Consider the following 72,089-nt stretch of genomic DNA (forward strand, 5'->3'; position numbering starts at 1 on the left):
TGCGCCTGTAGCAGTTCCGGATGCTATCCGCGAAGTCCTTGTTCCCGAAGCACCACCTGCACTACAGGATGAAATAGAGACTCACTTGAGCCAAACCATTGACCCATTCATGAACAGTGACGTCTTTGGCATTGACATTTATATTCAGTGCCTAAGATTAGCCCAGAACTATTTGGCAGAGCACTTGTAAAACATTTTTTATTTTAATCATATTTTTGGGGGGGTCAAAGATTTACCTTTCAGTTTGATCAAAAATGTGACTTTGAAATGAATGCAAATTCTTCTACCTACATATTTCTCTACTAAATATTATTTTAATGTATGTTATGTTGTGTTGCGAAGCGTAAGAATGCACTGAGGAATAACCAGAATTTTAGAAGTCTGTCAACACTGACAACTCTTCAGTATTTTGCCATTAATTTTATTAAGGGCATTGTGCTGAAACAAGGTAGATATTCTACTAGAATAAGGTGAGTAATATAGCCCTTTTCATACAATGAGACGCAATGTTTGGTTGAATGACCATCTGCCACAATTGTTTTTTTTTTTTTTTTTTTACATTTAGGAAGCAATAACTAGAATGTTAATTTTACATTTATAACACTTATCTTGAAAATACTTGCTTTTTTAAGTCGCTGTGATTCTACCAGAAATATGAGTCTAGTTGGTCAAGGGGCAATTATTTGCCTTTATAAGGCATTTATAACCCTATTTAGGCCTTAAATTCTTTATTTTGTCAAATTCCTAAATGTAATCAATAATTTAGAAAAGTACAGCTGCTTGTCAAATAAAATACAATTTGTATAGTTTTTATTTGTATAATTATTGTATTCTTGGCACATTCTTTGAATATGTATATTTATGAATTTGATTCCTGTTTTATGAAGTGGTGTTTTTACAGTTGTTACTTTTTTTTAATGTGGACGATTTAAAAGACAGACGGGTTTAAAGATAAAACTCCTAGCTTGAAAGGATGATAGAGGATAAGATAAATACTTTGTGACTAGCCTACTCCCTCTAGTTTACAGTAGTCTATTATTAGCCACAGAAATTTACACTAACATTGTAAAGTTACTATTTCAAAGTAATTATTTTTAAGTTATTTTTAATGTTAAATCGTGCCTATTTTCTAACCATGAATAACTTATTTTTACGGACTTGCACAGCTATATTTATTCTTAAATTATTTAGGTGGTAATCAATATGCAGTGAAAATAGCACTGCATGAAAAGTGGGATTTTCGACCCCGTAAACGCCTGTATACTCCTGGAAATCTCCCTAATTTTCGGCAGTTTTCGACAATTTAGAGGCAGCGAACGTCGCGTTTGTCTGTGCCACAAATTGTCGTAAACGAACCATGACGTAGGTGGAGAGCCCCCCGCTGAGAGACCGCGCGGAGGTGCGACGCCTCTAATTTGCATATGAATAGCAGCGAAACCAGAGAGTCAACGGCCAGACTTGAATTTACTCACTCACTATTGGCTGAAGCCACTACATTTAAAAAAGAAAAATCCCTCGTGATTGGTTGGCAGATCACTGCAAACCAATCATTATTGGTCCCCCTGGCTCATTATAAATGTAAACCCCAATAATAATAATAAATATATAATTTACGTTGTAATAATTTGTTTCATATTAATGTTATTGTGCTATGAAGTATTCATACCATCAAGGAATATATGGGAAAATTATACGGACCGTGCCGTTTATTCAAACAAGGGGCTTCATTTATAAGCATACAGCTGTTCATTCAAGAGAAAGGGCTTCATTTATAAAACACAGCGGTTTACTTAAAGAAAGAGCTTTATTGTTAAACACACAACTATGTACAGTGCAGCAGTAATGTCTCGTAATGTAATGTAGAGTTCGGCGTGCTCCAGGCTGCGAGAGGGCGGTGGCCGCACAATCCATCCAGACACCCCGTAAACAATGCCGTCTTCCTCGTCAAACATGAGTTCAATGGTCGCGGACTTCCAAATGTCCACCTCATCCAGCACACTCTTGCTTCCAGCAACTGTAATACAATCCATAAAGACAATAAGCAACCTGAAAAATACTCACATTGACAAAAAACGGATCTAATATAATAAATCTTACCCTTTTTCTTCTTGATCGACTCCGAGCTAAGCTTCGCAGTTTCCGCCTGCTATGTAACGTTAAGTTCAGGTTGTTTGTATCTGAAGCTCCGGCGTGTCGATTCATAATACGTCTTACAGGCAGCTGGAAAACAATTACATGAGACTTGTATTAATAAAAACAGTCACGTTAAAATTAAACAAGGAATGAGAAACACATTAGAAGTTACTTACACACAATTTCGTCATGATCAGCGGTTAAATCTGGACTCGCGGAAATCGCTCCAAGCAGATAAGAGCTCACGGCTTCGTTATGAGGCGAGGATAGTCTGTGTAAACAAAATGTGCAGTTTTAAGCTCGGATCTATTAACGCATCCATTTCCTTATACAGCTGAATAAAAGCATATTCTTTAAATCGTAACGTTACATTACCCATGCTGTGGTTCATAGCGCCTGCAGTTTGCCTCAGAGTTATGAAGACGAAGACAGCCTCCTGAAAATGAGTCCAAAAAGTTCGTCGCGTCCACGCAGAGATTGAGTTGAAGACGGTGTCCTGTCATTGTTGATCACGAAAAAGGAAAGCAGCAAAAAACATAAAAAAAAGTTTAAAGCTCGTCTTCTACGCGTCATGGCCATGACCTCGACCTCGCACCTCATTGGACTAGGGCTCTTATAAGGAACGCGCCCGGGGCCAAATCTCTTTCTACGAAACGCGTGACTTATCATCGTTTCAACCTTCAACACGCCCTGTTTTCCGCTTCAACGCAGCAATTTTTTACGTGTGTCTTCTGTATGTGTAGACACGAACATTCTGGTCGTGTAACAGGCATACACGCACAGTCGACGCACAGTTTTAACATGTTAAGAAGACACATTTGAACGTGTTTCTTAACGCGCACATTCTGTACATGTCGAAGTGTAATATTTTTTTTTTTAAAGCAGACTTACCTTTAGATGTAGCCTAGGCTACATACATATTAATATAAGATATTAATTAATTGCTTAACTGACTACTGTGCTAGAGTAAAGTAGCCTAATGTTACAATGTATATTAAGTAAATGCTTAATATTATACAATTATTATAATTTATCTATATGGGTTATTGTTTGTTTTTTAAAGTTAGGCTATATATAATTTCTAAAAGTATAGGCTAATTTACACAGCACATATTTATAACTGAAAACACACACAACTTTATTCACTTTCACATAATAATGTTTTTGTAATTTGGTGTTTAGTTTGTTGTATAGTTTGTTTATACTGTTCTGTCTCTGTTTTGTTTCCAGGAACATCTGATGAGTGCTATAATAAAATGACTTCATTATATTTAAAATATGTTTTGATATTCATTTTATTTATATTATTAATATTTTATTTACCCATAAACGTGTCTTTAGGAAGCCATAAGTTATAGAGACAAGAATAACTTTTGCCATTTAAATGCCACATTCATTTACTGAATTCAGTAAATGTGAATTCACATTCACATCCCATACAGCCAATGATCATGTGTGAAAACACATACATAAATTGATCACTTAGAAATCAAAACTAAGGTTTGAGAAAGAAAGAATATGCATACAACAAAATATATTGTTTCATTGCAGCTTCAGTAACAAGTTCAAAACAAATTCTGCTGTAAACCGGCTCTAACAAGCCAATATAGTGTCAATATTCAGCTCAAGTGACTTCAGTGCTGATTCAGTTCAGTTGATTTCAGTTCAACTGTAAATTCCCCAGTTGTGCATTGTGTGTAGTTAGATATATGCAAAAACAACATTTTTGGAAATAGTTAAAATAGTTTTGCACAAAGTGTTGCTTTTGCAAGAGATGTCTGATGTTTTGTGTGTAGAGTTACAAGAAATGGAGCCATATTTTCAGAAATTGTGTGTAAGCAATTAGATAACACTGTAAATGAATCCAGTTTATTTTAGTTCAGGACTCATAGTCCAGGTGTTAGTAAACTGTGCTTAATCTTTGTTCCAGGCAACAATTTTTTAACTCACGATTAACTAGATTAAGGCCTACTCTTGGCATAATTTAAACCCTGTCCAGGAAACCACCTCTTGAAAATCTGCATTGATAATTCATAAAATGTGGTGTGAGCTCAATTTAAATGACAATTACAGAAAAACACAATCTGACTTAACTATAAACAAACAAACTTGTACTTTTCACATTTATGATTAATAGCCATTTAAAAAATCATTCACAGTGCAGGGTGGACAAATTAATGTTGGTATGTAAACTGTATGCTTTACTTGATTTATTTGTGTGCTTTGGTTCATTGTCTTGTTGCATCACATAACCTCTCTAAAGGTTGAAGACATGAACTGCTGTCCTGTATTTTTTTATTTTTTTTACATAACATTGGTTATTGCTAATGACATACAGAGACATACGGACAAGTTGAATCTACTTAAAAAATTGGAGCAAACTGGTTGCCCTAAAAATTTAGTAATGTGAACTAAAACGAGTACATTTAACTTAAATTTAAGTTAACATTTTAACTTAAACTTTAAACTTGTTTTAGTCAAAAAAATTCAGAACCTAGATAAAACTCCCCCTGCTGCTACTCTGATTTGCATTTGTGTAGCTCACAGCATGTTCATTTACATGATAAAGCCTCCCCTAGAATTAAGGGGAGGGGGGGTCATGGGGGGACAACTGCCAAGCAAGGCCCACGTCAATTTCCGACAATTTACGGCAGTTTTCGGTGTTGCCTGCAAATTGCCGTGCACAGTCGTAAACCTGAAGTTTCACGGCAATCTACAGTGTCACATACTGACGAAAATCCCACTTTTCATGCAGTGTAGGCTACTATCTGATCTGAGTTTTAGCCCCGGAATATTCCTTTATGCTAATCTCTATAAAACCCGCCAATTGTCATCGCTTCCTGTTCCCGCGCGGTTTCAAATCTGGCAGGCAGACCTCAAGAAGCCCAAGAATGTCTGAAGATTCAAGGTATTTTACTTTTAATTCATTAGCTATAGTAATACTAGGCTGTTGTTGCTGCTAGTGACAGATAGACAATTAAATTAAACTGTTAATTTCTTGTTAGGAAATACTTGTCAATCACTGTAAAAAATAAAATAAAAAATACGTTTTTCAATTCCAATTCCGAAAAAGAAATTCCAACTTATACTTCATAAGGATCATTTTGTTAATGATCATTTTGTTAATGATAAAAATCTTATTTTTGGTTTAAACGATTTTTATTAAAAAAAAAATAGACATAGCATAACGTTTATTGACAGCTGGAACATAACGTTATTCATAGTATTTTTCAATAGGACAAAGAATTACTGATATGGAATATTTATAGCATGTTATCAAATATAAAAATAATTAACCACACACAATGTAGTGTCAATACTGTGCTTGCGATATTTAACAATACTTCGCCATACATTGACATGCAACGTTGCAACTTGCAGCAGCACTAGATGTGTCCTTTTCTGCTTATAACGTTAGTTTTTTTATCGACCGGTGAATTTGCGCGAATGACATTGAAAGCATGAATGTTAAACCACGAACCAAAAAATCCCCCGCATTTTCCTTTAATTACATTTTCAAAAGTGGAATTTAAGAGGGTCGATCTGCTCCGTGTACGTTAGGTTCATTCGTTTTTCGATATTTCTGAAATAATCAGTTAATATTCCATGGTTGTCGAATACATGTCTATAGAGAAAAATCCCTTAATAGTCGGTCCGTGAAAGCCTTAACGTTAGTCATTTTTGTTTGATGTATCCATTTTCTATTCGTGAACATAATATAAAATCAAGCCGAATTGTCGTTTTTAATTTTAAGGGGGGGGGGGGGGGGGTTAACTTACACTTAACACAAATGGCTGTGCTGTACATTTGATTTTTTGATTTTTTATTCTATACCTTTTTACGTGTGTGTGTGTCCATTTCAGCAGTAACACACGATTGCAACAAGCAGTTAGGTTCCAAGAAATGGCCAATAATTTGCTGATAAACCCTGCCTCTACATCTTCGTCTCAAGTCCCATCTACTTCAAGCCCAGCAACAACCAGATGTTTAATATCATCCCCGTCTCCCATGTCCTGCTCTTCAAGTTCAAACCTTTGCACACCCTCACTCTTCAGCCCATCTTCTGTGCATGCAGCATCAGCTCTCCAGTCAGCATCTCTGTTACAAACTGGCACACCTGTTAATTTGCACACTGGGCCAGCCCTTAGCAGACTCTTTCAACCTTATGTAAATATAAGGTCCTCAAGAGCTCGTCACCGGTTAGGCCCTACTGCATGGGAGCATGAATTTTATTGCATGGCAAGTCCATCATGCAATACTGTACCCACACCAGAGGAAAACAGTATTTTAAAATTAAGTGGGCTTGGGGAAAAAAAAGTGAGATTTGAGGATATGAACGGATCCTTTGCAGATTTTATCAAAACAATTGGAGAGGTGTTCCCTGCAATAAAGACAGCAGGTCCATTTAAAATAATGCGTACAGCCAGGGGTCGTCAATTGGTTGACATTGCAATGCCACCAGAGGGTTACAGTATCCCATATCTAAGAATGGAAAGTGTCCTAAACAAAGCGATTGCCTATATTGTACCTATTCAAAACAGTCAAAAAACAATCTACGTCCAGCTTTTAAAGTTCGTGTGGCTTTGTTGCTTGACCACAGTATGGCGACATTTATTAGCAATTTTGGTAACTTAACAACATTTGATATTCACAAAATATTTTTAGTTTTATCTGTGAGATGCTTTATTAACATGCATTATACTTTTTCAGCCACAGAAATGAAAAGATTAGACATTCCTTTTGACATGCCTGAGACAGACCTAAAAAGTCTGGTCTGGAAGACTTTTCCTGACTTGAATCATAGATACTTTGACATCTGTAGAGTTGACCGATTCAGACGCGTGTTGGCTCTCACTTCAAATACTTTATGCCCAGTTTCAATTCGTAAAAAGCTGGGCCGGTCAGCTCTTTACATACGGCCAAAGGTAATTCGCTGTTGTCAAGCATGCTTTTTATCCTACATCTGTGATTTTACATGCAGCATACAAGTCGAAGTACAGTTACCCTTACAACAACTATATAGATGTAAAATATTTGTTCATTAAAAGTCGAACACTTAATTTCAAAACTTCAGTTAACTTTTCAGTTAAGAACCTAAAGTACACCTTGCAATGATAATAGTGAATATTGTAATAAATGTAATAAAATACACCAATAATGTATCTACACATTCACCAATAAGAAATTGTGTGCCATAATGGTTACCACAGGCTCTTTTTGTAAAAAAAAATGTTGTCTTTGTTAAAGGGGGGGTGAAATGCTGTTTCATGCATACTGATCTTTTTGCACTGTTAAAGACTTGGATTCCCATGCTAAACATGGACACAGTTTCAAAAGCTAAGGTGGACGTTTGATGGGAGTATTTCTTTGCAAAAATTAGTACTTCCTGTTAGTCATAAGTTTCGGAAAGTTTTTTTCGATCATGGGTCCGCTTGACGTCAACAGGGCGGAATTTCCTTGTATGGGCCGTACGGACAATTCTACCGGGAGAGAGAGAGAGAGAGAGAGAGAGAGAGAGAGAGAGAGAGAGAGAGAGAGAGAGAGAGAGAGAGAGAGAGAGAGAGAGAGAGAGAGAGAGAGAGAGAGAGAGAGAGAGAGAGAGAGAGAGAGAGAGAGAGAGAGAGAGAGAGAGAGAGAGAGAGAGAGAGCGCGAAAGCAATAGGCTACGCCCATCAATGCGCTGGCTCGTAGCCAAATAACCCCGCGTTAAGGCAAAAGTGGATGGAATTTGCTTTTCCGGATTTTCAAATCGCCTAATACTGAAGGATGGAGCGGTCCAAACGATAAAGGTCCCAACGTTGGAACCGCAGGCACTGAGTAAGACTGCTTCAAATGTCTGTTTTTGCCTATGCCCATCAAGTAGCCCAAACATGACCACGTATTGATCAATGGAGCATGGGATGTATAGTGTGTACATTTGTTTAGCTGGCCACTATATGTGTATGTTTGTGTATTGTAAAAGCACTCCAAACAACAATACACAAAGAATGGGGAAATATGTTGAACTAAATAAGCGCGCTTCTTCATTCAAATGCGCTACTATTCCATGTCTTTCTATGTAAACACTAGCCTGACGAGCAAAACCAGTCCGCTTACTACAAATCATGTCTACACAAACCACGCGTAAACACACACACACACACACACACACACACACACGATATAATTAAAGTATAAATGTGTAACTAACACAAGCCGCTAAGCATATTATATAGTTAGTGTAACTTATACCACATAGAGATGTCCTGCTCTAGTCGTTTTTGCTGCTGCTCCTGTTCAACTTCAGCCTCTGGGTCTGATTCCGGATCATAGATGTATGGCTGTATCTGATTAAAAGCCATTTTTTATGTTGAATAAAGTTTTTTCCCGCTTTTAGGGATGACGCAGCTTTCAGACGCACTCAACACAGTAACAGCGGCGCGCGCTCGACATTCTTTAGCTCCGCCCACACGATACGCCCCCAGCCGCACGGCTTTTTTCGGAAAGACTCGGAACAGCGCATCTTCCTTTTATAATTATAATAAAAATAAAGACTTTTCGGAGATATGCAGGATGCAATGCTACTCTATAGGTACTCAAGATTGACATGAGACTGACTGAAACTGAGTGTTTCCCCACCCCTTTAATTAGGAGCCCCTGGAATTGTCTGAAGACAGCTTCTCTTCAAATACATCAGTAAGCTATTTTTGTGACTTAAAGGGTTAGTTCACCCAAAAATGAAAATTCTGTCATTAATTACTCACCCTCATGTCGTTCGAGACCCGTAAGACCTCCGTTCATATTCGGAACACAAATGAAGATATTTTAGTTGAAAGCTGATGCTGAGCAAGGCTTCAGATAGGCCTCCATTGGCATTCAGTACACTTATACTCCCAAGACCGATAAAAGGCACTTAAAATGTCATTACAAAGTCCATCTCACCACAGTGGCTCTACAATAATCTTACGATGCGACGACAATAGTTTTTGTGCGCAAAAAAAATCAAAATAACACCTTTATCCAGCTTGTTATTGCCTTCCGTGTGTGCCTCCACGACGCATGCGCGAGAATATGACGTAGCGCCGGGGTTTGGGAATCCATGAAATGCACACTCTAACCTCATTTTGAGAACTACGCCGAGACCTAAAGCACGATCAATGTAGAATCCAACAGCTGAGATACGCGCGTCTTCCTCTGATTGTAAACAAATCACTTCTGGGTCATCTGTCCGAACGCCGGATCTGCGTCATATTCTCGCGCATGCAGCGTCTGAACGACGGCGACAAACGCAACCGAACGCAACACTTCCTCTTCTCCACGAGGGAGCAACAAGACCACGCCCCCTTTTTTGTGTATTCTTGTGGGCGGAGGTTAGACAACAAACTGTTCTACTGACGTAATTAAAGCAGGAAATACCAGGATGTAGTCCAAACCGACCGTTCGCTGTAGGCTTTGAAAGGGAACTTCTGTTAAATAAAATATCTCGCTTGGCATTGAACTTTGAGCTTTATAATTTTACAGGTATTATTTATGCTCTAACAGCAACATTACACACTAACTAAAGTTTGAAAAATGGGATCACGAAGAACAGGACCTTTAAGAGATGTGCAAACTTTTACCACAACACTGTATTTCTTAAATAGTGCAAACAATGGTTGTTCGATTATTGCCCAGTGGTGTGGTTGAGTGCAGTAGAGTAGATATGTTTATCACTGTTAGCAGTGGTTTATGAAACTTCAGAGGGTTTTCAGTAAAATGACTCCAGTATTGTGTGTTTAGAGACACTGTGTGTGTGTGTGTGTGTGTGTGTGTGTGTGTGTGTGTGTGTGTGTGTGTGTGTGTGTGTGTGTGTGTGTGTGTGTGTGTGTGTGTGTGTGTGTGTGTGTGTGTGGACTGGTAATCCTTACGTTATGGGGACAAAATGTCCTCACAAAGATAGCAATATCCGAAATCCTCATCCTTGTGGGGACATTTTTAGGTCCCCATGAGGAAAACATCTTATAAATCAGACTAACTGATGTTTTTTGAAAATGTAAAATTGCAGAATGTCTCCTGTGAGGGTTAGGTTTATGGGCAGGGGCAGTGTAGGGGGATATAATATACGGTATGTACGGTATAAAAACCATTACGCCTATGGAAAGTCCTCATAAAACATGAAAACCAAACATGTGTGTGTGTGTGTGTGTGTGTGTGTGTGTGTGTGTGTGTGTGTGTGTGTGTGTGTGTGTGTGTGTGTGTGTGTGTGTGTGTGTGTGTGTGTGTGTGTGTGTGTGTGTGTGTGTGTGTGTGTGTGTGTGTGTGTGTGTGTGTGTGTGTGTGTGTGTGGGAAGCTTTTACATTTGCGTCTGACAAATCCAGGGGGAAATGCTCCCAGAGCTTAAGAGGTTAAATCACAAGCATGATGATAATAATCTTTCAAATTAAATATATATTTAAATCTAATTAAACTATGATTACTACATTAATGTGGATGTAAACCCTGTGTTTGAGGTTGTGTGTTACTGTGTGCGCTGTAGCTCGAGCAGAAACTATAACTTCTGTTTTGACTCATTATTATGAAAAAAAAAAAGATACATTTAAAGGTGCAGTGTCTAGTATTTATGAGGATCTATTGACAGAAATGCAATATAATATCCATAACTGTGTTTTCAGTGGAGTATAAAGACAATGTTCACATAATGAACCGTACATTAGAAGGAGCGTTTCTATCTACACACACCGCGGGTCTCTTACAGTGAAGACGCCATTTTGTGCCGCCATGTTTCTACAGTGGCCCTAAACCAGGAGTGTCCAAACCTTTATAAAAGGGGGCCAGATTCAATGTTGTGGCTCCTTTTCTATTATATATATTATTATTCCTGTCAATCGATTAAAAAATGAACTAATTAATTGCACATGTTTTCTGAACATTTAAATATTCTTTTATATTGCAAAGACTTTACATTGAATCTCCAAATTAATGTATAAACAACATAAAGAAAGTATATTTGTAGTATTTATGGCATCTTTTTATGACTTCTGCTGATGTCTCTGTCGCTGTTTTTGTCTCTCAAATTAAACTGTTAATTATAGACATTCAACATTACAGTATAATAGAGATATCAATTTGAAATATTTATTAGACTTAAATTAAAAGTTGTTATTTTTAAGTAAACTTAAAAGAATCTTCACAAAAACCCATTATAATAAATGTCATATTTACCCGTGGCCTTGGAAATATACAGAAATGTATTAAAGTTATTAAAACACTAAATTATAAATGAAATATCAGGGGTCGACATTAACACTTGTCCGCTTGTCCGGGGCAAGTGGATTTTTTGAAGGGGCAAGTGAAAGAGAATTTTACTTGCCCGACAGGACAAGTAGCCTAATAAAACGTCATTAACAAAAATAACTAGGGAATCACCAAAATGCAAGAATGATTCTGCATTCGTTAGTGTAAGTGGCGATCGATAGTGGATAATAATATATAATGTATAATGAACTGTCAGTTGAGCTGTTGACGCTCGCGCAGCCTCTCGAGGAGAAATCACAACAAATGTGCGCCGCTCACTAGGGATGGGCGATATCTTATCGTTTGCGATATACCGGTAAAAATTCTCCCCACGATAAGAATTTGTCTTCCCGCGAAAATAACGATAAAGCCTAGTTGATGGCGCGACCCATCCGCACAGTGCCGCCGCTGGCCGTCTTGATGCCCTAAGCGTTATTACTTTATGATGGCCGCGGTGGCTGCGTTCGTCACTCTGTATAGCTGAACGGGGGTTGGAGAGAGATTTTCTTGTGGTGCCCCCGCAGCACTCGGTGCCCTAAGCGCCGCGCAATGGGAGCGGCGGCACTGAATCCGCATCTCACGTGCAGAGCGAAAACAACTATGGCGGAAGCTGCGGAAGAGTTCCTAGCTAAATGAGGGGCTACCTGAGGGCAATCTGAACCATACAGATGTATTTTCACACGCTGAGCACTTGGACTGAGTGCTTAAGATATTCGCTCTGTCTCAATCGATCGGTAAAGCACATTATTTCAGTTCAACTCAATGAATGCGCAGTGTATTTGATGCACCGTTAACACTAGTGTGAGGCGCGCGAGAGCGCGCAGTGTTTCACACACACTCAAAGAGAGAGCGAGAGAGTCTTATACCACACAGAATTGACGTGCTACATGTAAACAATATCCTTTGTTGTATTTTCCTGTAAAATAATGGCATTTATTTGGAGTTATTTAGCCTTTCATGAACAGGAAGAAACGAATGCACAAACGGGAATCTCATTGGCTGGTGGGCACCTATTACTGTGTTTTGATTTCAGCAAATCAGTTTGAATGAGCGCTGACAATGTGATTAATATTCATGAACCCAGAAGCTCATTATTCCTTAGTCCAGTTTATTTTTATTAGTAGAAGAATTTGTGATATTATTAACTCAAATTACTGAAGTTCTATCATTAAATCATTATTTTCAACTTTTTTGTAATCTGAAGACATTTTTGGGATAATTACTTTAGCTGTTTCTGCTATTTTTACCACTGTTTGCTCCATGAGTGTATGAATAAATACAGAATCGGTTTACATGTAAAACTTGTCATTGATTTGAATTATTATTGTTTGTATTGTGTGATGTTTTTCAGCACAGTTGCACAATTTAAACATTACCTGCACTTTTACAGAAGACAATTATATCTGCAACTTTTCCATTTCTGAAAAGGCTGGTGTGGAATTTTACGTAAAAAAAAAAAAAAAAATGATATATATATATATATATATATATATATATATATATATATATATATATATATATATATATATATATATATATATATATATGTAATATATTATGTATTATAGGAACCTATTTGATGACAGGTACGTTTTACTAGATCATTGTTTGTTTTTCTGAGTCTCAAGAATGCATGCAGCTCTCACTTGTATCCAAAAACATGGGGAATTATACTACATTTACCGTCATTGATATCGTTATCGCAATAAATACTATAAAATATCGGGATACATTATTTAGTCCATATCGCCCATCCCTACCGCTCACACAAAGAAACTCAGTTAACACACTGCAGTAAAAATGTAGAAATGTGGAGTTTATTTATATTTATAACATATGATACAGTTAAACATCACACGAGCAAGAGTGTTGTTTTCCTGAATAACATCACGACTGAAAATGATACGGATTTCATACGCCAGTTCCAGAAACAATTAATGAACATCAAGTCACTTACATTTTAGACGCAATATTGAGTGTTTTTGTTTGATTTCAGCAGTGAAAATAGTTCCAAACAAAGATCACAGCAGAACCATAACGCCTCTCACTGCATCGGTGTGTTAGTGAATGATTCAGTGTTTGAATGAATCGGTTGAATCAAAGATTCAATGACCTTTTCATAAACGACGCCTCATTCTTGAATGAATCAGCCATTTCACTGAATCGACTCAATGACTCGCTCATTCAGACGGTCACCTGCCGCCACCTACTGGTGATTTAGTTTAATCTTTCCAACATTTCTTATTTGTATATTCAAAAATATTTAAAAAAAAGTCTCATAACATTATTTAATGCAGTTGTAATTTTTCAGTGTAAATTATTTAATTTGATTGGTAACAGCCATAATATAATTACATTTATAGATCAAATTTAAGAATATAAAATGAAAGCTGAAGCATAGCCTATATTTAATGAGATTAGGGGGAAAATGCCCTTTATAAAAAGTAAAAATATCACAAATATGCAGATTTAAATATGTCAAAGCTGATTGAACACTGGTGAGAATATTGCTTCAGAATAAACACACAAAAAAAGTGAATGACAGATTTACTTGTCCGAAGGACAAACACGTGAACAAGCTTAATGTCGAGCCTTTAAATATAGATTAATCCTTAAATTGAGAAAAATATTGATTTCCTCTTTGTTTTGTTCTTAAATGTGACACAACAAATACAGTTTTGAGGCGACTTTAATCGCCTTTTCGGTAATTCATGACTGAATTGACAACATAACTACGACATTGCACTCGGGTTTCTTTTGTGCTTTAATATGAAATGATATATAGACTCCAGCGCGCGCCGACTGAACCAGAGACCGTAACAAAATATGGTCCCTTCACTGCCTTCCACTGAAGAAAAGTGAAGCCGCCAACGTCTGAATATGGAGCTGACATCTTGTGCAGATTTGGGACCGGAGTCTGTGCAGTCGAGAGCAGGAAGTAGAGCCGCGATATCAAAAGCCCGCCCACACTCTCACACAGGGCCGGCCCAAGCCCTTATGGGGCCCTAAGCATAATTTTATTTGGGGGCCCCTCGGTGTCACCAATACGACTGACTAATGTCAATTCTTGATAATTCGCACACCCAGTATAAATGTTAATATTTAGCTGTATTGCTTACATCATGTCTGCCTGGCATGTTTTATCCCTTATACGTTTTTTTTTATTGTAACAGTATCAAACCCACAAGAGTGATCAGGTGTTAATATTCAAAGTCTCAGTACTACAGTTCACACTGGGATATGTACTTTTTTTAATAGTAGTCTCTTATGCTGAATATGCTCACTTTTCCCCAGGCTTCTTTGATGAGTAGAAGGTTCAAAAGAACAGCATTTCTCTGAAATAGAAAGCTTTCAAAAAATCCTAAAAACATTGTTTTCAACACTGATAATCATAAATGTGTCTTGAGCATCAAATCCTCATATTAGAATGATTAGTCAAGGGTCATGTGACACTGAAGACTGGAGTAATTATGATAAATTCAGCTTTGATCACAGGAATAAATTACACTTCATATATTCACATAGAAAACAGCTGTTTTACATTATACAATTATTTCACAATATTACAGTTTTTACTGTATTTTTAGTCAAATAAATGTAGCCTTGCTGAGCAGAAGAGACTTCTTTTAAAAACAAGAAATGTTGATTTCTCTCAAACATTAAACAGAGCTTTTATTTTGGTGGAAATAAAATTTGATTTTTTGCATTCCATTCGAATGTGTATGGAAGAGTGAAAAGAAATAACCTTTTTATTTTCTAAATAAAAACTTCCAAAATATAGGCTACACAACTTATAATTCCAAGGGGATGATATAGCAGTTTGCAGAAAAAACATTTACTGAGAAACTGGAAGCTATGCTAGTGTAGCAACTCCGTCCAAAACATGCAGCACGTCAGACAAGATATTCACACTAAACCATATAAAAATTCTCAAATCCCTCCATTCATAAAAAGGTTACCGGGCAACTGACAAGTACATTTTATCGCGCATATTTTCTCGTACTTGGACTTTGAACCCTGGCTAACAAGAATAGAGTCCGGCTGATGGCGCCGTGAGCTCATGCAGCGCTGTCAGAATCAATCCGTGCATATATTAGAAAACTTAACATTTTGCAGTTTATTTAGTAATTGTTTAAGGCCATTTCGCGATTTCAATCATCATAAAATAACATTGCTGGATGGTAATTTATTGTGCTCTTGGGGGCCCCCTGGTGGCCAAGGGGGCCCTAAGCAGCCGCTTAGTTCGCCTATGCCTTGGGCCGGCTTTGCTCTCACAGATGCAGAACAACTCATGATGCCGAACTGTAGAAAATAAAGCTAAAGTGTTAATCTCCTCCTGAAAATCCCCAAAATGTCTGTTAGTGCTTCAGTGACTTCACTCACAGCTGTCAATCATGATGACGCCACCCCCCCTTTTATATAGCATCAAATAACTAAAACTAAACTTATTTAAAGAACGAACACTTGAAATGAAACCAGCGTGATAAAAACAGCCAACAATTGTCTGACGTCCATTACACCGTGTCCTAACACGTGATAAAGGTATCTTTTCCATGTTAATTAGAGTTTTTAACCAGCGGCTGAAAGATCCGCCCCACACAGATCTCATTGGATGGAAGTTTCGCGCGTCATGAATATTAACCATCGAACATGGACGACGAGAAGCTGATTGTGGAAGTCCAAAAGCATTTAATTCTCTACGATAAATCCCAGAATTCCACAAAGACATCAGGAAAAAGGATTCATTGTGGAGAAGCATCGCTACAGCACTGAATACAAATGGTAAGTTGTAAGTTTCAACTTTTTCATCTAGTAGCCTGTTGTGCTAATGTTCATTTCTGTGAAGCATCAACCTGTGTAAAATATATAATAGGAACATCTGCTTTTATTTTTTAAAGTAGTGGCCAGTTTTTAAAATCATGACCAGATATTACCATTTGAACAGGCACAGATATTGTGCCTGTATCCAGACAAACTGAAATCTGCACCTGTGGCACATATTATGTCCTCAGTGCAGCAACCCTATTCATGGAGAAGACACACCAACAGTCCAGATTTTTAACGTCTGTCTGTACTGTCCTATCTTTTTTAATGTTAATAGTTATTAATGATATGGACTAACATACGTATATATATTATTATTATTCCTGTAAATCGATAAAAAAAAATGAACTAATTGTTTTCTGAACATTTAAATATTCTTTTATATTGCAAAGACTTTACATTGAATCTCCAAATTAATGTATAAACAACATAAAGAAAGTATATTTGTAGTATTTATGGAATCTTCTTATGACTTCTGCTGTGTCAACATTACAGTATAATAGAGATATCAATTTTAATATTTATTAGACTTAAATTAAAAGTTATTATTTTTAAGTAAACTTAAAACAATCTTCACAAAAACCCTTTATAATAAAGGTAATATTTACCCATGGCCTTGGGAATATACATAAATGTATTAAAGTTATTAAAACACTAAATTATAAATTAAATATAGATTAATCCTTAAAATTAGAAAAATATTGATTTCCTCTTTGTTTTGTTCTTAAATGTGACACAACAAATACAGTTTTGAGGCGACTTTAATCGCCTTTTTGGTAATTCATGACTGAATTGACGACATAACTACGACATTGCACGCGGGTTTCTTTTGTGCTTTAATATGAAATGATATATAGACTCCAGCGCTCGCCGATTGAACCATAGACATAAGAAAATATGGTCATTAATATAGACTGGAGTCTGCGCAGTCTGTTCAGTGACTTCACTCACAGCTGTCAATCATAATGACGCCACACCCCTGTTTATATAGCATCAAATAACTAAAACTAAACTTATTTAAAGAACGAACACTTGAAATGAAATCAGCGGGATAAAAACAGCCAACAATTGTCTGGCGTCCATTAGAATCCACGGAGGGGCGGGGCTTATGAGCTGTACTGGGACCAGCCACCAGGGGGCGATTGAGACGCTTCAGTTTTCAACACGAGTGCAGCACGCTTGAATTGAACACGTAACGTTACACGTTTAGTGACGTGAGCTGCGTTTTGTGCTGTTTGTAGCACGCGCTCTTCAATTAAAATATTGTTTCTATATCTAGAATGGCTTTATGGTATTTAGTCTAAAAAAAAATTTCATATAAAAACTAAATTAAATCACGAGAGATGTGCCGCTCGTACCGGAGAGCTCTACACCGAACTCGAACACTTCTCACGGCTGTTTAGTGTTCGCGCTAAAATTCACACACTGCACCTTTAAATAGGAAATATGGCTCAGCCACATCCACTGCCTGGAGGATTCATCTCATCTCGTCGTTACCAAGGTTATAACCGTTAACGAAAATGAACAAAAACTAGGTGGGTTGTCGTTAACTGCAATAAAAATAAAAACGAGGCATTACCAAAAAAACCCGATAACTAACCAAATCTGTAATGCGTGTTTGGCAAAACGAACTAAAATAAAATTATAGATTAAATGTCCTTAGTTTTCGTCTTTATCAATGTCTTTCATAGAACAAATAACGTTCAGCTGCATTTCCTTTCCCTGCGTCTCACGCTCTCTCTCTCACATACACGCGAACACACACACACACACACACACCGCCGTCTTCTTGAGAACGAGTGTTCGACGTTGAAAGCAAGTTGGCGAAAGGTTGGTATCTCGTGAACACCTTTACACAATCACACATTAAAAAGTGGTATAAAAATATTTTTAATTCAGAATATAATGTTGTCAGTGTGTTAATGTCGACCAGAGAAGCAATTGTTACTTTAGCAAGTTTGAGGTAAAATGCACTTGGGTTGTCGATGTCAAAACACTACATAAGCTGTGATTAAAATATTAAATAATGTTATGTCATTAGGCTATTGTATAGGGTAAATTTAGTATAGGGTGTGAAAATTGCACAGCTGTGGTATTTGTAGCCTATAGGTTTAGCTCAATTTAGGTTTAGCTGTATATTTGTATTTTAGCTCAAAAATGGGTTGAATACATGCGGTTCTGTGTAATAAAATAGCATTCTGTGGACAATCTTATCTTATATAGAGAGGAATAGTATGCTATTACTTTATCATACATTTACATGAGCAGACAGAAAGCTTTTTAGTCATTAGTAACTCATAAGTGTAGCTCTAGAGTGCAAAGCTTTTGCAAACGCAAGTTACAAATATGCTGGGGTCTAAGCCCCCCTGTCTTCCAGTCCTAGTGACGTCCCTGGTTCACATATTAAGTTTTAAGATGTCATGCTGCGTTCTATTATGGTCAACGATCCGACTCGGCCCTCGGATATGACGTCACTTCCACACTTCAAGCGTTCTGGTATGTTTTGCGCGTCCGAGTCGGAGAAAAACATGGACGCCACCCGGAAAGCTGTTGCTATGGTAGCACTGGCCGAGTACCAGGCGATCCAAAATAAGTATGTGCTTCACCTACACAACACAGAGGAAGAACTCCAGGAAGAGAGCACAAGACGCAGAAGGTATGCTTGCTCATATTTCAGTATGTTTGGTCAAGTTTGAGCCACGTTATAGTAGATAATTTTGATGGTGATATAGGCTACTCCTTGCAGTATTGCTCTCCTACAGAACGCTTTTTGTCGTCATAAATAGATGCACTTAAAAGCTAAATTAATGATTCATGCATGTTTTTGACAACTTGTGCAAGATGCAAACTTTGAGCTGCCAACTCTCAAGCATTCACCGTGAGACTCACGCGATTGACACACTTTTCACACACACTTCCATTTTCTCCGATCATCTCTAGCTAGATATAAAAGTGACAGAATCTGATAGCTGAGATTTTTTTATATCATAAGTAACCTGCTCTGTCTAGTCTGTCGGTTTTTCCGAATTTTTCTTTTAATAGTAAATAATCAAACCACAATAATTTAATTGGAAAAAAAAAAACGTAACTTTAATGTAACCAGAAATTGTAACATGTAAACATTGTAACGTGTTGTCACTAAACATACTAAAATTCAGTTTAGTTAATAAAATGTTTTGACAATCACAATACACTTATTGTGATGCAATACCCCCAAACTTTGTGTCTTGGCCAAGGGGCTGTGAGAAGAGGATGTCTTCTGCTGTCTTCCAGCGCATCTCTGGCCTAGATGGAGTCATTGGGGCGATAGATGGTTGCCACATCAGGGTCCAGAGGCCACCCATCAGAGGAGGGGATTACATTAATAGGAAGTCCTACTACTCTGTCCTCCTCCAGGGAATTGTTGATGAAGGCCGCTTCATTGACATCTTTGCCGGACCACCAGACGGGTTGCACGATGCCAGGATGCTGCGGGGCTCCACTTTTTACACCGAATGGCAGGAGAAGATGGGGGACTATCGTCTGCTCGGGGACAGTGCCTATATTGGTCAGGCCTTCCCCTTCATAGTAACACCCAAGCGTGACAACGGGGCCCTCACCGATGCTGACCACCAGCAAAATTACAACATCAGTCGGGGGAGGGTCATCGTTGAGCAGGCATTTGGCAGGATGAAGTGCAAGTGGCGGCGCTTAAGAGACCTGCAGAACACCAGGATGGACATTGTGGTAATGATTATCATGGCTGCATGCTTCTTGCACAACTTTGCGCTTGGAGCTGTGAATGGCTGTGATGAACACCCAGAGGGATGTCCAAGAGAGGAGGATGGCAACGAGTAGTTGTGACTATTGTTATCTAATAAATGTCTATTGTCTATTTACACCTTTTAAACAGTTTCAGTGTCAATTTTCTCCCCCTTTAAATCGTACCTAGAACTGTCTTAAACCTAAAACTCACAGAGTTATGTAACACTCTCCTAACATAACTTAATATTTTTTGTAATGTTCATGTATTGTTAAGTGTTGTAATACAAAGTGTTAAACCTTAACTTAATTCTTCATTGTGCTTCACAGGCCAGTGAGGTTTTTTTTGTAGCTGAAAAGACTGGTAACATTCAACCATGACAAGGCTTGGTTAATAGTAAAACAATATTTTATTGAAATTTACTATATAAATTGCACAGAACTGTGCTTTGTTTCCTTTTTTGTGGTCATTCACAAGGATAACACAGGATAACACTGAAAAACGGGAAAGTTAAGGTTAATAAATAAAATAAATTAACGGTATAATAGCATGTAAACAACTGTATAATAGCATGTAAACAATTCAACCCATACCGACATACATTAACATTATAATAAAAATAATAATTTTACATCTTTTCCACCATCTGGGCAAGCAACCTCTGGAATCCCTCCTGGGATTCCTTCATTTGTGCCAGGGTCTCAGCGTGGCGTTTTTGGGAGGCCGCTTGGGAGGCTGCCTCTGACTCCCTTAGAAATTCCAACATCTCCCTCTGGCGCTTGCGTGGCCTCCTTGGGGTAGCAGTGGGAATGGTGGTAGCAGTGGGATGAGGAACACAGGAGGACAAAGGAGGTGATGGAGGGCTGGATGGAGCTGGAGAGGGGGAATTGGACACACACACAGGTGAGGGAGTGCTAGTAGACTGTGCAGGTGAGATGTCTGGTGCAGACACATTGGCCTGTAGTGCATCTGGCCTGCGCACATCCAGGCCCATGGTTGTACCCACAACAGGGAAGACGATATCATGGTGACCGCCCAAGAGGTCATCCATCTCCGCAAAAAAACTTAAATCTACTAGGCCCCCTCCCTGTGGACGAATTGTTGTCCTTTACTTTTTTGTATGCCTCCACCAATGTGTTCCATTTCCGAGCCACCTTGTCTGGCACAAAGGTCTGCTTGAAATGGTGGCTTAGCTTGCCAGCAATATCCTCCCACAGCAGCTTCTTGGACTTCCTGGCCAGCTTCAGGCGCTGGTTCAGGTCATGGAGGGACCTGGGAGGGCCCTTACCCTCTGCCTCCATTTGCAGCCGCATGAGGTCAATGAGAAATAATGTTTGATCCCTCAAGAAAATCTCATTGGTGACAAGTGAGGCAGTGGCAGTGGTAGGCAGTGGGGTGGTTGCTCCCACCTGGCTGATATCTGAATCAGAAAAGAAAAAGAAAGAAAGATTAGCACAGTTAGCACAGTCCTCAGGGTTTAAAACAGTGTATGTGCATTAGTATCTCACCTGTGCTTTCAATGCACACTATGTTCACCGAGGTCATGAGCGTCTGGTCCAAGTAATAACCTGCTGTGGGGTTGGCCTGTTGTTGGAACAAGGGCCCATGAAAGGGCCGGGCCCTCTCCTGGTCCCAGTACAGCTCCATCTTCCCATCAATAAACACTAAAAATCAAACAATGTATATTACACTATGTATCTTTTGGGCAGTATGCTTTACAGTTATCATTTTATCACACTTTTTTTTTTTAATATATAGGCCTATGTTTTATATATAATATTATATATAATATATACAATTTTTGTTAATATATCTTCATTACCTATATATGTTTATTATTTTTGTTTCGTTTAAAAGCTTTACATATCAAGCTTTATATATATATTTTTCTCATAGTTATATGATGACGTTATGTTTCTGCTTTTTTTTTTTTTTTGGCGCGTTCCAGTTCGCGGAGACCATGAAAGCGCGCACTGATTGATTTATTTTACGAAATCAAAATGCTTTCTTGTTATTGTGAATTTACACAAATAAAAGTATTGCGACTGATGCATTATTCTGTTCTGTATGTCCATAAATGTTGATAGGAAAATGCAAGCAATCGCCTCGTCGGCGCCTCGTCATGCAGTGCGCGCTCCACACTCCGCACACACATTTGGTTATGCGCCTAATAATAGCTAACAATAATCTAGGTTAACGTTATCAAATCAAATCATGCATTTTCTAACGTTACCTACCGCGAGTCAGCGCTGTGCCAGTTTGAAAAAGGCAGGTACAGGACCCTTTTTAATGAACGTTTGTTGTAGGTCTACTAGGCATAGAGATATCTGAACATCTTTGCCAAATGAACATTTAAACAACTAAATCGGTCCAAAAACAATGAAAACAATTCATACTTACAAGTCACACAGGTCGCAGCCATCTTGTATTCCGATTCGGAATTCTTGCTCGGTGTCCTCACGGTTGTCCAAACTTCCGAGCGGCAAAATCCGAGGAAAGGGGGCGTGTTGGTGCGTGTTGCTAGGTAACGTCTGTCTTCCTAGTCGGAGCTCCGACACGGATAAATAATCGAACGCAGCATCAGTCTAAGTTGTATAAACTATTAAGTTGCATTAGTATTAATATAAAGTTAAGTCCTTTTTTACAGTCATTTTATGGTTTAGAATGTTTCCATAAACACTGATATCACCCTGTGCAGGTCTTAAATGCCTTAAAATAGATTTTTAGTGTAGGTGATTAATAAATCATTTAGCATATTTTTAATGCCTAAAAATTAACGTTTCCATATCTTTTCATTTAATTGTTTATTCATGTATAGTAATGATTTATAAAAAGAAAACTAAAACCAGTGTGAAATAAATGTTAAAAGCAGGAATAAGAAATTAATTGTACAATTGTACTTTTCCTGCAGGTACTAAACATCTGCAATGTTTAGTCTGGTGTCCACAAATGACAACGGACCTTTCGCAAAAACAGTAGTATGAAACAGAGCTTACAATTTATTTTTTATTTTTTTTACATTTTAAGAAACCCAATCAATAAATAGACCCACTGTTTTGTGACTTTACTGTGTAGCCTATAGTCTCAGTTCAAGCAGTAGGCTATACGTGCACTGATCGATCATCTCTTCTAGCACATGAATATGTTGTTTAAGTGTGATAAAAACCAAGGCAGAATTGAAAAGAGTATCCCTGGCTCTAAAATGTTAATTCTCTGCTAAATTATATGCTAAATAATAATAATGAACTGCTCGTCTTTCTCTTTTACATTTACATGTATTCATTTAGCAGACTGTTTTCTCCAAAGTTTGAGGAATAAGGCATAGGGAGGGATTTGGAGGTGTAGGCTAACTGTTTTTCTAATTCTGTTAACTGTCAGATTGCCTGTCAATCAAACTTCGGCGAAACTCAGTTAAAAACTAAATATTACAACTATAAAATTATTACAAATTATAAATATTATGTACGTTAGCTAAATTACCCCGAATTTTTACTACGTTATTTTGTGTTGGTCAAGAGACTCCAAGTGGTGAATACAAACATGAACATAAAACATAAAAACTTTTCTAGCATGAGTTCTTCATAAGTATCTGTGGATATGTTGACAAGAAACAACGGCAAACAAAACTTTTAAATATGATAATTTGTGTAAATTAAAATTTGGTATTTGGAATAAAAAAGCTATAGCTACACAAGCAAGGTAAAAGCACTTAATTGCTAATAAACCATAATTGAAGATCAGTGGGGAAAAAATAATAAAGAATGAATTGTGTGGAATGTACTGGAAACCCCCTTAAGGCAAACGCAGACGTCACGTTCGGCAGACGCAGGCGAAACGCTCGGCAGACGCAGACGTCACGTTCGGCAGACGCAGACGAGACGTTCATTGAGACGAGTGCATGTTGCAAAGTCATATTAAAGAACCCATCGGAACGCCATAAGAAATGACACAAAGCGAGCGCCATAGACGTCACGTTTGGCAGACGCAGGCGAAACGCTCGGCAGACGCAGACGTCACGTTCGGCAGACGCAGACGAGACGTTCATTGAGACGAGTGCATGTTGCAAAGTCATATTAAAGAACCCATCGGAACGCCATAAGAAATGACACAAAGCGAGCGCCATAGACGTCACGTTTGGCAGACGCAGGCGAAACGCTCGGCAGACGCAGACGTCACGTTCGGCAGGCGCAGACGAGAAGTTCATTGAGACGAGTGCATGTTGCAAAGTCATATTAAAGAACCCATCGGAACGCCATAGCTGCCACGCTGCTCCTGCTCCCGGTGTGAATGCACTCATTGATTAACATGGGCGCCGAAAAAAACACGCGCTGCTTACGCCCTGCTTACGCGTGCGGTGTGAAACCGGCGCCGGTTTCACACTGCACGCGTTAGCAGGGCATAAGCAGCGCGTTTTTTTCTCTGCGCCCATGTTAACAGATTAAAGCATTCACACCGGGAGCAGGAGCAGCGTGTAGCAGGAGCAGAGCAGAAGCAGCAGTGCCGCGATCGTTTCGGCGCCGAGTCTATTTAAAGCCACAGTGGATTGTTCTTGATCAAAACTGACCTGATTAACATGGAAAATAACAAATTTCACCATGAAATCATGTAGTGAAGTGTCCCGTGTGTTTCACGTTCACCATATGACATCCAGCAGCTCTGTGAAAAAATTTATAAATCCATCTTCTTCCGCTTTAAAAATTTTTTATAAAATACACGAAAACACAACACTGCCAGAAGTTTATGGCCAAACTTGAAAGAACCGTTTAAATGATTAAAACTAGAGGCTTATCTTAACTTTAAAGGCTACTTTTATCATGTAAACTACACACATACATATATATTAATATATAAAATATAATATATATATATATATATATATATATATATATATATATATATATATATATATATATATATATATAAAATCAATATAATATATATAAGTATAAATATATATATATATATATATATATATATATATATATATATATATATATATATATATATATATATATATATATATATATATAATATATTTATTTTAGACGTGGAGGAAGCATGCTGCCCATCATAAATCAAAGCACGAGTCAGACAGGGGTTGGGGGAGAACACCGGGAAAGGTGACAATGGACGATATATTCGTCTGTATTTGCAATATACAAGCCGCAGTTCAGCTGCGCGCGACAAACGCTGCCAGTGTGAAAGCACAAAGGGTGAGCGCGGCTCCCGCGCTCCGCTCCTGCGCTGCTTACGCCCTGCTAACGCGTGCGGTGTGAAGCCGGCATGAGACACTGAAATGCTTCTCTGCAAAGTGTGCAGTTGGCCTGAGGTTCATCACGAGTTACTGGACAGACCCATTGATATCTTTTTTTCTATTCAGCTCTATATCTGGAGATCCTCTTGCGTTCAAACGGCGGGCGTGGCGCGAGCTTGATATGTTTTTAAAAAACCATGCAAGTTTACAGCTTATGTCCGCTATGGCAATAAAGCCGCTAAAACGCAACCACGCGCAAATTAACTTCTCTACTACTTATTGTGAATTTGATTTGTAACGCCACATCTTTTTTGAAGGTGTGCCTCCTATAAAAGTGTCCGCCGTCCAGGTGAAACAGTAGGCTATGCTATTTTTATTTACCCGCCACGGTGGCCGGTAGGTGAAGTGAGTTTACCCGCTACAACACAAAATCACCCGCATTTGGCTGGTGGCGGGTGCTAATTTCCATCCCTGATCTGAACAGACACATTAACAGCCCTTCATTCAAATTAAAATGTTTATCACGCTAAATTTTCGCACTGAACATTCATTTTGGTGTGAACGGCCTTAATGTTGCACACATTTTAGGCAAGGCTTGTTTTCAAAAGTGATACGATTTCCTGTTCCTCAGTGACATCATGAATTTGGTCCGTCTTGTGTGTCGTCATAAGACAGCCCTGGCGCTCTGTGTCCTCTTCCTGTTTGCCGTCGTCCTTTTGTTCCTCGCCAAGTGTACGTCTGAGACACTGAAGCCAGCCGAGTCCCCAGGGGCGGCGCCGCGGGCAGAGTCACGTCAAAGGCAGCCGGCAGGGCTTCCCCGTGCCAGAGAGCTCTCGGCATTCCTGGTCGTTCTCATCACCACAGGGCCAAAGTACACGGAGCGTCGCAGTATTATCCGGAGCACCTGGCTGACCAAGAAGGATCCCGAAGTGCTCCACTGGTTTGTCATTGGCACAGAGGGCTTACCTGCCAAATACCTCCAGAACCTCGGAACCGAGCAGGTCCGTCACCATGACCTCCTCTTGCTCCCTGACCTCCGGGATTCGTACGAGAACCTCACACACACAGAAACTGCTTCACATGTACTCGTGGTTGGACCAAAACGTGGACTTTAAATTCGTTCTGAAGGCCGATGATGACACCTTTGCCCGCTTGGATCTCCTCAAAGAGGAGCTGAAGATCAAGGAGCCCAGTCGCCTTTACTGGGGCTTCTTCTCTGGCCGTGGAAGAATGAAAACGGCCGGGAAATGGAAAGAAAGTACTTGGGATCTGTGCAACTTCTACTTGCCATATGCTCTGGGTGGGGGCTACGTGCTGTCCACCGACCTTGTGCACTACATACATCTTAACGTGGGGTTTCTAAAGATCTGGCAGAGCGAGGACGTATCCTTGGGTGCGTGGTTGGCCCCTGTGGACGTGAAGCGGCTTCACGATCCACGCTTCGACACGGAGTACAAGTCGCGCGGCTGCAGCAATAAGTATCTGGTCACACATAAGCAGAGTTTAGAGGACATGTTGGAGAAACATCAAACACTTCAGCGAGATGGGCACCTGTGCAAAGAGGAAGTCAAACTGAGGCTGTCCTATATTTATGACTGGGGCGTCCCACCTTCCCAGTGTTGCCAGTGGAAGGATGGCATCCCCTGACTCTTTGACACCTGTGATTCTTGTGCATTTTTTTCCCTCTTGCTATTTATTTATTTATTTATTTATTGTCAATGTCGACCTGAAACAGGTTACTTAACCTTTTGAAAAGGCTTTTGAAATGAGAAATATGAATGTGAGAAATCGTAAATGAGATGGTCTGACCTTATTAGGCTGATTCAACATGGAGTCAGTTGGGGGATTCTAGGAAAAGTGATCTTTGCGATCGGATGTTTCTGCTGTATTCCCTGCATACACCTTCTGTACTTGATGTCCACTGATAAAGTTTTCCATTTGTAATCCTGAGAAGTTTTGAGTGTATATGTTGTAATAAATCAACATAAGAAATGTGAACCAGACAATGTTTATTAACAGGACAGAAACTTGAAGATAAATGATAAATGAACCTAAAGTATTTTTTCCATTTGTGATTAAAGAACCTGAGATGGTTTTCCTTGTTTTGCTCACAAATTTGCCATATGATGATAAACCTGTCTTGAGGACTTGGTCACCAGGTTTGGCAGTATTTTTTTATGATTTATGTGAAGTGACAGAGTTGTAAATAATGTACCTTAGATTTTATTAAACATTTGTTTTGTTTTTACACCTCATCTATTGCCTTATATGAAGTTTATATTCAAAAGAAACTGTAATGCAGCTTCATAGCCTATAGGATGCCGTCACATCACCTTTGAATGCTGAAATTCCCTTGACGAAATGCATTCATCTCAATCAGAATCTGCACTGTAATTCCATGCAAATATCCCCACATTTCGCATCAGATTCAAGTTTGCTGAATTTTGAACACAAATTTGCTGCGTTTATCTTAGTCTGGGAGTGACTTCTGCTTCATGCATTGCGAAACTGATAAATGGACATTTTTGTCTGCAAAATTTCGCTTTTCCATGAAAAGACTTTGTCCACGTTAACTGGAAGTTGCAGATGACTTTACTTCTGTTGTTATGTATTTCAGAGTGAAACTGGATATTGAATAGCAGGTGGGGTTTAATTTTAGCACATGTCCTCATCTCTCATGAGACAAATAAGCAACCGCAGCTTCAAAACAAGCCCCTATATTATTTATTATCATCAATATTATAATATTTTTTTTTCACTTTTTATATAGATGATTTATTACAATGCTTGCAAGACAAAGCTGTAGATATTCCTGGTTAGGGTTTGTTATAAAACCTCTAATCTTAAGTATGAACCACTTAACATATAAACATTGTTTTGTATATAATTTCAGTCTATTTTTGTTTTTGTATTTTTGTACACTATATCTCGTACATTTTTTTTTTTTTTGAAAATTTTAATACATATATTGTGTGTATACATATTACAAGTACAGTAAACATAAACATAAACAAGTATAGTAAAGGCCCACATGGAAATAAAAGTATAATCACTATAATCATCAATATTATTTTTGAACAATTATTTTTTTATCAAATGAGCCTGCAACATATTAAACTGAAACCTCTCTGAGTTTGAAAAGCAAAAACGGATGTGATTTTACAAAAACCAATGAATTGCAATGAAGGGCACTGGGCCTGTCGCGATTAGTCAACTGCGTCGACGCTGTTAATTAGTCGACGTCAATATTTTTAGTCGACTGGGGGGTACAATATGAAATTGTATGAGTAACTTACCGGTACTTTAAAAATGACAGCACTCTCCTAAGAGCAGTATTTCTTAATTTGCTTCGATGTGTAACAGCAGGGGTCAGGATGTGTGTGTGTCTGCTTCCTCAGTTCACTAAACAATGGAAGCAGAACAGACAAATATATACGTGCAGCTCAGGAAAAAGAAAGCAACAGAAACGCTTGCATTAGAAAATACAGTGCGGTCGGGACGTGCTCGCGCTGCCGGACTCTCCTGAAGCGCGCGCAGCCTCCCACACTCATTTCACTCAGACAGATCGCAACGTCAGTTTCACGGATTATTGCGTTTGAATGGTCAAAAATCTGTAAAAATGCACGTCCTGGCGAGTATTCAGGTAAACAGTCGGATATGTCTTCAGTGAACATACAGAGTTGAATGGGAAATCGGATGTGTTACAATGAGTTGGTCCGTGCAGCTCTTAAAGGGCCGGATCTAATATTCTGTGTGAAGCAGGGCAGGAACACGCTGGCCAAGTGAGCTTTTAGGGTTTTTAAAAAAATGGATAAAACAATGAATAGTAGGTTCTGTCATATTATTCAATTACGTTTACAATTTTGGTATTGTGACAACACTAAAAAGAATTTGCTGATATTCTCTCTTTTTTTTTGTTATGTTGGTTTACAAATGTGTACCTTTTTACATTTTAACTCCTTTAGTTTTACATTTTGCCAAGGGCTTGTTTACATTTATACTTTTTTCATAGTACACTACTGAATGCCAAAGTAAATTAAATTGAAATGTTTTTAAAGGGTTAGTTCACCCAAAAATGAAATTTCTTCCATTAATGACTCACCCCAATGTTGTTCCACACCCGTAAGACCTCCGTTGATCCTCGGAACACAGTTTAAGATATTTTAGATTAAGTCAGAGAGCTTTCAGTCCTTTGAATGTAAGTCTGTGCACACTTTGCTGTCCACGTCCAGAAAGGTAATGAAAACATCATCAAAGTAATCCATATGTGACATCATTTGGTTAGTTAGACTCTTTTGAAGCGTCGACAATACATTTTGGTCCAAAAATAACAAAAACTACGACTTTATTAAGCATTGTCTTCTCTTCCGGTTTAGTTTGAATCCGCGTTCACGCACCACAGTGACGCTGCTGACGTAAGACGCTGTGACGTGTTATCTGGTGCGATAGCAGGGGTGCGATAGCAGATACCAGATAACATGTCACAGCGTCTTACGTCAGCAGCGGCACTGTGGCGCATGGACAGCAAAGTGTGTTTACACTTACATTCATCAGAAAGAAGAAAGTCATATACGCCTATGGCTTGAGGGCAAGTAAATCATGGGGTAATTTTCATTTTAAAATGAAGTACTCCTTTTAAGATTAACATTGTAATTGTTCACCACAATTCTAATGTGCGCTAAGCATGTAAATGCAGTACAATCTAAGATTTTAAAGTTTTAAAAAATTGGACCAGTAAAAAATGACTGGTTATTAAAAAAAGTTAATCTAAAAAACACGGAATAGTGATACAAAAGGTCATTTGTAAACTTTGAAAGCGTTCAAAGAGTCAAAGGTTTGCATATGGACTAAAGGTGAGAGGGCACAACACAAAATGAAAGTGAATAATATTCATGATAATGATTACTTCTGATAGAACAAGCAGTTCCTTGTGTAGGCATTTTGTTCTTCTGTTGTTGGTTCAATAGCCTGTGATGGTGATGTGTCTCAGGTTTTCCTGCACGCGAACAAACTCTGGCATGTTTTGTATGTGTTCTCTGCGTCTCAGCTCTTCCTGCTCGTACTGTAAGGAGAGAATCACAGGTCCAGTGAGTCTTCTAATTATTAATAATATAGAATTGAAATCTCTATATTTTTTTCTCTATATTTTATAAATGTCATTTATTTCAGCATTGTAAAACTAATCTATATGAACAGAGCGGTTTAGTCAAAATTTTCTAAAGAGACATGATCATTTTTTATAATGAACATATTGAATTTAGGCTTTTATTCACATATAAACATACATCAGCGAACATAAACAGAAGCTCAACCGAACCGGCTTGACGTGCAAGAATGAACCTCATTGGTTCTCGCTGAAGCTCAAACGTGCTGCGTAACACGAGAATGAACCTCATTGGTTCTTGCTGAAGCTCAAAGTGAGAATGAACCTCATTGCTCACTGGGTGACGTTCTTCTCATTACTTCATTTTAGTGCAAAATATGTTAAGAAATGTGCACTGTCTCTTTTTTCTGGGGCATGAGCGAACCCCCATTCACAAATTCTGTTTCTTAACGCTCGAATCATGCCAAAAAACTGCATTTTTCACAAGGGGTTAATCCAGCCCCCGGAATGCGTACCTTCCATAGGCGCGGCCATTGCTAACCAAGCCATCACCTGTTGTTAGCATCCCATTGACTCCCATTCATTTTGGCCTCACTATGACAGTGAATATCTTTACATCTGAGGCGTTTAAAGACTCCATTCGTCCATTGTTTATTTCTAAACAATTACGACAATGTATAAAAGGCTCCATTACCTTTTATCTTACACTATCGCCCTGTTGAAGCTGTTTTTGTAAAATATAGGCTAACGATTGCGTCATAACCACGCGACTGTGTCGCGCTATTGAGCAAATTACCGTATAGACCCGAGGAGAAGCTCGTCTGCAATCTTTTACTGTCTATGAGGCAATCGGGGGGACGTGGAGGCATAAACGCAGATAGAGATGTTGCAGATCCCGCTTCATTCATCAAAAGTTGCTCCTGCTCACCCTCTCTGTCTCTGCAAGATTCTGTGATTCAGATTTCACTTAGCACAACTACTAAAAGACTTGCTACTGTCAGACAGGTTGATCACGTCACATCTACGTCGTCAAGCTCAGTCTGAGGCTGCGCAGTACATCAGCCATCAGGAAGTGAGCGCTTCTATCCGACTTCAATTCTCTCCGTTGAAGTCTATGAGGTCGCTCTGTCCATTTCTTTTACTGTCTATGATTTTTCAGCCTGGACAAAACGAATGCGCATGCGCTGTCCTAAACACGTGTCTCAGAAGACGGCCTGTTTCTATAGCAACCGGAGCTTCTAACAGCAGCTGCAGTGACGCGATGACTTTACTAATCAACGTTTGGCGCTTTCATTTTGAAGGCGGGGCTTATTTGCCATATTGGGCGTTGCACTTTCTCCTATTCAAAAGTAATGAGAGTGCACCGTCTTTGCTATTAGTTACTTGAAAAGTCCAAACGTATTTATTTCTGTCTCTATCCTGACTGGGTTGGCACTGTAACAAGTGCCAAATAAATAAAATATTTAAAAAATTGTAAATGGAAATACGTGTAACTCAAAGTATTTGACTTTTATTTCAGCTTTTTGTGGCCTCAAACTGGAATATTGCAGTGTTTTCTCATTATTTATTTATCTGTGCACATCTTTTTTTATTCATGTGCCCTCATCTTTAATCAATCTTGAATCAAAATAACTTCCCCTCCCTCTTGCAGCGACATCTCTTCTCTTCTCTGATGACGAGGGAAGAGCAACCTGTCACTTACATGAGATCGACCAATCACAAACCACATCCATCCAATCAATTCCTCATGAAAGAAATCACATCCTGTCCTATTTGTTCTGATTCCAGATGTCATTTCCCTTGGATGTATGTCACAATAGGGAAGCAAATCTTGCAACTTTCGTTTCAGGTCGACATTAAAAAACAAAACAGTATACTGTCACAGTGCTGCTAAAATGAATATAATGTTGTCAACCGGCCGTGATTATACAAGCTCACACACACTTGCTAAGAGATTAGCCCGTCTGCATTGTTTTCTAGCTGCAGGTCATTCTGTGGTGATTCTGTTCGGATGGCAGAGGCCGTGGACTTGGTAAGAGGCCTGCTCGGATCTCTGTGGATTGGCCTTTTGGATCACTTAACTCACCCAGAGCATCACCACACACACCAAATCTTACAAGCGCCCTGTTTTAAACGGGTCAACTTTAATGGCCTGCTAATTTCTCAATACCGATTCGAAGGGTTGCAGCAGGGTGTAAATTGCCCAAGTGGGACGTGGAGAATGAAAGTCAAGTTTATCCTTCAGAGCATCTCCATGTATCCCAGTGGTAACACTTCTTCAATAAATCTATCATTATTTGCTATTGTTGTATATACAATATACACTCACCTAAAGGATTATTAGGAGCACCTGTTCAATTTCTCATTAATGCAATTATCTAATCAACCAATCACATGGCAGTTGCTTCAATGCATTTAGGGGTGTGGTCCTGGTCAAGACAATCTCCTGAACTCCAAACTGAATGTCAGAATGGGAAAGAAAGAGGATTTAAGCAATTTTGAGCGTGGCATGGTTGTTGGTGCCAGACGGGCCAGTCTGAGTATTTCACAATCTGCTCAGTTTCTGGGATTTTCACACACAACCATTTCTAGGGTTTACAAAGAATGGTGTGAAAAGGGAAAAACATCCAGTATGCGGCAGTCCTGTGGGCGAAAATGCCTTGTTGATGCTAGAGGTCAGAGGAGAATGGGCCGACTGATTCAAGCTGATAGAAGAGCAACTTTGACTGAAATAACCACTTGTTACAACCGAGGTATGCAGCAAAGCATTTGTGAAGCCACAACACGCACAACCTTGAGGCGGAAAGGGCTACAACAGCAGAAGACCCCACCGGGTACCACTCATCTCCACTACAAATAGGAAAAAGAGGCTACAATTTGCACAAGCTCACCAAAATTGGACAGTTGAAGACTGGGTCATTAATGTAGTAGAAATGTGAAAATATTTTTGAATTTGGTGCCTTCTAGACTGAGAAAAGCCAGAAAATGTATTTTTGTCTCATAGGAATGAAAGACAACAACTGCCAGAATGCACTTGCTTCGCTGCCCAACGAGGCCATTTTCATACTAATAAAACCATTCAGTTCGGTTAGAGAACAGACACTACAAATAAAAACTGTCTGTTCAATATAATGCGAGTACGCTGAGAGATTGTCACAGCACAAACACAGCAGGAGTCAGATTACATTCGTCACAATAGAGCGCAGCGGGCGCGTCAGTCGTTCACAGCGCGTGCTCAGTCTGAAGCCTTGTTGGTTTATTAATTATACTCGACGCGTCCGCAAGAGCGCAAGGGTTTCGCCAGGCGGTGTGCATTTTTTGTAACAGTGTGCGCGACTCCGCATCCGAAGATGCCCGAGTTCTAGGCGAATCTAGCAGAGCATAACGTCTCAGCACACCTGCCCCCAGTTAGCACATACAAATGAGGTGCTTATATTTACAAAATGAGCTGGGCTGCGACTGTGCATGATGTTAATGTGACTTAAAAGTCGTTTCAGAGTCAATGCCACAAATATGTAGCATATGAAGCAACGCCAAATCATGTTGGAAGCAAAGATGTCACAGGCAAGAAGACGGTCAACTGGTCACAGGTCGGTAGAGAGCAAGACTGCCGTAAAAACTCGTTACTATGGTTACACCCGCCAGCTAGCTGCTGCAAATGAGAATGTGGGCGTATCCTAACGGTCCAGAGCCACTTGGATTTGAACTACGAGACAGCGAGACGAAGCTAGCATCATGGAGGAATTGGATGATGTCGCAGTGTCGATTTTAAAGGGTATGTATGAAAATATTATTCTTTATCATATATAAACCTAAGATTGCAGAGGCCTAATTGAAGCTTAAAAAAAGAAGCGAGTTGCTTCCTGGCGCTGCTCCACAGTGACCCGCTACAGCAGCACTGTGGACCTCGAACTTTCTCCCATTTGTCACATCACGCTCCTTCTTTCACCTGTTGTGTGAAGTGTTATGTGTGGTCGGTGAACTAAAGGAGCTGAATTGCGCTTTGGAAATAATGTTGTAAGTTATATTATGCTGTGTTCAAAAGCAGAATCTTCGCCTTACGTTTCTCGCGCCATTTTGTTCCCGCTAAATTCATAAACTGTGAAGACTAGTCAACTAATGGCGACAAATAACAATGGTTGGTCACTAGAAAAATTCTTACCTAATTTGAATTAAGTTTCAACTTCTAATCCATAGTTTTCACATGCTTATAGGAATGCCCACCTGTAGGGCAAAAAAAATGCTTTCCTCATTGCCCACCAGTCATTTTTACCAGGTGTGTAGTCAGCATTATTGCGGTAAAACAGTGATATTAAAATACCAAATTCAATATACAACTTATTGATGTTGCATACTTTGTACAGGAAAGCAGATGAACGCAGAATATTAATGCAAAGCGAGGTTTCTCGTTAGGCGTTTTCCCCATCGAAACCCATTATAAAGAAAACATGTTGCGTTCATATTCTTGCCTCATCTACTCGCCTGTACATAGTATGCATCATCAAAAAGGTGTAAACTGAATTTTATCTTTTAATATTACTGTTTTTGTACATTACTGCACTTTATATTAAGGGTTGGTTGCACTAATAAGTTGCACTTCACCTGTCGTCAGTTCACCTGCTGCTTGATCAGCTCTATTACGTTTTTACTGCGTAATTAATGTGTTTAAAATTAAGTGGTGCAACAACTCGATTTAAAATAAAACCCATATCAACAAATCCTAGATTAACGTTAGATTTTGCTTAATTTAATCCTTATTGGTGCAACTCACCCCATAGTGTTTTTCACGTTAAGCGTTTTAAAAGCGTCCTGCTGTTTTCAGTGATTGAAATACTGCAGCAGGTGCTGTATATGGATCATAAGTGCCCAAAACGTGCATCTTGTTCACATATTTTTGTTTTAAGATGGAAATTTGACAGGCTTGTGCTGCAGTTCTATGGAGTACTGAAAACTATGGATAGTCTCATGCAGTTTCATTTCTAGGGCCCTCATCTATGTTGTCTTCCATTGTTTTCATAGCTGCAAACATCACAGAGACAATGATGAGCACCCTGTCTCGTGAAGATTTGCGGGATCTTTTCCCAGGCCCAGAGACCTTTATACGGAGAAAGGCAGTCTGGCGTGCCTGTCATGATGTATCTGAGGAGGTCAGTTTCTCAGTTAAGTGGCCTAAACTAACCACATATTTAAAGGAACATGCCGATTTTTTTGGGACTTCAGCTTTTACTGTATCCCCCAGAGTTAGATAAGTCCATACATATCCTTTTTATCTCTGTGCGTGCGGTAAATCTGACGCACCCACCGCTAGCCTAGCTTAGCACAAAGACTGAAAGTAAATTGCTACAGCTAGCATACTGCTCCCAATAAGTGACAAAATAACGCCAACATTTTCCTATTTACATGTAGTGATGTGTATGGTCACAGCGTGTACAAATAACGAGGTCACATGAGATGCAGCCATCTTCTTACAAAATACAAACTGGGAACTATTTTCTCAGAATGCAAAGCACTGCTACTTCTGCGGAATGATTTGCTCGCAGCCCATGATAAGCCCCGTGTCGAGGAGCTGAGAGTTCGCTCAGAGTGTTGCGCTAAACACTCCGCCCAGCAGTGCTTCGCCTTCTGAGCAGTGTAAATTTCGTTGACGAATAATTTTCATCAACCACCTTTTTTCACAGATGAAAACGAGACGATAACTAAAAATAAAAACTAGTGTTGGATGACAAAAACTATGACAGAAATCTACTGTTATTTTCGTCAACGAATACAAACGAGACGAAAATTTTAGGGAGGAACGATTAGAGAAGAGATCCAGTCAGAACTGATGTCATGTGTAAAAGATGCGTACATTTGAACTATAACGTGCGGATCTAACCGTGGGGAAAACATAGGGGGGAAACGTGGCACTGTAGTGCTTCAAAACGGCTCAATCAGTAAATAACATACATTTATGCTAGGCAATTGTTTATGAACTAATGCTGAGGAATAATGAAAATGTTTACTTCACAATTTTTATATAGTAATGTGATTTAGAGGTTGTAACAATGCATATTTTATCTCCCTCATCTGAACTTGAATGAGCAGCTGCAATAAGGCGCAGGCATTTCAAAATAAGAGTCCCGGTGCATTTCCAGCTTGTTTATAATTAGAAGTCATGCAATATATATTCGCTTTTGTTTACACAATGCACTGTATTCATTCCCATTTAATTAATAGAAAGACAAGTATTTGACACATAATCTTTTCATTTTTACCCATATAAGCAATTGAGGTGTATTGGTGCATAAAATACTTGAATCTGTGTGGAAGTTTATATGAAATTTGAAGATTTACCCTCAAGGTGTGAAGGCCAAAAAGTCATCTTCTGAGCTATCAGCCTCAATCTCTTGACTTTGACGGTGACGTCTGAGAGTGCGGGATGAACCTGTACCTGTGCCTGTACCTGTCTCTGTCCCTGTCCATGAACCTGTCAACAAGTTTTGTAAATTCAAGTTTTCCTTCACATAGCCCTAAGGCCCTAACTGCATAAAACAAACAAATATCTACTGGGTCTTGGCTAACCATTATCTGCACTATCTGCATGTTTGCATCCTCTGCTGTGGTCAGTGGGCTCAGGAATGGGGTCCTCGTCATCACTACTTTCCTCACTGCTGCTTTCCTCCTGTGGTGATGGTTGGTAATTGCCATCCAGGATGGGATCATCGTTGTCAGACACGTCCAAATCTGAGTTGTATCCATCAATTAACCCAAATAGCTCCAATGCTCTTTGCACAGAAAAACGCTCTGGAAATAAAAACATGATAAAATCAAATACAAATTTATTTAATTTATGTATATAGGTTTGCATTATTTATTTGTTATTTATTCCAATGGGATAATATGCAAGCTAATTTATATGTGCACATTTTTACTAGCATATTACATTTTTTACATTTTCAACCCAACTAATTTAAGTATGTATGTATGTAATTAGTTATTTAATTGTTATGTATTTAATTGGGACCATGCACAGCTTTTTAGCTGCATCAGAGCTAGCTTTTTTCCCATTTTACATGTGTGCATGTTTAATAGCATACTAGCTGTTTCGAGGAGCTTCAGTCCATAAGTACATGTACATGTACATCATGTTTAGTGACCTAGAAAGTTGCTAGTTTTACACTTTTTTTTTCAAATTTGCATGTCATGACAAATATACAATGATTTTATAAATATCTAAATCAGAATAAGCCATTAAATATGACAGAACTTCTTACCTGGTCGACGTTTATGTGTGGAGCTACCACTTGAATCTTCCCTTGTGTTCGCCGCCATTTTGAATTTAGACCAGTGTGTTATACACTTCTGAAACCACCAGATGGCAGTGTAAGTACTCCCATACATGTCCATAACCAATTCACCACCAATTCAGCAGTGAACACAATTGTGGACATGAGAGCTAAAATGTGCTGTCCACGTATGTGGCCACTAAGCCCTAAGAGGTTAAGTTGGCAGCAGCACATTGAGCTAACAGTGTTTTTGGAACAGGCATGGTAGTCTACATGTGTTCAATTCAGTTTAGATTCATTGATAGGTGTTCAGTTGATATAAGCGATTTCACCCCTAAAATGGAACATTGCTTATTTATACGTGTGCAGAGCTGTCAAAGCTACATTGCATTTTGTGTTGTCACAAAAACAAAAATGTTGTTTTTTGCAGGGGCCTATACCATGAAGCCGGTTTAGCTGGCTAGCCAGATATGTTTAAGCTTAGTTTGTGCCAATCCTGGGTTTTAGGTACTATGAAAGTAGCTCGGCTTTAATCGGTGTTAGTTGCCATGGTATCTTACGCTGCACGGCTAACCTGCTCCGGGGCAGGTTATGTTCTGGATTCGAGATCTGAGATTTAAGTTTGACCAATCAGCTGTGAGCAAAATAATATATATATAGATGACGTAACTAATTCCCAGCGTATTTGCAATGGCTTCACCTTTTCTACCAAATCCTGTGGACATCTCCGCACAAATTGTTAGAAGAGCACTTCGTAGAGAGAGAGTTTTTAGGGACAGACAAAATCCCCTTGACTTTCCTGATACGTACTTGTATGAAAGGTACAGATTTTCCGTAGAAGGAATCGGTTATATTTGCGAACTTCTTGAGCCGCACATAACAACAATGTGACTCGTCGAAGCCATGCCCTTACTGTACCGCAAATGGTATGTATTGCGTTGCGTTTTTTTGCAAGTGGTACATACTTGTACGCGGTCGGTGATGCAGAGAACCTTGGGAAAAACACGGTTTGTCGAACCATTCGCAAGGTGGTCCTTGCACTGCAGGGGTACATAAATGGCTTCATTGTGTTCCCAGGACATTTATCGACCATGTCCATAAAAGAGGGCTTTTATAAAATTGCCGGTAAGATATATTGATAGGGTGACGTATGAACAATTTAACCGTTCACATTCAGGTTCTTTTTTTCTTTCCAAAAGGCAGATTTTACTTAGAGCACTTATATATATTATAGGCTACATTAGCTACATATTAAGAATGATTTTAAATCTTTTTATTTTTAAATCCTATGATAGGATTCCCTAGAGTCATAGGAGCAATAGACTGCACACATGTTGCAATCTCCACAGCTCTAGGAGAACATGAGGCTGATTATGTGAACAGAAAGTCCTTTCACAGCCTTAATGTTCAGGTAGGGCTACTATACACATGAGATGATTTTTCATTTGCATTGAGATTAACCTTTTAAATGAATAATAACTTTAACAGATAGGACAATGATTTACTGTACATTTCATCTGCAGATGACTTGTGATCATGTTTGGATGCCAAATGGCCTGGCTCAGTTCATGATTCCAGAATTTTCCGTGAGTCTGTGTTGTGTCAGCGCTTCGAGGAAGGTAAATTTGGTACAGTACAAAACATCGTTTTAATTGTGACAAACATTTACACAATTTTCCCCTTTTCTGTTACATGACAGGGCTTTTTGATGGCCTGTTGGTAGGAGACAGGGGTTATGCATGCCAGAGGTTTTTGCTAACTCCCTATCCTGACCCTCAGACAGGGCCACAAAACCGCTTCAATGTGGCCCTCAGTAAAACCAGGGTTAAGATCGAGATGACCTTTGGCATCCTAAAGGCGCGTTTCAACTGCCTTCGGCGCTTAAGAGTGTCACCACAGTGGGCATCACAGATAGTGGCTGCATGTGCAATTCTGCACAATATAGCCACTATCAGAAAGGAGCGAGTACCACCACAAAACCAGCTTCTCCCCGATGAAATTGACCCCATCACACTTGACCACCCAGCTGGGGCAGCTGTCAGAGATGCAATCACAACACAATATTTTACTTAATAAAAGCACATTGACACTGCAGACTGGTCTCAAACGGTTTTATTGGTCATGTGGCTAGGGAGGAAGAAAGAGCAAGGGAAAGTTAAATTAATAAATATACAATGTTCATATTAAAGTGTTACTTGGTTAAATAAGTTCACATACTGAGATCGGTTTTTCCAGCTGTTTGATCTCCAATTTAATTTTTTTTATTTGGAGCCTCCTCAGCTCACAGTCCAGCTCCTTTAGGGAACAGTCTAGTTCTAGACTCCTTTTGTAAAGGACCCTGACGGAGTCTGTTTCCACCGGAAACATAGTTCCACCACAAACAATCATTTAACCCCTTGACTGTCACCTTCCCACAGGTGGGACGCCTGGTGCTCTTTTTTTGATCGCCTTTTTTCATATCATATATTTAAGTAATTATCACAAATTAGGTATCATTTGAAAGCTTACAAACTCAAAATTCATCCTGTGAAAACCGTTTTGAAATCGGACATTGTGTTGCCATGGAAACGTTACTCTAAATTATTCTAGTGGGCTCCTCCCCTAGTGGGCGCTGTCATGTTTCATATTACAACAATTATTTTAACTACTTTATATTCAAAATCTTTTCCAATCTTGACAAAACGCATATTGTCGGAAAGGTCTGAGTCTCAAGGGTCCATATTTGGTGACTGTTTTGTGATGGAAGTAATATTTGGACAGAAATTTACAGGAAAATGCATCAAAACAACAATAAATGGAATTTGAATGACACCCGGTGGCTATTTTTGGTACAGCACCCTAAACAAAATCTCATGGGGACTTCAATTTTTGTGATATCAACTTCAAATTTGGAACACAAATTGGTTAGACATATGGCTTTGATTTTATAGTAATTTTAGAGTAAATTCTTTTTTGTAAAATATATATTTTATATGAAATAAAAAATATTTAGTACAGTATTTTTCATTTACAGTAAATTTAAACTTCCATAACTATTTCATACTTTCATATTTTGAATTGCTTTCACTTCAGCAATAATCTGCAGAATGTCGTCTTTAAAACGAGACCAAACTTTGGTCTATATTCCAAAGCATTCTTGAATTACAGCCCTTTAAGTTTGGATAGTGCATTTTCATGTGTATTCTAAAAAGGGGGGTGACAGTTAAAGGGTTAAAGTATTCTGGAGGTTAAATACTTTTTTTTTTTTTTTTTAAGTGGCATAACTAGGACTGACTAATTTAGGTCAAGGGTTTTAAGAATTACCTTGTTCACATTCCTCCTATAGCCCATTGAAGCAGAGGCCTCAGTTTCTGGGGCAGGTTGTGAAAAATCCTACAATTAAAAAAAGATAAGTGTAAGGGCCAGTGACTTTATGATGCATTCAAATGTGTGCCATAATAAAAAGCCCAGTGCATTCACCTCAGCAGCTGTATCAGAACACACAGACAGAGTGTCTTCATATGCCAATGTAAAGCATAACTGTTATAAAGCAGGTGTAACATATCCTATGCCTGCCGTTTCCATCTACCCACCACCAGAGGTCACCATTAAGACTTTTTCACTGCACACAGTTACATGTTACCCTGGACTACATTTCCCAGGTTTCATTGCTCCTAATTAGTTCCACACCTGTATTCAATCACAAGGACTATAAAACACTGATGCACAAGCTCACTGATTGCAGAGTATTGTTAGCACATGTTGCTGTTTAGCTGATAGCTTCTTTACGGAGCCAACCGTGTTCTTAGTCTGTTCTAGTCTTACTCTGTGTTTTGATCCTAGCCTGGTTTCCTGTGTTCTGCCTGCTCTCTGCCTGCCCTGGACTCTTGCTCGCCTTTGATTATCTCTATTTGTCTTGCCCTGTTTGGATACTGTTTGCCTCTCGCCTGGACCTTAGCCTGGAAGTCAGATTATCCTCTTGCCTTGTCCCCTGGATGAAGTTATCTGGTTGATGACCCTTGCCTGTCCCTGGAATGCTCTTTGTCTTGTCCATATCATGCCTGTTTGCCTTGGTTTGAGCCCTGTCTGTTATTGACACATCTTTAATAAAAGCTTTGCATATGGATCCGCACGCCTCTCATCTCAGTCCCTCCGTAACAGAATACTCTGCCACCCGAGGATCCAGCGACTTCTCTAAAGAACACTGGTCAGGTATGAACCTTGCAAGACAGTTATTGGCCCTAGAACAGGGTATGCGACCGCTAGAGGTATATATTCAGGAGTATTTGGATTTAGCATATTTTTCTGATCTGCCTGATTGTGTTCTCATTGACTTCTTCTGTGAAGGCATAAATCCACCCTTAAAGTCTCGATTAATCCATGAGGGTCCTCGTACATCGCTCAGTCATTTTCTGGATTATGCTCTACTGATAACTGGCTCTTTTTTCACTGTGGGGGTCGCAGAGCCTCCTCACGTCTCAGCAGACCTTCCAGAGTCTCGTGTCGTCTCAGCAGACCTTCCAGAGTCTCGTGTCGTCTCAGCAGACCTTCCAGAGTCTCGTGTCGTCTCAGCAGACCTTCCAGAGTCTCGTGTCGTCTCAGCAGACCTTCCAGAGTCTCGTGTCGTCTCAGCAGACCTTCCAGAGTCTCGTGTCGTCTCAGCAGACCTTCCAGAGTCTCGTGTCGTCTCAGCAGACCTTCCAGAGTCTCGTGTCGTCTCAGCAGACCTTCCAGAGTCTCGTGTCGTCTCAGCAGACCTTCCAGAGTCTCGTGTCGTCTCAGCAGACCTTCCAGAGTCTCGTGTCGTCTCAGCAGACCTTCCAGAGTCTCGTGTCGTCTCAGCAGACCTTCCAGAGTCTCGTGTCGTCTCAGCAGACCTTCCAGAGTCTCGTGTCGTCTCAGCAGACCTTCCAGAGTCTCGTGTCGTCTCAGCAGACCTTCCAGAGTCTCGTGTCGTCTCAGCAGACCTTCCAGAGTCTCGTGTCGTCTCAGCAGACCTTCCAGAGTCTCGTGTCGTCTCAGCAGACCTTCCAGAGTCTCGTGTCGTCTCAGCAGACCTTCCAGAGTCTCGTGTCGTCTCAGCAGACCTTCCAGAGTCTCGTGTCGTCTCAGCAGACCTTCCAGAGTCTCGTGTCGTCTCAGCAGACCTTCCAGAGTCTCGTGTCGTCTCAGCAGACCTTCCAGAGTCTCGTGTCGTCTCAGCAGACCTTCCAGAGTCTCGTGTCGTCTCAGCAGACCTTCCAGAGTCTCGTGTCGTCTCAGCAGACCTTCCAGAGTCTCGTGTCGTCTCAGCAGACCTTCCAGAGTCTCGTGTCGTCTCAGCAGACCTTCCAGAGTCTCGTGTCGTCTCAGCAGACCTTCCAGAGTCTCGTGTCGTCTCCGCAGACCTTCCAGAGCCTCCTCACGGCAGGTCTGCCACCTCAGAACCCTCATCTGATCTGTCAGGGGAAACCGTTATGCGTCAAAGGTTGGCATCCAGCGTGGAGGATCCACCGCTGGCATCAGTACGCACCGCTGGGATCCCCGAACCGATTCATTCTAGCCCTCCTGCTCCTGAACTTATTCCCCTGTCGGCAGCGCTCCCCATGATGGGGATCGCTTTATGGTGTATCTGGGCTTCGTATACCACTGCTGAATATCCAGAGGTGGCGGCAGATGCTGCAGAATCTTATGAGATGGTATTCGCTTCAGCTCCTGGCGCAGTGGTGACGTATAGCAATGAATTCTCGTCTTGTTTTGAATTGGCAACGGAGGCCGTTTGTGAAATTTTGTCCTGTATCGACCCACCCGCAGAGGCTGTCTCTGAACTTTCATTCTGTTGTGAACCAGCTCTGGAGGCCGACTATGAACTCTTGTCATGTCCTAGACCAGCCATGGAGACCATTTCTGAACCCTTGTTGTCCTGTCCTGAAACCGCTTCAGAGGCTGTTTATGAACTGTCAACCTGTCTTGACCCGGCCACAAAGGCCATCTATGAACTGTCATCCTGTTCTGAACCAGCCAAGCAGACAGTCAATGAATTATTGTACCTTCATGAACTGACTACAGAGGTCCTAAATGAACCGTTTTTCTGTCCTGCTAGTCCTGTCACAACCCTAGAAATGGTACAGGAGTTTCCTGTCGGTTCCAGTAGCTTTGTCATAACCGAAGATTCCACAAATGTCTTATCTGACTATCCTGTTCCTACCCATGAGTCTAATTATGAACTGTCTACCCATCCAGTTCTCTCAAATGTGTCTGATTTTGAACTATCTGTCTTGCCAGTTTCAGTCAATGTTTTTAGTTTTGAGCAGTCTAGTTATTCAGTTCCTATCAACACACTCCATTTCGAAATATCTGCCTATAATGAATCTGTCTCTGAATTTTCTGCAAGTCCAATTTCCTTCAATGATCCAATGTGTGATTTGTCAGCCGGTCTAGTTTCAATCAATGCTTGTGATTCTGAATTGTTTCCCCATTCTGTTTTCCCCATCAAGTCTGATTTTGAACCACCTATCTGCCTAGTTTCCATTCATAAACCCGATTTTGAACTCTCCGTTCATCCAGTCACTCCCAAAGAGATTCTGATTGAACTCATTGCATTTCCTGTCTCGGTCCTTGGGGCCGTGGATACATTGTCTGTGTTTTATGTCTCAGTTTTCCTTAGGTTTCAGTCTTTACCATGGGTCCCTTATCCATCTGGGCCACCGTGGTGGTTCACTTGCATACTCTGGTGGTCTTCAACCCAGCTTGTTCTGCTATGGTCGTCTGTCCAGCCCGCTTCGTCCTGGCCCTGGTCGTCTGTCCAGCCCGCTTCGTCCTGGCCCTGGTCGTCTGTCCAGCCCGCTTTGTCCTGGCCCTGGTCGTCTGTCCAGCCCGCTTCGTCCTGGCCCTGGTTGTCTGTCCAGCATGCTTCGTCCTGGCCCTGGTCGTCTGTCCAGCCCGCTTCATCCTGGTCCTGGTCGTCTGTCCAGCCCGCTTCGTCCTGGCCCTGGTCGTCTGTCCAGCCTGCTTCGTCCTGGCCGCTTGCTCAATCTACTCCGCCTTGGCTTCCTGATCTGACTCTGTCTTCAGTCTTACTCCCACCACATGGTCCTGGCCCTCCGTCCCTTCTCCTGTTCTGTTTCGCGTCTGGAAGCCGCTCCTTGGAGGGGGGCTCTGTAACATATCCTATGCCTGCCGTTTCCATCTACCCACCACCAGAGGTCACCATTAAGACTTTTTCACTGCACACAGTTACATGTTACCCTGGACTACATTTCCCAGGTTTCATTGCTCCTAATTAGTTCCACACCTGTATTCAATCACAAGGACTATAAAACACTGATGCACAAGCTCACTGATTGCAGAGTATTGTTAGCACATGTTGCTGTTTAGCTGATAGCTTCTTTACGGAGCCAACCGTGTTCTTAGTCTGTTCTAGTCTTACTCTGTGTTTTGATCCTAGCCTGGTTTCCTGTGTTCTGCCTGCTCTCTGCCTGCCCTGGACTCTTGCTCGCCTTTGATTATCTCTATTTGTCTTGCCCTGTTTGGATACTGTTTGCCTCTCGCCTGGACCTTAGCCTGGAAGTCAGATTATCCTCTTGCCTTGTCCCCTGGATGAAGTTATCTGGTTGATGACCCTTGCCTGTCCCTGGAATGCTCTTTGTCTTGTCCATATCATGCCTGTTTGCCTTGGTTTGAGCCCTGTCTGTTATTGACACATCTTTAATAAAAGCTTTGCATATGGATCCGCACGCCTCTCATCTCAGTCCCTCCGTAACAGCAGGTTATGTTCATGGTGTTCTGTCTGCTGCATACTGACATCTGTGTGGGAGACTGTGCGCATGTCTGCTGGCTTCAACAGGGACACTGCATTTCCCTCTACTGCAGAACATAGAGGCAGAAAAATTAGAAGTTAGAGTAATAAAATAAAAAATAGTAATGCATTGCACACATACCCAGTGTCACTTGCTTAGAGGAGCCAGCACCAGGGTCAGATTGCACAGCATCTGTAATGCCATCCATAATCGGCCTCCCCTTATTGTTACTCAGAGCCAACTCCTCCGCCGCAGTGTATAGGAGGAGGTGGACCTCCCCCAGTTTTACGGAGGTCACACTTTTTTCTGTTTGCTGCAAACAAGTTATTATGATAAAATGTTCACAAAAATAATAAAAGGTTGTGGTAAATACTCACCACTTTGAATTATATTTTTATATTTTGTCTTGATCTGCTGCCAAGAACGTTTGGAGTTGGGGTTGCATCTAAAAGTCAATGAATATCATTTTTTTAGGATGTGATAGCCTATACATTCACACGTACGTACGTACGTACGTATGTATGCATACTCATTTCATTTTAGCATTTAAAACATTTTTTAAATCAAAATTTGTAACTGTCAACATTAGTGAGGCCTAATGCACAGTGAAGTAACATGAACAATGGTTTTGCCATTACCATTAACAAAGAATAATAAATGCAAAACTATTGTTCATTGTTAGTTCATGTTAACTTATGCATTAACTTATTTTAACAAATACAACCTTATTGTAAAGTGTTACAAGCGAACACATACATATAGGCTGCATTACACTGCAAAAAATGCTCTTCTTACTTAGTATTTTTTCTTGTTTCCAAAATTATTAAATCAAGATGCATTTACTAGTTAATTAAGTGACATAGGATTTATATGTTTTCTTAAAAATAAAATCAAAATAAAGTGAGTTTTTGCTTAAAACAAGCAAAATTATCTGCCAATGGGGTGAGGAAAATAATCTTATTTCTGTTTGGGACAAAACAGAAATTTTCTAGAAAACATCTTATGTCATGTAATTATCCAGTAAATGCATCTTGATTTAAGAATTTTTAGATATTTAGACTAGAAACAAGACAAAATTACTAAGTAAGAAGAGCATTTTTTTGCAGTGTATATACACATAATTTTACATGAATGACCTAAAGCCTAGAATGTTTTTTTTTTATATAATTTTTTTTTTACTTACGCATTAATGCAATCAGAAATTTTCCTCCAACATTCTTCTCTTGCTTTGGCAGCAGTGTTACTGCGTGTACACTTTTATATTCTTCATATTTGTGAAGTATAAGCTTTTGCTCCTCCGCGGAAAAATATATGGCTCTCGCTCTATCCATATCGAACGCGATTGGTTGTTTAGTGCCGACGTCACTCTTTTATGTGCACGCGCGCGTGAAGTAATCATAGCTTAAGGATCAAAGCCTGAGTTGACAGAGAAAGTTGATGAGCTGCGTCATGGTACCAATAAAGCCTGATTGCATCGGTTTGGTTTTGTCACCTCAAAACCAATCCTGTAACCCTGAATTTGTTCAACTACCTTCATGGTACAGGCCCCAGGTTGGTATCTTGATATACATAAAACGTTTTTGGTAACACTTTATAATAATGTTCAGTTGTAAGTCATTTATAAGTGGTTAGTTAATGATGAACTAATCATTTACAAAACATTCATAAATGATTATCAAGTGATATACAAATGTGTAAATGTAAATGTAGATATGTAAATTCCATTACAAGTAATTTACAAGTGATTAGTAAATGATTAACTAATAATTTACAAAACATGACTATGCATTCCTAAATGATTAATAAGTGATATATTCATTATTTAAAACAAATGTAATTATATAAATTCAATTCAAACACAATTCTCAACCAACATTTTAATGGTTACTTGAACTATTTATATATTTTTTTTAATCAAGCACTTACAGAAATTGTAAAATGAAATTCAAGTGATAGTTAAGGCCTGTAAAATATTGCCCTTAAAAATACTGTAAGTGAATACTGTAACACACAGGTCTTCAACCGTGTCCTGCTTATTTTCTTTCCAACCTGCTTCGGCACAATTGGCCTGTGACTTTTCAAGTCATCCTGAAGACCTTGATTTCCTGTTTAAGGTGTGTTTGTTCAGGGTTAGAGCTGATCTCTGCAGCAAAGTGGGTCCCCAGGAGCAAGGTTGTGGACCTATGCTGTAGCAGCTGATTAAAGACTACAGTAATAGAAGCAGTAATAAATCAACAAACAAAAACATAACATTTGACAATAAAACATAACTTGATGTAAATACCTCCAATTTGATCAAGTGATTTTCCACACAGCTAATGTAGTTCCCTCTTCCAAGGCAAGCAGCAACTTTGAAAATGTTCCACTTTGTGGGCTCAGATAGTCTATGAACTGATATGTCTAAATGATCTAGTTCACTGTTCTTTACATAAAAAATTTGGCAAGTGGTTGCTATTTCTTTGCATAGATGAGTGGACCGTAAATATTCAGGTTTCTTCACACCACATTCAGCTGCAAGTCGATGGAGACTTTGATGTCCTCTGCAGTACGTCAGGCAGTGTGGTACAGCGAACAAGTACTCATTTTCATCTGGCACACCACATTCTTGTCTCTTCTCAGTTATCAGACTGAGTGCAGTTGACATCTCAGGAGTTAGTAGCACTGCTACCTTACTCCCCCCTTTACCTTTAAGTTCAACACGGTCAAAATAGTCACACAGCTTCTTTTCGTACTCCGACAGTCCATTTCTTTCATGTGTGTTTGAGTGATCTCGTTCACGAAAATTACTCAATTTCATCTTTGACACCTCTCCAATGCGTCTTCTGTTGAAGGGGACTATCTTGGTCAATGATTGGAATAGTTCTATACTTCAGTGCTGCAGTTACCAATTCTGTCAAGATGCTTGTGAAGTTTTTGGATGTCTTCAGTGAGTGGTAGATTATCTGGTTTATTGTACTTCAAATCACTAATGGTACTCAGAGCACAGTGTGAAATGTACTCTGACCATTTTGTCGTGTATAGTTTCTGAAATGCTTCAGACAATTGAATGAGGTCCTCGTCTCCAGCCATGAGAGCATGACAGCGTATAATGTCACTCACTTTTAAAAGGGCAACGCAAGATTTGGAGTTTTGTAACTGTTGTTATGGTTGTCAAATCCTGCCGTCTCCTTTACCGGATCAATGACCTTCATAAAGTTGCTTGGTTTTATAGCATCCTCTAGTCATTGGATGGAGGACTTTCTGCACAACGTCTGTAAGAAACGTCCAAGTTTCCTTTTTTTATAGTCATGCTTTGATGCATCATGACCATGTTTGCTATAAAGAGACTCTGCAAACCATAGCAGGCAAATGTTATTGCGAACAACACCTGAAATCTCGTTGTCATGCATACGACTTAACATTTTAAGCACGCCATCTTCCGTGCTAGAGTACGCAGATTTGACCAGTGTGGCAAGGCCAAGAACTCTTCTGCAACTTTCTTCCAAGATGTTCATTGTCTCCTGGCTTGGAGGAGCTTTTACAGGCTTCATGTGTCTCCACAACTCGAGCCCAGTACTCATAATTTTTACAGTCACCTTTAGCCTTTGGCTTGACTTTGAGTGAACCAGATCCATTCTTTAGAACCTCATTGTTGTGCATGAAGTTTCCCCTATTCCTAAGTTTCTCAAGCAATTCCTTCCTAGTTTTTGACTTGACAGGGAGAATGTTACTGTCCTCCTATATGTGTGTTTTGAAGTGTCGTGCTATTTTGAACACTGGCTTTTGACAAACAAAGCAGAAATTTTGCCTTCTGCTTGAAACAGCAGTTTTGTCTTCTGAAGTTTTCTGTTGATTGTTCAATAGTGTTGACTGGTGTTGTAGGGCCATCGTCTTTATCTGATTGGGAGTCTGGGATGTATTCTTTGACCTCATCAAAATCTCCTGAATATTCTGGATCTTGTCCCTCGTCAGTTTCCTCCTAATTTAAAATACAAGGAAAACAAAACATAGGTATGTGTATCTTTGTAATTGTGAAATTGACTAACAATTTCCAAGTAAAAAACAAAACAAAACCAACAATTAACAATAAATTAAGAATGTTTCCCTTGAGTTTGGTGAGTTTTATCTTGTTCAAAAGATAAACGATTCCAAAAACAAGAAACATAAATCAGGTAAATTATTTTATATAAAGCACAACAAGAAGGTGAATCTAACCTCAAACAAGGCCAGATGCTGACTGACTGACTTAAAAGCCAGTCCACCCAAAAAATTACTTTATGCATAGTTCACTCTAAAAATAAAAATTATATTGTTACTGAGTCTCAAGATGTTCCAAATCTTTTCTTTGCTGAACGCATTTTTGTAAATAAACAGTTCTAGGGCACAGTTGACAATCTATGGAAAGTCAATGATGCCCCAGATCTGTTTGGTTTCAAACATTCTTCAAAATATCGCAAATTATGTTTAGCAGAACAAAGAATTAAGACAGAACAAATGAAAATAAATGTATGTGAGTAAATTAAATTTGAAAATAAATGAAAAGGAAATGCAGGTAACAGTGGTGGAAAACAAGGGAAGCACTCGTCTGCTTATTTGGACTGAAATGGACTACCCCCTTGCTCTGTGTCCTGCTATATAGACCATCCAATATAAAAAGGATTTTATTCAAGAATTTTCTAACCTTTTGGCTTTCCTGATGCCACATTATGACAGTTTTCCGATTCTCTGTGACTTTAATATTCATGTCTGTTGCCAATCCAAACCTTTGGTCAGAGTGTCACATCTATTCTGTGTCTGGCACTCTGTGGGACTTTGTTTATCTGTGCATTGTCTGTGTTCTTTTCTGTGTCCTGTTTCCTGTGGAGTTTTATAGTTTTTCATGTTGATTAGTTTTCCCAGGTGTTTCCCATTCACAACTACTCTTGTTATCTTGTTAGCCTCTTGTGTATATATACCCCAGTGATTCAGTTGTTTGCTGTCATGCAGGTGTATGTTGTTTCCTGGGGCCCGTTCTTCGTACCTCGCTTAATACATCCAAGATGATTTGACAGATCCCAGATCTTTTAATCGTGATAACTGATCTCTGGCTAATTTGGTTCTTCAAACGAATTTGCGGATTGGATTAAAATATCTGGATTAAATGATCTAAGATCACTGCGCGTTCTTGTGTTCCCTGAAGAGGGCAGATGCATCGATACTCGAAACCACGATCAGCAATGCAGCGATTGGCTGGCGTGAAGATAGCAACGTAATGACATCATATAATTAAAAAGCCACCTGGCAAAAAACTTGACAAATTACACAAAAAACCCCCACGAATTTCTGAACCTTTATAAGGAAACAGCCAAATGACCAAACCAACATAAAAGTTATAATAGATAAATGATAAATGTTTTTTTTTTTTTTTTAACATGATTACCAATTATTTATATTCACGAGTTTATACAGTATTTGTACACCCTTTACATTTTTATTTCAATGTTGTAATTTAATTTTTAATTCAATTTGAAGCAGATTTGTAACGTGACAGTATTCAAGTTTCTTAAGGGTCAAAATCAAATTATCCTCTCTTGTGCTGCATCAAGCCACTCCCATAATATCTGTGATCACCTACTTGCACGGCTCAGATTAACTGTACAACATGTGTGTAAACCAATAAAAAATAAAATTATGTAAAGTAATTATTCCATCACAAATAAATCGCTCAATCAAGTGGCTGTATCTATAGTATTATACATTCTCAAATACATATACAATATAACATTTTTATATTATTATTTAAAATGATTATTATTGCCCCTGGTTCAGTAATGAACTCTTGTAATAAAGTAGCAGTGGCTGGGGCAGATTTTAAGTATCACCTCAAGATGCAATCTAATCCTGTTTACATGAAATAAGCTGCTCGAGCAGGTTTAAGCTTACGGAGCTGTTGCTATGACAGCAAGTCCAGGATGAGCTTCGAAGAACCAAATAATCCAAGATCATGCCAAATCGTCAACAATCAAATCCAGCTAACTGAGTTAGCGAGGTACGAAGAACGGGCCCCTGTTCTCTGTTCCCCATGTTTTCGTTTGTGTTTTTTTCCTCAGTATTATTTTGTTCCTGGGGGGTATTGCACAAAAGCAAGATAAGGGATTAAGCTGGGATTTTCCAGTTATCCTGGCTGAATTTAGCCCTGACTCGGTTGCATGAAGGGAGGCTAAATTAATCTACATTAAGTTACTATGGAGATTTACACTTTGCAGCTAGCCTGCTCCGGAGCAGGCTAACAACCAGGCTAAGATTAATCCTAGTGATTTATCGGCTAGTTCCTCCCTAAATCCTACTAGATATTAATGTGTTTTAGTCATTTCATGGTCCTGCATTAAAAAATTATGATTATTTTAAAAAAGTCATTCATCTAATTATGCATACTGTTATTTTAGTTATTATTGAAAACTGCTGTTCATTTCACTGTCAGAGGTTTGATGAATATATATATATTATTCGAGATTTAAAGCGTTTATTGTCATACACCCAGTGAGGAAAGCAGATTTTCCTGAGCAATTATTACTTTGCTGTCCACAATGAATGCCAACACAGTGTAAAAGAACTATACTATAAAATATTAGAAATAGAATATAGAGTATGTATATCTATATATGGAAGTATAGAGTAGAAATGTACTGTTGAATGATAAAAAATATCAATATATTGTATTTTATTGCAGTTGATGAGATAAGAAATGGCTCATGAAGTTGCAAATGTGGTTTCAATTAAGTCCGTAACGAGGTCAATATGTAGTATATATAGACTAAAGATTTGTGTGTTTACTATTCACAATGGCTTGCCCTTTGTTGAATGATGTAGTTGATGAGGAAGTTTTAATACTCAGACGAGCATTCAGGCATGAAAGAGCATCAGATATTTGTGTAGGCTGCTGGGTCCAAACATACAGCACAGGACAGCACGGAGCCATGCTCTCACTGTCCCACAGATGGTCTGCGTAGCACTGCGATTCTTTGCAAGTGGCATGTTTCTGTATTCTGTCGGTGATGCAGAAAACCTCAATAAAGCCACTATTTGCCGCACAATAAGAAATGTAAGTCTGGCATTGAAATCTCTTGTGCACATATTTATCACCTTCCCTGGCCACAGAAGATTCATCCACATCAAGGAGGAGTTCTACAAGATTGCAGGTAACACGAATAACAGATTACTACAAAATGTTACATTAGCACAGTCACAGTATGACACTCATTATTTTGTGTTACAGCTTTTCCTAATGTAATTGGTACAGTGGATTGCACCCATATTCGTATCCAACGCCCCTCAGGGGCACATGAGGGAGATTATGTGAACAGGAAATCCTTCCACAGTGTCAATGTTCAGGTAAGAATGAGTTATGGTTACTGTCAGCTACATAATTATTCTGTGCATTAAGTAAGGAATAATTGACGACGGGCCGTTCAATTATTAGAACAATAATGCACACCTCAGAACGTTCATCAGCCAATCAGATTCAAGCATTCAACGGCCCCGTAGTATAAATGACCTTAATAGGCTATATATTTTTACAGATGATCTGTGATGCTGACTGCCTTATCACAAATTTAGAGGCAAAGTGGCCTGGCTCAGTCCATGACTCCAGAATCTTTCGGGCCAGTAGAATTTACCAGAGACTCTCTCTAGGTAAGCCACCCCATTTTTTAAGCACCTTGAACATCAAGAGTACAGTACTTGTAAGAATTATGTTTTGTATTCACAGGTGAGTTCTCTGGTGTGCTGCTGGGGGACAAAGGTTATGCCTGTGAGACATTTCTGATGACTCCCCTTACAGACCCCCAAACCCCAGCACAGCAAGCTTACAACCATGCCCATGCCAAAACCAGGGCTCGAATTGAAATGACCTTTGGCCTCCTGAAATCACGATTTCAGTGCCTGCACCACCTGAGGGTCTCCCCAGACAGAGCATGCGACGTGACTGTTGCCTGCACAGTGCTGCACAATATTGCCAGCCTAAGAAAAGAAAGGGCTCCCAGAGTTGCTTTGGATGTTGATTGGGACAATGCTGCCATATTCCCAGATAACAGAAATGGTAGACTTGTTAGAGAACAATACATTGCAAATTATTTCAGTTAATTTAGTTTTGATTTAGCCCATCCCTTAATAAAGGATAATGTAGGCTATATAACTTTTTCATGTGTACATGCATTTTATTTGGCATCAGTAGCACACACTGTGGTTATCTTCCCAAATTCTAGTTCCACTTCACTGGATCAATAACTATAAAGTGTACTTGACTTTTATTATTTTGCTGTTATCACTACAAGCTTTGGAGAAAAGAAATTATGATGAATAATACATTGTGTTACAGTCATGGTTACAGTGTGAACTGAAGTCACTTACTTCTCTTTCTAGTTTCTGGATTTCCTGTTCTAGTTTCCTCAGTGTCTTGCGTTTAATTTGCATCTCAAGGTCCATGTCCTGCAGCTTTCTTTTATTCACAGCAATCTTGACTTCTGTCAGCTCGATCTGTCTCTTAAGATGTGTTGTGTAGAGATATCTGACCGTTTGTGAATTCTGTGAACACCTTTTAGTTAGCATAGCAGAATTTATGCATAATGTAAATTTACTTTAGGCAATACTCACTATGTTACCAGGCTGCTTATCAGGCTGCCCAATGTCAGGATCCTTTAACAAATGATATTTTCTATTACCACTTCTTATCTATTATAAACTTAAAAAATGTGTCTATTTCCACAAAATTGACATGATACCTCGAGCCTTCTGGAGTCCAGCGACACGGTCTCATCATCGGCAGAAGTGCACTCCACTGCTGTAGATGTGGCTTCCCTCTGCCATATTCATTACTGGTATTGATATTTTTGACAGAACATGCAAAGCCTATGATTTAATAAAGAATACTCACCGGCGAATCATAGTCTGGTGGCTCCAAAAGTGTAAGGGTGTTACCAGCCACTGCAAGGTAAGGCAAAGTCACACAGTCCACATAACAAAATATAAATGGATTTCAATATTTTCCATGTGCAGTAGTATGGCAATAATATACATTGTATGAAGAGGCCCTTGCTGGGCCAGAGTCAGTGGCTGTCCCTCCCTGGATCCCTTCAATCACTGGCTTCCCTTTATTTAAGTCCAGGGCCAGCTCCTCTGCTGGGGTGAAATCTTGGGTTGGAGGGCCACCCCCCGTACCAGTAATATGATTTTTTTTTTTTTATTGCTAAAATCAGCACAGATAATAAAATGTCAGCAAACATGTCACCTATGTTCTCAGCAAACAAGTCACTTACCAGCCTGCAAAATATTCTTGTATTTAATCTTGACTTGCTGCCAAGTCCTTTTTTGGCCAGACATGTTTGTTCTTTAAGAGGAATAGATAGATACAAATGATAAAATAGATTAGATGGATAAAAATAGAGCAAATGATCTGATTATAGATTACACCAAATCAATTAGAAACATACAATTAGATAGTAAATAGTAATAGTAAAAAGATTAAACAGATTAGAGACATAAAAGAAACTAAATATATCAAATATATGTACATAGTGGGTAAGTGTTTGCAATTATTCTTCATGTTAAATGCATGTCCACTGGACACATTTAAGGCAAAGTATACAATTATTTTTGAAAATGACAAGTAACTGAAAAAGAATTGTAAATACAAGTAAAATTAATTGTAATCATGAGGGTTTCAGTGGAGCACTGGTTATTTGGACTACTTACGCATTCAATCGGTCCTCTATTGTTTGCCAAGCATTCTCTCTTTGCTTTATTACAGCAGCTGTATTGCCTTTTTTTACAAATTATATGTTTCACTTCTTCATACGTTTCCATAAGAAGCTGTTGCTCATTAGGCGAAAAGTATGCCGCACGGGTTTTGTCCATTTTTGCATCGGTGATTCTGTGATCGATTTCGTGATCTTTTTAAGAATGCCGTGAACGCGCATTTATCCAAACTATATACACCTGGCTTGACATATCCGCGCGTTCTCATCCTGGCTCAGCAAACGTGCAACGGATTAAGCCAGGATGCACTGATTAAACTAGGTCAAGCCGCGACTGTTCTGTTATCCTGGCTTTCTTAATTCTACTTTTGTGCAATACCCCTCAGGGGCTCATCTCCTGTTTCCAAAATGCATCACAAACTGCTTGAGAAAGCTGTTCTACTATGATAATTGGTGATGAAAATAAATTATTTTCAATAAGATGTGTTTAAAACGTGTTTACTAACTGTTTATTCAGTTAAACATGAATTTTGAACTGTAGGCCTAGTACATAAGAGGTTGTGATGAACTGTTTACAGTCAGTAGCTTTGTGTCAATCAGTCCAAGCTCTATTTCTCCTTCTTCCACCAGTCACTCAGGCAGACCAGCTTGTTCACATTTTCAGGTGACAAACTAGATCTCCTCTTCTGCACAATATGGCCTGCTAAAGAAAAAAGTCTCTCGCATGGGACAGTTGTGGCAGGAGTCCCCAAGTATTTACAGGCAATGTGGGCCATCTTACCATAGACAGCAGTGTGCTCCAACCACCACTTCAGTGGACACTGATCTAGACAGGCACTGGGCTCTACCTTGTACCTGTCCACAGTATTGTCTTCTGGCGTCTCCTCATCTGATGATTCGGAGTCTGATCCTATCAGTAGCAGGGCTGTTTTCTTCTTGGGTGGCTCAGAGTTCTCCTCCCCGAGTGGCTGCAGAGCAGGTTCTTCTCCCTTCACCAACTCACTTTGCTTTGCTCACACTGGCTCCCTTTCTGCTCTGGGCAAGCACTTGAAGGCCTGTACACACCGGGACGAATATCGCGCGCGCTTATCGCCAGCGTTTTTCGTGCCGTTTTTCGGCGCGTCTTGAGTGTTCACACCCAAGCGATTTTCACTGGCGCTGCGCCGAGTGAACGTGCACATTCAGTCGATGCGCTCCCGGTACACAAGATGGTGCTGCGGCACTTTAAGCCTCTGACACTCGCTTGTCACACAGAAGGAGAAGAGAGACAGTATTTACGTGCTTGCCAAAACCATAGACATATTATGTATATGGACAAAACCATTCACACACTTTTTGCTAACTGGCAAGCAGCATTAGCAGTTCATCTTCTTCTTTGTCTACTTACTACTTCTTCGTCGTATCAATGTGTGCTCGGCAAGACCGTTTTGTGCTCGAGCGCCACCAAGTCGTGTTTTACTGTCACTTCAGCAACTCCAGGCACGTGAACAAAAGCGCCGATCTCATTGGTCGGACAGTTTTTTACGCGCCGCGTCAAAATAAAAAAACGAACCTGAGGCGTTTTTTTAAAAATGACGCTTTTACGCCTGGCGTTTTACGCGTCGGTGTGAACACTCACATTGGCGCGCATTGTTTAGTCCCGAGGCGTTAAACGTCGGCGATAAACGCGTGCGAAAATCGTCCCGGTGTGAACAGGCCTTAAGGTCCTTAAATCGTGGATCTAGAGCAGTCGCCACCTTTGATGAATAAAAAATAATTATTATTGATTGATGAAAATTTCACTTTCCAAATCCAACCTCCATATTTCTTCATGACTCATTAATCTATGCATTGACCGATCTACTGGCTTAACAGTCTATAATTGTCAAACAATGCAGTTATCTTCTGGTCAGTCTGACTTACCTTAAGGCATTCCAGGTTCATATTCTCCCTCCGCTGGTTGAGGTCCTTGGTGGTCCTTGGCAGCATTGAATCGCACAATATAGGCAGGATCATCATCTGAGATCTTCATCGCATGCTGGAGGTGGCACAGGGCAGGTAGAACCACAGAGCAAGATACATACTTATCTCCACCAAGGAGCTCAGTGATGTACCTACACAGACAGACACACGCACACACACACGCACACACACACACACACACACACACACACACACACACACACACACACACACACACACAGAAACAGGACAATAAATAACTCAGATTACACATTTTTAAAGTTCTTAATCACATTACATTTAAGGGCACATGTTTCTTAAATACAAAATGACATTTAAAAGAACTTGTATGCCAATTCATGAACCCGCTATCTTTGTAGACCATACCTGCATGACTCCAGCAGTTTCTCTAGCTTTGCCAACTTCTCATATTCAGCATTTGTTGGGAGGGCCAGATTGTGCTTCTGCTGAGACAGCGTTGTGTGCAGTGCGTCTCTGTTGCGCTTGATCATCTCAAGGGTGGAATTCCACCGTGTTGGAACATCTTGCACGAGTGGCTCCTGAACTTGTCCAAGGGAGGCTTGCAGGACATTCAGCTCGTCTGAGTTGGCCAGACTGTGTTTGAAATGTCCGACCACTTTATGGCACTTGGCCAGTGTACCATCAAAACCCCCTGCCTGAAGTGACATTACAATAGCTCTCTGTACAACATGCACAACACAGGGCAAATGCTCGAATGGCAGTGTCCTCCCTGCTGCCACCATATTAGGAGCGCTGTCTGTTCCAATAGTGCTGATTTTGTCAGCTATCCCCCACTGATTAGCGACGTCGAGAAACTGCCTGGCACACGCTTCTGCAAAATTACTCTCCTCTGTTTTCATCACACCTAACGGACAGATGAAGTAGATCAGAATAAGTTCACTACTAGTAGTAAACAACTAGCAATCATCAAGAAGCAAACATTATGTGGTGGTAATTCGTGGTGTCGTGGTAATTAATAGGCTATGTAATTAAATTAAATTATGTAATTTAAAATTACATAACGTAGCCTACCTAAAGCGAAGGAGTGAAGTTCCCAGCTGGCATCGATGAGGTGTACAGTAACGCTGAGGTAGTTATCGTTGGTGACAGATGTCCAATGGTCCCCAGTCAGTGCTACACACCTCGCCTCTACCATCTTCTCATCTTTTGTAGCTATCTCTGCGCGCATGCAGGTCATGTATTCTCCACATGATAGTTCGCCTCGCAGGTAGTTTTGTAAGATGGGTCACCTGTGGCCGCCTGGAGAACAAGCTCGAGCCCATCATCTTCAACCAAGCTGATGGGCCGGCAGCTGGTGGCAATCCACTGAGCGAGGAGATTAGTTAGCTTGGCTGAAAGAGCTGACGGGCCTCGGTTGCACTCAAACATAGTAGTTTGACGACGACTTCCCCTGCACTACATCAGTGCTTGGCCCGGCATTTTCCGCATTAGCTAAGGGATGTTTTGCGTTTAGGTGGTACTTGAGACTGGAAGAACTCTGTAGCGATGTTTGTTCGTGTGGGAAGAAGGAGGCGGGAACCGGCGAACAATAAACAACAAACTTTAATCAAATGAACAAACAAAGTGAAAGTAAAAGCGACAGCCCCTCACGGACTACTGCCGCACACATACATAAACAAAACGTAAATAAAATACAAATCATAGTCCAGGCCTGGTCCTCTCTCGTCCTTCACTGTCGTCGCTCCTCCTTTATACTCCCGTCACTCCTCCGCGAGAGACGAGGCCAATGCGGCACAAAGCTGGCGCTCATCATCATAATAATGAGCGCGGCCTCGTCCCGCTCTCACGGTCCCTCAGCCTCGCTGCCCGCCACATACCCTTCGCAGGCCGGGGGGTACCCACGAGCCAGCGCTCTACTCCCCCTACTCACCCCTCAACACGAGTACAAGGTGTGTTTGGGCCAGATTTGGTGCCTTATCTAGGTCCGAACCGTAGTTAATATTTTGATACATTTTATACATTTGGTTAGTTTTGCGCAATACAGTGCGCATTGCTTGACTATTTTCTTTTCATTACATTTAAAAGTGGACATTTCAAGCTTTATATACACCTATTTCTCATGTTTGTGAGACGAGTAGCCTGGTTTATTTGAGACACGCTCCGGTTCATGTGCAAAGCATGTAATCGCTCCCGCGATTATTGTCTGCTATAGACTATTTGCTTCTTATTTAATCAATTTCAGGCAATTATCTGATGAAACATTGATTAAAATTAAGATACAATTTATACAAAACGAAATTCACATTAAAGAAAGGCTTTCTAAGCAAAATCATAAAAAAATTCTTTCGAAATCATTTCTGACCTTCTGTCTTCTGACAGAGTGCGCATCTTTTCACTTTTCATAATCAATGCAGCCTAGAGGAAATTTAAAAATAACATTATAATATAAAAAATAAACAGGAACTTCCTGTAAATGGTCTGAAAGTACGAACCATACAGAAAATGCTTTCACACTAGAAACAAACCGAACCTTTGTTCAGTTTGATCCGGACCGAGACTACCTCTTTTCGTCTGACCAAATTTCGTCTGTTTGGTCCGGACCGTGGTATGGGGGAGGTTTCACACCTGCAATTTTGATTCGGACCAAACTGAAAAGTCAGAAAATCCAGACCAAACAAGGTATGTGTGAAAGTGCCCTTTATTGTGTTCTCCTTGAGATATTTGTGAGAATGTGCTTTAGCAGCAGGTGTCTTTTCACCACACCTATCTAAACTTTTATGAGACACAACACCATCTCTCCACTCATCCTCAGATTCGACAGCTGCCACGGGTATTGTCCAGGGGGCTGGGGCTACGGACGATCCAGAATGTGATCTCAGCCTTCCTCCGACTGGACAAGGTGTTTGGCTCTTCAGCTTTATTTGTGTTCTTTATATCCTTGTGCCATATTTCCACAGGATTTTTATGAAACTGGTGGCGGGAAAGGATTTGAAAGTGTGCACACTCTAGTTGGTTTGAATAAAATACAATGTCCATTATACCTACAGCAAAATAGAACTAAAAAGGTACTGTTGAAAGAACTGAAAATGATGCACTTTGATCATGATCGGCCACAATATTCTAGACAATGTATGGGAAATACTGTTGTGAGATGTCTTTTAGCAACAGATCTCTAGTTCAGCCTGACTGTATATGATGTAATCTTTTGAGAGACACCATCTCTCCACTCATCCACACATTTGACAGCCACCATATGCATGGACCAGGGGGCTGGGTCTATGGCCAATCCAGAACAAGTTTCAAACCAACCTCCTACAGGACAAGGTCTTAAACTCTTCTGTTCTTCATATACTTGTGAGATGTCCTTTAGCAGTAAATCTCTATTTTGACCAGGGGCTGTCTTCACAAAGAATTTAATTTTAGCACAAAGAGAATTCCTAAATGGCATAAATATTTCTTAGGATTAAAATCTAGGAGGTAATTTTAGTGCTAAATTTCTCCTAGAATGTTGAGATACTTTCATTCCTAAGGTTCTTTGTGAATACAGCCCATAATTTGACTATATATTATGTAATCTGTGTATACACTTTTGAGAGACATCTTCTTTCCACTGTTCCTCATCATCAGATTTTACAGCCGGCATGAGTTTGGACCGAGGGGCTGGGATTGAGGATGGTCCAGAATAGAATCTTTGCCCTCCTCCTACAGGACAAGGTGTTACAGCATCCGGAGTACTTCCAACCAAACAAAAGCGAACCATAATGGGTGGGATCCACATCATCTGCTTAGATGTCAGCAAAGCTAACCACTGTATCTCCTGTGGTCGCAGTGGAGTGTGTCCTATTGCTAAATTTCTAATGCATGTCCATAGCAATAGTGCCAATTGTATCACCAGGTAATTCATTTCATTTCATTTTAAAAGCCTAGAAATATACTTGAAAGGTCCTTAAATTTGATGTGGAGAAAGGTTGGGGAACCCTGTTCCTCGTTAACTACATGATGGTTGCTATATTGCTATATTGACAGACTATTGCTTGCATTTAATCAGAATATGGACCTTGATATTGTTGTTCTGTTCTTTAATCATTAATAATAAAATCTGCAACTTCATTGTGCTTATAAGCAAACGTTTTACTAAAGGTGTTTTCACACTTATTGCAGTTCATAGAACATTTTGCAAACCTGTCAGGTGTTTCCACTTCATGAACTACTTGGGATTATTGTTTAGACCAATTAACTGTTTGTAAAACATAAATGGTAAATGGACTGCATTTATATAGCGCTTTTAACAGACCAATGGCCATCCAAAGCGCTTTACACATTGCCTCACATTCACCCATTCACACACCGACGGCGGTGTCAGCCATGCAAGGCGCCATCCAGCTCGTCGGGAGCAGCTGGGGTTAGGTGTCTTGCTCATGGACACCTCGACACTTGGTCAGGTGGAACCGGGGATCGAACCACCAACCTTCCGGTTTGTAGACAACCTACATGAACCACTGAGCCACTAAAGGATGTGCGCGCAGCTAGGTTGCAAAAAACCAGAGAGAGATGGTGTTTATGTATAGAAAATTACATGGATACGGTACAAAATCATTAGATTAAAAAAGGATTATAGATAATTTATAGATATATATTTATAAATGATTAATTATAGATTATTAGATGTTATTTTCAAAATGTTGTCTGCATGTTACAATAGTTTTTCACCCAGCGATAGGGCTTGTGACAACCAAGCACCACTCACATTTTCTTCAGGAAATGTACAATTCTAGTTTGTTTTATTGTTGCCTAAAATATACATACAGATAACCACGAGTAGCCAGAGTGAGCTGAGTGACACTATCAAGAATGCCTTCCATTTTGTTACAAGCTCTCCCAGTCTAGTGTTGGGAGAGGGTAACAGGACTCAACAGAAACGTAAACGTGGAGGATTCCCTTCAGTCCTCTGCCCCAGAAATGTGAGTCAACCACTAGATTTGGCAAAAAAAATATTTTATTTCAGGTAACAAAGTAAAATGTAAGCAATCAGTCTTCAGGAAAGGGTCTAGCCAAAACAACAAACAAAAGGTTGCCTAACTTTTGGAAGGAGAGCTAAATGACCTATACAGGTAAAAGAAAAGAAATAAACAACATAAGCTTCCCTCCACCCATACACATTATACCTCCTCAAGACGTAATTTGCAGAATTACAGGACTGTGTCCGCCCATCCTCAGGAGTTCGTTCTGCTGAATCGAACTTTGCAAGTCCAAACTACCAAGGACGCAACAGTGAAACTCTCAAGCATTCAGAGTAAAAATACTAGCCTGGATGCCAGCCGAATTTAGCCCCGCCCACAAAATTTTTTGCTCGGGCAATTCGGTCTGGACTCGCTCCATAGAGGAGGAATTATGCCCGAACAGAAACTGTTCGGACCAATGAAATTGTCAGGGCGGGCTTTAGACGATGATGGACAGATGATCAACAGTAGCATAATCATCCACGTCATCGAAGGCTCTTGGGTTGAATTTGCTCTCATCCTAAACGGAGAACTTGTTCGTATATGCATTCACTTTCACTATTTCTCTCAGAAACGATGATCGTGTTGGTAAGTACTCTGTGTATCCTTAAATTATTTTATTACTGGCAAAGATCGTTTACACTCATCTTTTTCTTGTAACGTTACTTAATCCAGCGTGCGTGCAGACAGGGTTTCCAAGTGTTTTTGCAATGTTTTTGCAATGCACAATTGCTACTCAAAACTATAGCCCAAAACAATAACTTTCCGGGGGGTTCTCCGGAAAAAAATGGCGTTTGGTTGGCAAAATATGTTATTTTGGCAAGGTTGCCTGCTAAAATTCGCATTCCTGGGTTTATATAATCACATAATTGGGGTCGCTTCAACTCGCGGACATGGAGAAAAACACGGACTTGGTAACGTTACGCGTCGCTCCGTTGCTCTGATTGGTTGTGGGTCTATCCAATTGAGGTCTTTCCTGGCTCGGTTGAAACACGCCCCATAATCAAAGCTCAATGGAGCGGTACCAGACTCATATTCTGACTAGAATTGAGTATGGCCATGCCAGGCTATAAAAATACACTATATTGCCAAAAGTTTTTGGGACGCCTGCCTTTACATGCACATGAACTTTAATGACAGCCCATTCTTAACCTGTAGGGTTTAATATGGAGTCGGCCCACCCAAGGTTTAGGAGTGTGTCTATGAGAATTTTTGACCATTCTTCTAGAAGCGCATTTGTGAGGTCAGGCACTGATGTTGGACGATGGGGCCTGGCTCGCAGTCTCCACTCTAATTCACCCCAAAGGTGTTCTATCGGGTTGAGGTCAGGAATCTGTGCAGGCCAGTCAAGTTCCTCCACACCAAACTCGCTCTTCGATTTCTTTAAGGACAGACGCTTTGTGTACTGGTCATGTTGGGACAGGAAGGGGCCATCCCCAAACTTTTCCCATCAAATTAGGAACATGAAATTGTCTATGCTGAAGTAGGGATGGCTCGATACCACAATTTTGGTACGGTACCACAATCTAATAGCGAAGTACCGATATTAAATCGATACCATATAGGGTCTGAATTTTGGTGCAGGAATTGCGCATAATTTTACTCACTCTCACAAGTTTGGGGTTTATGAACTGGGAAATAACCAGAAATGTTTATTATTAAATTAATCAACAAAGATTACCACATCAAATCAGACATTTGGAAACTTTCTTGAGAGAAGTAATTTCATCAATACTGCACGTCTCCCTTCTCTAGCTCTCAAAATTTGCAAATTGCTTCTGGCTTCAAAAGACATTGCACAGGCACTAAAAAAGCAATCTGCGTGCTCAGATTCAACACTTTCGCTGTCGTTTCGGGAGAGATGACGGAAATCACTGCCCACGTCTTTTTAAGAGTTCTGTGCAAGATCAGGGAGGACAAGGAGCAGGCCATGTTGGTCGCCCCGTACTGGCACAGCCAGACCTGGTTCTAAGAACTCCTACTCCTTGCAACAGCCCCTCCCTGGCCGATTCCTCTGAGGAAGGACCTCCTTTCTCAGAGACGGGGCACCCTCTGGCACCCACATCCCGAGCTCTGGAACCTCCATGTGTGGCTCCTGGACGGGACGCGCCACCTTCAGTCACTTCCGCTAGGGCAGAGTCCACTCGGCATGCCTTTGTGTTGAAGAGGAACCTCTTCGTCACCTGGTGTTCTTCCCGCCAAGAAGACCCCTGGAAACTCCCAATCGGGTCCGTGCTCTCGTTCCTCCAAGAAGGGTTGGAGCAAAGGCTGTCTCCCTCCACCCTTAAAGTATATGTGGCCACAATATCTGCCCACCATGACCTCTTGGAGAACAAAAAGGTAAGTCAGCACAACCTGGTCATCAGGTTTCTTAGGGGAGCGAGGAAACTGAATCTCCTGCTCTCCCCTCGTACCCTCTTGGGACCTCTCAGTAGTTTTAGATGCTCTGCAGAGGCCTCCCTTTGAGCCTTTGCGGTCAGTCGATCTTCAGTTCTTGTCAATGAAGACAGCTCTCCTGACCGCATTGGCCTCCATCAAGAGGGTAGGGGACCTGCAGGCATTTTCAGTTAACGAAGCGTGCCTGGAGTTCCGGCCTGCCAACTCTCACGTGATCCGGGGACCCCAGATATGTGCCCAAGGTTCCCACCACTCCGTTCAGAGACCAGGTGGTGAACCTGCAAGCGCTGTCCTTGGAGGGGGCAGACCCAACCTTGGCACTGCTCTGTCCAGTACGCGCTCTCTGCGCTTACGTAGACAGGACGCAGTGTTTCAGGACCTCAGACCAGCTCTTTGTCTGTTATGGTGGGAAGCTGAAGGGAAAGGCTCTCTCAAAGCAAAGACTGCCTTACTGGATAGTGGACACCATTGTTTTGGCATACCAGCAGCAGGGTCGATCATGCCCCTTTGGGTCAGGGCACACTCCACTCGGAGTGTGGCCTCCTCTTGGGCTCTAGCGCATGGCGCCTCACTAACAGACATCTGCAGAGTTGCAGGCTGGGTGACACTGAACACATTCGTAAGATTCTACAATCTCAGAGTGGAGCCAGTGTCCGACTATGTACTCGCCTCCACTAGTGGCCGGTACTGGACTAGGCTCAGGTGTCTTCGCTTGCTCACCCTTCCACTCCACGGACTGGATACTTGCAATATACGTGCAGGTAGCTTCTCTGAGCTCCTCCAGCACTGTTACGCAGACACCAGTAAGTCTGCCCTTGCCCCTGGGGTTAAAAATCCACCTTTTGGCTGGTTCCCCAGTGTTCTCCATATGCAGCCCTTAGCGGGTCATATGTGTATTCTCTAAGTCCTCCCTACAGGTAGGCATCTTGGCATATCTCACCCTGGAATATGCTTCCCAGTGTACCTTGGTATTCCTGTGATATCTGGGAGTCCTTCGTCCGTACTAGCCTTATGACAGGGCACTCGCACTTGTGTAGACACTATTGGAACCCCCTTTCGTCAGTCACTGACGTTACGTCGTAGTGACTGAACGAAAGGTAACGTCTCGGTTACGTATGTAACCCTCGTTCCCTGAGGAGGGAACGGAGATGTAACGTCCCTCTGCCACGTCCGCTGTACCGCTGGAACGGCCGGGAGTTCAGTCTTGGCTCCTCAGCAGGTAAACATAATGCGATGTTGCCAGCGTCCTTCCTTATATACACACGCGGTGGGGCGGAGTTACGCATGCAAATTCCACATGCCCATGGCATTGGCACTGCCATTGGGCGTTGTTAAATTCTCGAAGATGATTGGCTTCTAAGCGAAAACCCCATTCGTCAGTCACTGACGTTACGTCTCCATTCCCTCCTCAGGGAACGAGGGTTACATACGTAACCGAGACATTCTCCTGTCAACCGCCAAACCCAGACGCGTCCATCGGATTACCAGACCAGAAGCGTGATTGGCCAATCCAGAGAACAAGTCTCCACTGCTCTAGAGTCCAGTGGTGGCACGCTTTACCCCACTGCATCCGACGCCTTGCATTGCACTTGGTGATGAAAGGCTTGGATGAGCTGCTCGGCCATGGAAACCCATTCCATGAAGCTCTCTACACTGTTCTTGAGGTCATCTGAAGGCCACAGAAGTTTGGAGGTCTGTACCTATTGACTCTGAAGAAAGTTGGCGACTTCTGCGCACTGTGCGCCCAAGCATGTGCTGACCCTACTATTGTGATTTTACGTGGCCTACCACTTCATGGCTGAGTTGCTGTTGTTCCCAAATTGCTTTCACTTTGTTATAATACCATTAACAGTTAACTGTTGAATATTTAGTAGTGAGATTATTTCACGCTTGAGTTCACTGAGCTCCTGAGAGAGACCCATTCTTAAGGCATCAAAACAAAAAATGTGTATGCTAGATCCTATACCCACTAAGCTACAGAAAGAGGGGTTACATTTAATCTCAGAACCTTTTCTCAATATTCATAACCCTTTCCTTTCTTTAGGACAATTTACAAACTCTGTTAGTAGTAGCGTCTGCATCCCTAGGTGCTTGATTTTATACACCTGTGGCCATGCAAGTGATTGAACACCTGAATTAAATTATTTGGAGGGCATCCAGAATACTTTTGGCAATATAGTGTATATCTGTGTGAACCAGTTCCAGATTGTAGAGATATCTCCTCGTTTAGCGATAAACTCCTCATCTTCACCTCCGCCTTCCACCATAGTTGTTTTCGCTCTGGACGTGAGATGCGAATGGTTGCATACAGAAAAAAAAAAATCAGCTAGGCTTTATCGTTATTATCACAGGAAGACAAATTCTTATTGTGGGAAGAATTTTACCGGTATGTCGCAAACGAGAAGTTATTGCCCTTTCCTATTGTGAAACTCTTTCTACACTGTTGGCAGGTTTAAATCTTCTCTCCAGTGTGAATTCTCATGTGTTCCTCAATTCTTCCTTTTCGCTTGAAACTCTTTCCAAACTGTGGGCAGATGTAAGGCTACTCTACAGTGTGAAAACTCATGTGGGCTTTAAGATGCCCTTTTTGAGTGAAACTCTTTCCACACTGTTGGCAGGTGAACGGCTTCTCTCCAGTGTGAACTCTCATGTGGACTTTAAAATGCCCTTTTTGAGTGAAACTCTTTCCACACTGTTGGCAGGTGTATGGCTTCTCTCCAGTGTGAACTCTCGTGTGGACTATAAGGCTTCGTTTATGTCTGAAACTCTTTCCACACTGTTGGCAGGTGAACGGCTTCTCTCCAGTGTGAATTCTCAGGTGTTCTTCAATTCTTACTTTTCGACTGAAACTTTTTCCACACTGTTGGCAGACGTAAGGCTTCTCTCCAGTGTGAAAACTCCTGTGGGCTTTAAAATGCCCTTTTTGAGTGAAACTCTTTCCACACTGTTGGCAGGTGTAAGGCTTCTCTCCAGTGTGAACACTAATGTGGACTATAAGGCTTTGTTTATGTCTGAAACTCTTTCCACACTGTGGGCAGGTGTAAGGCTTCTCTCCAGTGTGAACTCTCATGTGTTGCTCAAAGTGTCCTTTTTGAGTGAAACTCTTTCCACACTCTTGGCAGGTGTAAGGTTTCTCCCCAGTGTGAACACTCATGTGGACTTTAAGGTTTTCTTTTCGAGTGAAACTCTTTCCACACTGTGGGCAGATGTAAGGTTTCTCTCCAGTGTGAACACTCATGTGGGCTTTAAGATGCTCTCTTTGAGTGAAACTCTTTCCACACTGTTGGCAAATGTAAGGTTTCTCTCCAGTGTGAAGTCTCATGTGGACTTTAAGGTTTTCCTTTAGAGTGAAACTCTTTCCACACCTTGGGCAGGTGTAAGGCTTCTCTCCAGTGTGAACTTTCATGTGTTGCTCAATATTTCCTTTTTGAGTGAAACTCTTTCCACTCTCTTGGCAGGTGTAAGACTTCTCTACAATGTGAATACTTGTGTGTTTTTTATAGTTTTCTTTTTTAATAAGGCTCTTTTCACACTTTTGGCGGGTGAACGGCTTCTCTCCAGCGTGAACACTCATGTGGACTTTAAGGTGTCGTTTTTCAATTAAACTCTTTCCTGGCTTTTGAGTGATTTTTTGTGAGGAGATATTTTCAGTCTGTGAGCAAGTTATTAAATCATTTTGTTGCCCATAAGGATCTTTCTCTTCCATTTCATTTAGTTCCTGACTCTCCACTTTTAGTGCCATCAGATCTAAGAGACAAATACAAGTTAACCCCTGTTTAATGGCACAAAACAACAGACATTAAAACATTTAAGGCATCAAAACAAAAATAATGTATTCTAGATCCTATACCCACTTCGCTACAGAAAGAGGGGTTACATTTAATCTCAGAACATTTTCTCAATATTCATTACCCTTTCCTTTCTTTAGGACAATTTACAAACTCTTGTTTTCATCATGTTTGAACTCTGTGTTTGTTGAAATTCACAACATCAAAGAATACCCAAGTCATCTAAACCAGGGGTTCCCAACCTTTTTTGTGCCAGGGACCTGCATATTCATAAAAAAAATTCCAAGGACCAGTTGTCAATTTTAATGCCTCAATTTTAAGATGCATCATTTTGAAACATAGCACTGTGTAAAACAGTAACAGCCTATCAATTATTTGCATATACAATGGATTTGGTTCCACGGAATCGCTTGTTGCCGTAAATCCATACCTAATATTTGAGGCATCGTATTTACAATTAAAGCTTGACTTTAAAAAAAAAAAAAAATTCCTGCTATTTTAGAGTTGGTCATCGCCCCTTTTTTTTACTGGAACAGTCCGCAATGAAATGGACCAAGGAAGTTTGCTGGAGCCCGATCATCTCTCCACAAACTTCTCTGCCACTTAACGTGCACCGCACTCCGCAGTCTGTCAGATACCATATGTCCGGAACCAATGAGATGCTAAGCAATCGCAAGGCACTCAAAGAAGCACATTTTGATCTATATATTGTTTATGTTTTGGATCAAATGACATGTCATAACACTTTAAAAAACTTAAAAAAAAGACAATTATTATGAATATAAAATAATGAGTATAAAACACCTTCAGTATTTTAAAGATAATGAGAGGACTGTAAGCAATATGAATGATGTGGTCAATGGGTTTAACTACTTGTTTGTAAGTGTGGGACCAAAACTGGCAGAGGAAATTCATAGTCCACAGACAGAAAGTGAGGTGAAGGTTGTGGATTATTTAGACAGCAACCCAAACTCAATGTTTTTGAAACCAGCTGAGAAAAAGGAGATTATTAAAATTGTTAGCAAATTTAAGAATAAAAGGTCTACAGACTAGAATGACATTGATATGGCTTTAATTAAGGATGTCATTGGTGCAATTGTAAAACCGTTAACTTATATTTGTAATTTGTCTTTCAAAACAGGTGGATTTCCAAGCAAAATTCAAATTGCTAAAGTCATTCCAATATATAGCTGGAGAGAGAAATCCGTAATTAATACTAATTACAGGCCGTTGTCTTTACTCTCTCAGTTATCTAAAATATTAGGAAAATTGTATGTAAATAGATTGGATAATTTCATTGAGAAGCATGAATTGTTAGTTGATAGTGAGTATGGATTCTGGTCGAACGGATCTAGAGCCATGGCATTAATGGAGTTAATTGAAGACATTACCAGTGCTATATTTAACAAGAAATACAGGTGCTGGTCATATAATTAGAATATCACTCAAAAGTTGATTTATTTCACTAATTCCATTCAAAAAGTGAAACTTGTTTATTATATTCATTCATTACACACAGACTGATATATTTCAAATGTTTATTTCTTTTAATTTTGATGATTATAACTGACAACTAAGGAAAATCCCAATGAATGAATATATACGTTTCACTTTTAAAAGAATTAGTGAAATAAATGAACTTTTTGATGATATTCTAATTATATGACCAGCACCTGTATGCTGTGGGAGTATTTATAGATCTGAAAAAAGCTTTCGATACAATTGATCACTGTTTATTAATCAATAAACTGGAAAAGTATGGCATCAGAGGGTTGTACTAGATTGTATGAAAAGTTACATAAGTAACAGACTTCAATTTGTTAAAAAAGGGGAGTACCAATGTTTGGTGTCTGGGTATCACTTGTGGAGTCCCACAGGGGTCAATTTTGGGTCCCGAATTATTTATTATGTATATAAATGACATATGTAGGGTGACAAACTCTTAAAATTTGTGATTTTGCGGATGATACTAATATTTTCTGTTATGGGGAAAATTTGCAGCAGCTTTTGGAGGTGGTCACAACAGAAATGAATAAGTTAAAAATGTGGTTTGACAAATAAATTGTTGATGAAATTTAGATAAAACCAAAATTATGTTGTTTGGTAACCGTAAAACAGATACACAAGTAAAAGTAATAATTAATAATGCTGAAAATATGGGTGTGATTCTTGATTCCAAAATCTGTTGGAAAACCCCTATTAAATACACTCACCTAAAGGATTATTAGGAACACCATACTAATACTGTGTTTGACCCCCTTTCACCTTCAGAACTGCCTTAATTCTATGTGGCATTGATTCAACAAGGTGCTGAAAGCATTCTTTAGAAATGTTGGCCATTATTGATAGGATAGCATCTTGCAGTTGATGGAGATTTGTGGGATGCACATCCAGGGCACGAAGCTCCCGTTCCACCACATCCCAAAGATGCTCTATTGGGTTGAGATCTGGTGACTGTGGGGGCCATTTTAGTACAGTGAACTCATTGTCATGTTCAAGAAACCAATTTGAAATGATTGGAGCTTTGTGACATGGTGCATTATCCTGCTGGAAGTAGCCATCAGAGGATGGGGACATGGTGGTCATAAAGGGATGGACATGGTCAGAAACAATGGTCAGGTAGGCCCTGGCATTTAAACAATGCCCAATTGGCACCAAGGGGCCTAAAGTGTGCCAAGGAAACATCCCCCACACCATTACACCACCACCACCACCAGCCTGCACAGTGGTAACAAGGCATGATGGATCCATGTTCTCATTCTGTTTACGCCAGATTCTGACTCTACCATCTGAATGTCTCAACAGAAATCGAGACTCATCAGACCAGGCAACATTTTTCCAGTCTTCAACTGTCCAATTTTGGTGAGCTCTTGCAAATTGTAGCCTCTTTTTCCTATTTGTAGTGGAGATGAGTGGTACCCGGTGGGGTTTTCTGCTGTTGTAGCCCATCCGCCTCAAGGTTGTGCATGTGGTGGCTTCACAAATGCTTTGCTGCATACCTCGGTTGTAACGAGTGGTTATTTCAGTCAAAGTTGCTCTTCTATCAGCTTGAATCGGTCGGCCCATTCTCCTCTGAGCTCTAGCATCAACAAGGCATTTTCGCCCACAGGACTGCCGCATACTGGATGTTTTTCCCTTTTCACAACATTCTTTGTAAACCCTAGAAATGGTTGTGTGTGAAAATCCCAGTAACTGAGCAGATCGTGAAATACTCAGACCGGCCCGTCTGGCACCAACAACCATGCCACGCTCAAAATTGCTTAAATTATCTTTCTTTCCCATTCTGACATTCAGTTTGGAGTTCAGGAGATTGTCTTGACCAGGACCACACCCCTAAATGCATTGAAGCAACTGCCATGTGATTGGTTGATTAGATAATTGCATTAATGAGAAATTGAACAGGTGTTCCTAATAATTCTTTAGGTGAGTGTTAGAGCAAAAGTAGAACAGAGTATTGGAGTAATGGGAAAAACAAGGCATGTATTGAATAAAAAAGTACTTTATATTTTGTTTTGTTCACTTGTGTTACCGTATTTAAATTACTGTGTTGAAGTATGGGGCAACAACTACAAAACCACCTTACAAACATAAAGCACAATACAAAAAAGAGCAATTAGGATTAAACAAATTAGGTTATCGTGAGCATACCAATTAACTGTATTTAAAATTGCACACTCTAAAGTTGAATGATCTGGGGCACAAAATCTATAAAGCAAAAAAATAAACAGCGGCCAGGAACAACAACTGTTCACAGATAGAGAGGGGGGTTATAACTTGAGAGAGGATTTAAATTGTGAACAGAAGGCTTGAAAAGTATGTGTATTTCTATTTGTGGGGTGATTTTGTGGAATAGTCTGAACAAATTGATCAAACAAAGTGTAATATTTTGTAATAAAAAAAAAAACGTACAAAAGATTTTGATAAGCGCAGATGTGGGGA

At 40.2% G+C, this 72,089-nt stretch overlaps 1 protein-coding gene and 2 pseudogenes across 3 annotated transcripts; all 3 read left to right on the forward strand.

The window, feature by feature from the left end:
* Positions 1 to 18,675: 18,675 nt before the first annotated feature.
* On the forward strand, positions 18,676 to 20,047 carry LOC307118878 (putative nuclease HARBI1; the record flags this gene model as incomplete). Its single annotated transcript, XM_079804720.1, has 2 exons — positions 18,676 to 18,866; positions 19,447 to 20,047. The coding sequence occupies 2 exons, from the start codon at positions 18,676 to 18,678 to the stop codon at positions 20,045 to 20,047; spliced, it is 792 nt and encodes a 263-aa protein (XP_079660846.1).
* A 5,797-nt stretch (positions 20,048 to 25,844) lies between these two features.
* LOC307123676 (beta-1,3-galactosyltransferase 6-like) lies at positions 25,845 to 26,853 on the forward strand (annotated as a pseudogene). The gene has a single exon. The product of its transcript is annotated as a beta-1,3-galactosyltransferase 6-like (transcript).
* Positions 26,854 to 38,265: 11,412 nt separating this feature from the next.
* Positions 38,266 to 39,648, forward strand: LOC307118953 (putative nuclease HARBI1; annotated as a pseudogene). Its single transcript has 4 exons — positions 38,266 to 38,700; positions 38,871 to 38,986; positions 39,099 to 39,194; positions 39,275 to 39,648. The product of its transcript is annotated as a putative nuclease HARBI1 (transcript).
* The last annotated feature ends 32,441 nt before the right edge of the window (positions 39,649 to 72,089 follow it).

This window comes from Gobio gobio (genome assembly GCF_949357685.1).
Source record: "Gobio gobio genome assembly, chromosome: 1".
NCBI classification, from domain to species: Eukaryota; Metazoa; Chordata; class Actinopteri; order Cypriniformes; family Gobionidae; genus Gobio; species Gobio gobio.